Below are 72,089 nucleotides of genomic sequence, written 5' to 3' on the forward strand. Positions count from 1 at the left end.
GATAAAATTGCCTTCTATTATGAGATGTGGCACCCATGGATGGAGGCCTTCTCAGACTAGAATAAGCTCTTCACTCTTTATCTGCACACCTCTTTATCTTTTACCCCCCTTTTTTCTTTTCTTTTTTTTCCTCTCTCTCCCCCCCTGTCTATCCCTATACTATATTTTTTATTTCAATATATTGTATGACTCGGCGACCTATTGTATTTATAGTTTTCTATTATATATGGATGCAAAAATCATTTAGATGGTTTGACTTTGTTTTATTAATCCACCGAGATGGTTATTTATACCAATGTTAATACATTTGTAATTTATATATTTTGTTATTTCTCGGTACAGTTCTTATGTATACTTGAACCAAACTCTCAATAAAAAAACATGTTTAAAAAAAAAAAAACTAACACTAACCCCTTGAAGATCACCCTACCTTGAGACGTCTTCACCCAACCGGGCCGAAGTCCTCCACGAAGCTGGGTGAAGTGGTCCTCCAGACGGGCAGAAGTCTTCATCCAAGCCGGGAAGAAGAGTTCCTCCAGACGAGCAGAAGTCTTCATCCAGGCCGGGAAGAAGAGTTCCTCCAGACGAGCAGAAGTCTTCATCCAGGCGGCATCTTCTATCTTCATCCATCCGGCGCGGAGCAGGTCCATCTTCAAGCCATCCGACGCGGAGCATCCATCTCGGCCGACGACTAATGACGAATGAAGGTTCCTTTAAATGATGTCATCCAAGATGGCATCCCTTGAATTCCGATTTGCTGATAGAATTCTATCAGCCAATCAGAATTAAGGTAGGAAAAATCCTATTGGCTGATGCAATCAGCCAATAGGATTGAGCTCGCATTCTATTGGCTGATTGGAACAGCCAATAGAATGCAACCTCAATCCTATTGGCTGATTGGATTGCATCAGCCAATAGGATTTTTCCTAACTTAATTCCGATTGGCTGATAGAATTCTATCAGCCAATCGGAATTCAAGGGACAACATCTTGGATGATGTCATTTAAAGGAACCTTCATTCGTCATTAGTCGTCAGCCGAGATGGATGCTCTGCATTGGATGGCTCGAAGATGGACCCGCTCCGCGCCGGATGGATGAAGATAGAAGATGCAACCTGGAATGAAGACTTCTGCCCGTCTGGAGGACCACTTCACCCGGCTTCGTTGAGGACTTCGGCCCATTTGGGTGAAGACATCTCAAGGTAGGGTGATCTTCAAAGGGTTAGTGTTAGGTTTTTTTAAGGGGGGATTGGGTGGGCTTTAGAGTAGGGTTGGGTGTGTGGATGGTGAGTTTTAATGTTGGGGGGTATCATACTTTTTTTTCAGGTAAAAGAGCTGATTACTTTGGGGCAATGCCCAGCAAAAGGCCCTTTTAAGGGCTATTTGTAATTTAGTATAGGGTAGGGATTTTTATTATTTTGGGGGGCTTTTTTATTTTATTAGGGGGATTAGATTAGGTGTAATTAGTTTAAAAAAATGTAATTATTTTATTATTTTCTGTAATTTAGTGTTTGTTGTTTTTCGTACTTTAGATAATTGTATTTCATTGTATTTAATTGTAGTTAGTTTAGGGAATTAATTTAATTATAGTGTAGTGTTAGGTTGTAACTTAGGTTAGGTTTTATTTTACAGGTAATTTTGTCTTTATTTTAGCTAGGTAGTTATTAAATAGTTAATAACTATTTAATAACTATTCTACCTAGTTAAAATAAATACAAAGTTGCCTGTAAAATAAAAATAAACTCTAAGCTAACTACAATGCAACTATTAGTTATATTGTAGCTAGCTTAGGGTTTATTTTATAGGTAAATAGGAATAATTTATTTGGATTTAGTTAAATTATATTTAGGTTAGGGGGTGTTAGGTTTAGTGTTAGACTTAGGTTTAGGGGTTAATACATTTAATATAGTGGCGGCGGTGTAGGGGGGGCAGATTAGGAGTTAATAAATATAATGTAGGTGGCGGCGGTGTTGGGGGGGCAGATTAGGGGTTAATAAACATAATGTAGGTGGCGGTGGGCTCTGGGAGCAGCGGTTTAGGGGTTAATAACTTTATTTAGTTGCAGCGGGGTCCGGGATCGGCGGTATAGAGGGTAAAACAGTATAGTATAGTGTGGGTGCTTAGTGACAGGGTATCATGAAAGCTGCGAAAAAGCCGAAGAGCAGCGAGATCGATGACTGTTAGTTAACAACAGTCCGCTGCTCATCACTCCGTACTTGGTGTGCGGCTTTTTGACAGCTTTTTTGATAATTTTGGAGAACGTATTCAGGTCAGCGGCAGCAATGTTAGGTGATCTTAGGCGAGCGTATTGGTGCCGTTGAATGCAAGAAAGTCGACGGCTTGATAAGTAGGGGCCCCTGCCTTAAAGGGACATAAAACCACTAAGTACAACTACAGTAGCAGGGTTACTACTTATCATGCTATTGAACCTGCAGCTGTCTTCGAAGCCATCCTCTTATTATACTCCTTTACAGAAGCCAGGTGCTAAAGATCTGCATTTTTATACTGGGTGCCACCATCTTGGAACACACATATTGTTGATTCCTGTAACAGAAGCAGTGCACTTTCACAGATCAGTGATATTGCTGGCTTTTTGACAGTTTTACCTTGCACTTTGGATTAGCTAGTTTTTTCAGTATTTACACATTATAAAAGTTAGTTAACAAATATGAAAAAAGCACTCAGGAATAATACAGAGGAATGCATAACTATGGCATAACAAATGTGCCAGGAACGCTTCAAAGTCTGTTCAACCGGGATGCTTGAATGCCTAGTTCAAGCATGTAAACATGTTTGTACATTTATTGGGATATAATAAAAATAGTTTTAACCCCTTCACTCAATTCAACATATATATACATTGTACGGTACTTTGTCAATAGTAGCGCACAACGTATATATACATCTGAGCTTCAGAAAGCTCCAGCAGTCTGTTAAGTTAAAGAAAATGAATACCGTATAGTGCAGCCAATGAATATTTGGGGAAACAAATTTCCCCAATTACTTGTTATGAAAATTTAAGAAGAACCAAAAATGTTTGATGTTGCACATCTCTATTGCATCATGTTTTTATTGTGTGTTTGTTAGATATTGAATTCTACTCTAACTGCTGGTCCTTTAAAGGAACAGTAAACACACTGTAATTACATTTATGTTGTATTGCTATAGAATAAAATATCAGCCAAGTTTAAATGTTTTTTAAAACATTGACATATTTTTTACTACAATTATTTTTCAGTAGCCAAACTCCACCACCATAAGACTTATATGGAGGAGCCAATATGGGTTTTAGTATGCAGACAATAAACTACCCACTGTTATAAAGTTAGTATTAAGTTCTTTGTTTTGCAATTGTTATCAGTTAAATCCAATTAGTGTAAGCTATATAGTAGGGATATCCTTGAGAAGTCAGCAGGGTGCTTCCAGATAATCAGAGAATAGTGAATGTAGTACCTCTTCATAAAAAGGCAGTAGGGAAGAATCTGGTAACTACAGGCCAGTTAGTTGAACTTCCGTAATAGGGAAATTAATAAGAAGTCTCTTAAAAGAAAGAATTATGACACATAAAGGCAAACAATTTAGAGAACCAAAATCAGCATGATTTTACTTCAGGGAGAGGATGTCAAACTAATTTAATTTACTTATTTGATTATATAACTAAAGTATTAGACAAAGGTAGACAAATGGATGTAGCATATCTACATCTCCATCTTAGCAAATCATTTGACAAAGTCCCACACAACAAACTAATTCATAAGCTATATCTCCTGTGTCTAGACTTAAACATTGTGAACTGAGCAGAATGCTGGCATAAAGATAAATGACAGAATGTCTTGAGTGCATTCAGTAAAGAGGGCAATTACTAGTGATGTTCCTCAGGGGTCAGTTCTGGTGCAAATTTTATTTAATATATTTATCAGTGATATCATCAAAGGGCTACAATATGATACAAATGTTTATAATAGAGTTGATGTTCAAGGAGGGGTTCAAATGAGAAGTAATATAGAATATTGGAGGATTAGACAATTGACTGGGACCTAAAGTTTTTCATTGCAAAGTGTAAAATTATTAGGAAAGAAAAATTGAAATCATAATTAAACACTCAATGATACTGTTACAAGAGAGGAACAGGACTTGGGAATTATCATTTCAGATTATTTAAAATTGTGTAAATAATGTAGTATTACAGTGAGTAATGCTAGCAGAATACTTGGTTGTATTTGCCACTGAATCAGTAAAGTTATTATGCCACTTTAAAGATGTCTAGTAAAGTCTCATCTTGAGTGTTGTGGACAGTTCTGGAGGCCATATCTTCATAAGAATATAAACAAACTGGAATCTGTTCAAAGGAGGGCTACTAAAATAGGACATGTTCTAAAAATTAAAACTTACCAGGAAAGGGTCAATTATCTAAATATGTATTGCTTAGAGGAGAGAAGAGATTATATTACAGTAACTTTAAAGTATATTAAGGAGCTTAGTAAAGCTGTGGCTGTATTTTCATAAAAAGAAGAAATCGAGAACAAGGGGCCATGATCTCATGCTGGAGGGTATTAGATTCAGGAGTAATTTGCAGAATGACTTCATCACAGAAAGGGTGGTTGATTCTTAGAATAAACACCTATTAGAGGTGGTAAATATAAACACTGTGGGTGACTTCAAGAATGGCTGGAAAAAGCATAAGGCACTTTTAGGAAATTTTGAAACTATGGTTCTTATCTGCCATCAAAATCTATGCTTTTTTGCATTTCATGTTCTGAGAATTAGAAATTGCTCAATTTTAAGAGCTAAATAACATGAAAAAGGGAAATATAAATAATACAATTATAATGCAAAGTTATTTCATTCTGCATAACTAATATTTTATATAAAAATCGAAAAATGTTTACTATCCCTTTAAGTCCTAAGGAGCAGTCTTTTTATTGGTTTCTGTTGCTTGGTGATGTTCCCAAGCATGGACATGGTGACATCACCCGCATCCACTAGACTACCTGAGATTTGGGGAGTAAGTACAGGGCTGGGCTTTGTGTTTTCCCTCCTCCCTTGATGATGACACATGGTTGTCATAAGCACTTAACTTTTTGGGGCCTATCTATCAAGCTCCGAAAGGAGCTTGACGGCCCGTGTTTCTGGTGAGTCTTCAGACTCACCAGAAACAGCAGTTATGAAGCAGAGGTCACAAAGACCGCTGCTCCATAACCTGTCTTCCTGCTCTGAGCAGGCGGACAGACATCGCCGGAATTCAACCCGATCGAGTACGATCGGGTTGATTGACACCTCCCTGCTGGCGGCCCATTGGCCCCGAGTCTGAAGGGGGCGGCGTTGCACCAGCAGCTCTTGTGAGCTGCTGGTGCAATGCTGAATACAGAGAGCATATTTCTCTCCGTATTCAGCGAGGTCTGGCGGACCTGATCCGCACTGTCGGATCAGGTCCTCCAGACCTTGTTAAATAGAGGCCATTGTGTAAATAATGACTATGCATCATCAAACACAGTCAAATGGTTAAATCCTTTTTTTTCAGTAATTCTTTATATTTTCTCTTATGTGCTAATTAAAGGTCAAAAGTTCTGATAAAATCAAAATAAGCAGAATAAGCAAAGTTTCCACATGTATTGAATAGGTACTTTTTTTTTATAGACAAGCCCTGTCTTTATTAATATTTTGTTAACAGCTAAACATTGATGCAGTGATGTATATTCTACAATATTTTCTAAGCGCACAATCTTGAAGTGAAAACAGCTGTCAATTAAACCTGTAAACTGTTTCAAACTTTCACTGTGGTGTCACAACGAATCACCTAATTTTAAATGTGCAACACTTTTTCATTCACAGTGGAAGCCCATTTGCCAATCTATATAAATGTTACATTTTTTAGTTTGGATGTTAAAGTTTTACTAGGACATTTTGTACAGGTAAACATATATGAACTATACATATAATACAGTGTTAGCAAAGTTAGCTTAAAAGGACTATAAAGGGACAATAATAAAATGTTTGCCCTATTGTGTTGACTCTTTATATTAATAAACTATTGTTTGTTTACTGCTGTGACTTAGTTTAAGATTAGATCAAATATCATGGGCAAATTTATGCAGAGTTCAAGGTAATTCTAATGAGTTCAAATATTGTTTATTCCAGTTATATTAGATAGATAGATAGATAGATAGAGATAGAGATAGATAGAGATAGAGATAGAGATAGACATAGATATAGATATAGATAGATATAGAAATAAATAGATATATATATATATATAGATAGATAAATAGATAGATAGATAGATAGATAGATAGATAGATATTTCTTAGAGATGTGCATTCATTTTCGGATGAATGCACATTCATACCGAAAGATCAGATTTTTGTTTCATAAACAAAAATGATTATCTGAAAGAATGCACCAGCAAAATTTAAAGAACATGAAAAAATACTGACAAAATTTACTTACTTTACTTTTAAAAGCTAAATACGTACCTTAACACGCCATGGAGAGCACGCTAACCCTATCCTCTTCTTACCAGGTTGCTAACAGGAGGCTTAGCACGCTCAGCACCTAACTTTAGTGCAGGTCCTGGGAGCCGAACGGCTAAGCTTCCTGCTAGCATGGCCAGGGACCTGGCAAGAAGAGGATCGGGTTAGTGCGCTTCCCAGAGCACGTTAGGTTAATTATGTAGCTACAGATGATCTTAACGAAAAATAATGTAAATGTTTAATGAAAATTTGATTTTCATTTTGTTTTAAACAAAATGAAAACTGAATAGTGCAGGAAACAAATAGTTTGGACAATGGACATTCATAGAATCCAATTAGAATCCAATTTCCGTGCACACTCTAATATTTATAAAGCCTATGTACACAAGCACTGTACAAAATACACCATGCATCTCTCCAACTGACTGATGCATGTACCCTAAAACTTTCTATAACGACCCCAAACTGATTTCTTAAATAGTACTCTATTAATGATTTGAGAAAGTGGTTCAGTCTTTACATCCACCTTAGATCTGCTATTGAGAGCAGTTTTAATAAGTCCATATTCCAAAGAAAAGGAAACAAGTAGGAAAAAGCAGGTTGTCAATTAAAACTTAACTTTTATTAAATCATAAGAAATTAAAAAATAACCAAAGTATCTAGGCAACAAAATTGAAAGGTCCACTGATTAAAAAAACTGCACACACTGGTTAAGAATTGTTTACGCTAATATGATGTAGATGATGCAATATATGGTATATATACTGCATCATCTACATCACATTATCACAATTATTACTATTAGTATAAAACATTCTTAGCCAGTTGTGAAGTGTTTTTAACTTCTGTAGTCAGCGGAACCTTCAATTTTGCTTTCTAGATACGTTGGTTGATTTTTCATTTCTAATGATTTTTTAAAGGTTATGTTTTAATGACAATCATCCTGTTTTTTTCATACTTTTTTCCTTTTCTTTGTAATATAAATTTATTAGTTAGGTTTTATCCTGAGTTTGTGAAAATAACAGCAGGGTTTTATACAATTATCCCACTGTATCACTTATCATTTGTTTGGAGTGTACTGTATCTATACAATATCATTCCTAGTAGCAATGCGTTTGTATTAATTTATAGAGAACTGAAATCTAATATACTTTTATTTGTTAGATATTATTTACTATTTACTTAACATAATACAAAATAAATCAAATTATCATTTATTATAATCTACAATAAAATGAGGAAAAAAATCAATTGTATTAAAAAAACGTCAGCTATAAAAGCAATTATTAAATATCATGGCTTTATGGTAATTTAATTTCAAGTGATTGTCATTTGTTAAAACACTAACTTTTAAATACTTACTTATATAGGGCCAGATAACAAGTGGCCTTTAACTGTTTTGCGCAAGCGATATCAGGATTATCATGGCTGCTTGTGCTCGTTGGAAGGAGCACTCGCATTATAAGTTGAAAGTAAAGGCAAATGCATGAGCCCAATTGCTATGTATGCTACTCCTGTAGCTGCAGGTTCAATAATATGATCAAAGAGATCACTCTAATAGACAGGACACTGTTCAGCATTCACAACTGGTAGCATTCTGTAAATGATGCAACCTTTTTGTTTTCTTACATTTAAAATCATTTCCCCAATCTGACTTTACATAATATGCATGGTGTAAAACTACATTTGTGACTGATCCATGCAGTACTGTGTAACAGACTACTTGGTTCATGTTCAGGTGGTGTAACCACAGTTACAAATAAAGAAAAAAGTGCAATAACCTGATTAAAACCAATATTTAACTTAAAGGGATATAAAAGAGTTTGTTTCATTGCTGTAATAAAAATCACTTAGTGGGGCCTACCTAATAACAGTTATTGCAATATGTATTATTCATAATTTTAAAAGGTTTTTACCTTTTATTTTTTAACTTCATTTGTGCAGTCTCCATTCCTTACTGTCACAGCCCCACAATGGAGCCGAGGACTCTACATGAAGGCATATTATGCTTCATGTTATACATCTTCTAGAGTAATATGAGCTGGTGTACTGTTTAGAGAATGCAGGAAAAACATGGTCTCTTCTTGACCTTACTCAGAAGAACATAATGCAACTGAAGTTCTCAGCATGTCTTCTCCCTATTCAAATGTTTAAGTGTTAATTTTACATAATAAAAACAATAAAGTTTTAAATAAGGATAATATTTTGTTAACCCCTTAATGACCACAGCACTTTTCCATTTTCTGTCCGTTTGGGACCAAGGCTATTTTTACATTTTTGCGGTGTTTGTGTTTAGCTGTAATTTTCCTCTTACTCATTTACTGTTCCCACACATATTATATACCGTTTTTCTCGCCATTAAATGGACTTTCTAAAGATACCATTATTTTCATCATATCTTATAATTTACTATAAAAAAAATTATAAAATATGAGGAAAAATTGAAAAAAAATACACTTTTTCTAACTTTGACCCCCAAAATCTGTTACACATCTACAACCACCAAAAAACACCCATGCTAAATAGTTTCTAAATTTTGTCCTGAGTTTAGAAATACCCAATGTTTACATGTTCTTTGCTTTTTTTGCAAGTTATAGGGCCATAAATACAAATAGCACTTTGCTATTTCCAAACCATTTTTTTTTTTTCAAAATTAGCGCTAGTTACATTAGAACACTAATATCTTTCAGGAATCTCTGAATATCCATTGACATGTATATATATATTTTTTTTAGTAGACATCCCAAAGTATTGATCTAGGCCAATTTTGGTATATTTCATGCCACCATTTCACCGCCAAATGCGATCAAATAAAAAAAATTGTTCACTTTTTCACAAATTTTTTCACAAACTTTAGGATTCTCACTGAAATTATTTACAAACAGCTTGTGCAATTATGGCAAAAATGGTTGTAAATTCTTCTCTGGGATCCCCTTTGTTCAGAAATAGCAGACTTATATGGCTTTGGTGTTGCTTTTTGGTAATTAGAATGCCACTAAATGCCACTGCGCACCACACGTGTATTATGCCCAGCAGTGAAGGGGTTAATTAGGGAGCATGTAGGGAGCTTTTTGGGGTTATTTTAGCTTTAGTGTAGTGTAGTAGACAACCCCAAGTATTGATCTAGGCCCATTTTGGTATATTTCATGCCACCATTTCACCGCCAAATGCGATCAAATTAAAAAAACGTAAAATTTTTCACAATTTTAGGTTTCTCACTGAAATCATTTACAAACAGCTTGTGCAATTATGGCACAAATGGTTGTAAATGCTTCTCTGGGATCCCCTTTGTTCAGAAATAGCAGACATATATGGCTTTGGCATTGCTTTTTGGTATTTAGAAGGCCGCTAAATGCCGCTGCGCATCACACGTGTATTATGGCGAGCAGTGAATGGGGTTAATCAGGTAGCTTGTAGGGAGCTTGCAGGGTTAATATCACATTTAGTGTAGAGCTCAGCCTCCCACCTGAAACATCAGACCCCCTGATCCCTCCCAAACAGCTCTCTTCCCTCCCCCACCCCACAATTGTCCCCGCCATCTTAAGTACTGGCAGAAAGTCTGCCAGTACTAAAATAAAAGCTATATTTGTTGTTTTTTTGTGTTTTTAAAAAGCATATTTACATATGCTGCTGTGTACTATCCCCCCCTTAGCCCCCAACCTCACTGATCCCCCCCCAAACAGCTCTATAACCCTCCCACTCTAACTTAATATGCGCCATCTTGGGTACTGGCAGCTGTCTGCCAGTACCCAGTTTAGAAGAAAATCTGGGTTTTTTTTTATTTTTATTAAAATTTTCTGTAGTGTAGCTTCCCCCCACACAAAACCAACCCCCCACCCCTCCACAATCTATTTTTGTGCTTTTGCACAAACAAGATTTGGCCATTTTTTCCTAGCAATATTTTCCGTAGTGTAGCGGTTCCCACCCGCTCCCGCCCCGTGCACGCGCCCACCCGCCAACCTCCGTGCACGTGCGCGCTCCCGCGCGCCCCCACGCGCGCCCCCTAACGGCCCTGCCTCCGATCCCGCCCCCCTTGATGTCAGAGGATACACCGATGGCCGCCCACCCGCCTCCCAAGTCGGCTCCCACCCACCAACGATACCGGCCATCGATGTCCGGTGCAGGGAGGGCCACAGAGTGGCTCTCTCTGCATCGGATGGCCATGTAAAGTTATTGCAGGATGCCTCCATATCGAGGCATCACTGCAATAACCGGAAAGCAGCTGGAAGCGAGCAGGATCGCTTCCAGCTGCTTTCCACACCGAGGACGTGCAGGGTACGTCCTCAGGCGTTAACTGCCTTTTTTTTGAGGACGTACCCTGCACGTCCTCGGTCATTAAGGGGTTAATTGTGGTGATACCATCTTAAATTATTTCCTTATGACTGGTTTACAAAAGCATTTATCTGTTTAGAATACACAAAGACATGTGGCTGCACTGGTTAGTTTTATGTAGATATCATCCTGCCTGTTTGGTATGCATATACTGTGTTTTTTTTTATTTGGACTGAGAGATGATGCTACTACATCATAAAACATGATTGAGAACTGTGTTTTAAGGGATGAAAAGTGTTGATCTTGCTTTTGTTTGATGGATACTTTTTAATGACCTGTTATTGTATCTAGAACCAGCATAGCATAGATTGTTTACAACTACTTGGCTAGATTCCAAGTCTTGCATTAGCCTTAAAAAGCAGCGTTGAGAGGTCTGGCAGGTACAGTTGTACCACTCACTTTTTTTCCGCAGCTCGAGCATAGTTATCTTAGGGTTAATTTTATAGGTAAGTATTTAGTTTTAAATAGGAATAATTTAGTTAATAATAGTAATTTTGGGGGAACTTCCGGGCAACGGCCATGACTGGTCGCATAGCTGTGTGCTGCTACAGCTTTCTTGTGATAAATGCAGAAATTCTCCTTACAGCCCATTGATCTACCAAATATTTTGTTGGAGCCAACTTATATAATAGACGCTGCATCCATTCTACCTTGTGCTTCAAGAAATGCTGCTGGCATCAGCGCCTGGAGCCGTTTTAAAATCTCGGCCTGCATTTTACCCCCCGGCAGGGCGCCCTGGGCCCTGTCGTTACGTGGCACTAATAGTGCTCTAACTAGCAGCAGACTACTTGGGTCTCTACATCCATTCTAACTTCCCATATCCTTGCCAGCATTCACTATGGATACCGCTAAGGGAATCATGGAGGATATATACTACCTGCTAGAGGGTTATTTTCAGGCATATGAAGCACCGCTTAGTACAGTTACCACGTGGGGTAAGGTCGGAGCTTTTGAACAGCCTGGATCTAATGATTTACCCTCATCTCTCAAAGGACTCCTAACAAGCGCCACAGAGGGTTTGGAAGAACCGGAGCTGCGCTGTCAAGAGGAAATGGCTGCAATGGCCGCGCATAATACCGGGAGTCAAATGTGCCTGTTGAATGTGAACACTGAATGCCTAGTTTCGAGCAGCTCTCCTCGCATGCTGACAGCAGAAATCTGGGCACTTAGTTCTATTAATTCCTCTGCCGGCCACCTCGAAAACACTTCACAATGGCTGATGGCCACACCGAGACCTGTGTCTATACAGCCTGACGGCTTCTCCATTACAGCACCACTCAGTGTCCAGCTGCAGGCGGCGAAAGGGCCACTGAAAGGGAGTCTCTGCAGTCCATCTTGGAGAGGTTATGTTATCCACTGCTATAGACGGACGAAGGGTGAGAGCTGGAATAGGCTGATTTATGTTTTACTTTCCAGATATTAAATTAACTGCTTGCTGACATTGATATCTGGGACCCTCCATACTGGGGCACATCTTTAAGCATGTCGTGTTTATGTGCTGTAACTTCACAGCAATTGAGACCTCTCTAACATATCTTTGTGGTCAGTGTTTTCCAATAACTCTAGACTAAATCAGGACTACTGATGAAAGAAGAAACATTTGGGCTCTTACCCTGACGTCTTGTTTGCTGTTTTTTCTTGTTATATACATTTACATTCTATTTGTTGGGCCTTTGCAACAATCCAATATTTTATACTACTAGCATATAATGCATGGCTCACTTGGTCAGGAGTTTGATGCTGTGATTACTGATGTTTATCTAATATAGTTAATTGTCTGTTTACAGAGGGAAAGCACAAAGCACAATATTGTTTTATGATGACTTCTGCCATCTTTCTGCCTGCGGCCGGGGCAAGAATTTTGGCCCACATTATAATAGGCAATATCATACTGTTCAGTTACCTCATTGCTTATCTTTATTTTGCTAATTATGATTAGTTCTCCTGTTTTTGGGATAGGCAGCTTCATGCTATCACCATTCCCTATTGTAGTACACTGTTTGCATATTTGTGTTTTCCAAATTTTAACCAGTCAAATGTTATACTTGTTATTGATTGCTAGTTACAGGCACCAGGATTGGCCAAACTCAGTTTATATATCCTAGTATTTAGACTGATGCCTGCACCTATTAATTACTATTTAATGTTCACGTCTTGGGCTCTCTATGTAGTTATTAGTTGCTTTATAGGATGTGATCCAATCAAAAGCAAAGTAATCTGGCTACATTGCATGGTGGCCAAATTTGTATCTTGTTTAAAGGTCCCCAACATTTATTTGAATGTCTTCATTTAGTCGTAATAGATTTGGTTAGAATCAGCTTCCACGCCTCTCAAGATTAATTAAGTTGGCCCACCTACTAGCATCAGCAGACCTCATAGTGTGCCTTAGATTATAATTCCTTATATTACCCTTTAAGATAGAATACAATTTCAATGAGATCCTCCTATGGGCCTCCCTTACGCAATAAATAAATGGCTGGTTGGCTATAAGCCTTAGCAGGGTAACCTTTTGAAAATTATGGGTTTCTTATGGCAAGCTCATTTCACTGATGAGTAGTCTCCCAACATTCACCCCAACAATTATTTATTCAATTAAACCCTGATTGTAGAAAATTTCTATACGGTTCTATGAAAGAAGTTTTCAGTTTAAGACCTTGTTAAACCTATAAAAAATTTAAAATCTGAGTTAAACAGAACAAGATCCATGAGTGGTCTTGCTAGTACAGGTAGCCTCCCTGCGCCATAAAAAACCTATTTGATTGGGGGTCCAAGAGTGGCCCCTTAAATAAAAAGGGAAGCTTACTTTATTGTTGGCATGACTGACGAACACGATTACATAACACTAAGAATGCTCACTATTTTTTCCTTATTCTAGTTATCTTATTAGAGGAACTTATTAGCAACACTTGTATTTACATTTTATGTATTGTATACCCAGCTTTGTAATGTGTTTCCTATGATGGTATTTTTGGAGTGTTTTGATGCCGTATATGTATGCCAAATTTATTTTTATTTAGATTTATTTAAATTATGTTTAAGTTAGGGGGGTGTTAGGGTTAGGGTTAGACTTAGATTTAGGGGTTAATAACTTTATTATAGTGGTGGCGACGTTGGCGGCGGCAGATTAGGGGTTAATAAATGTAGTTAGGTGGCGGAGACATTGGGGCGGCAGAGTAGGGGTTAATAAATAAAAAGTAGGTGTTGGCGATGTTGGGGGCAGCAGATTAGGGGTTCATAGGGATAATGTAGTTTGCGGCGGTGTCCGGAGCGGCAGATTAGGGGTTAATAATATAATGTAGGTGTAGGCAATGTCAGGGGCGGCAGATTAGGGGTTAATAAGTGTAAGATTAGGGGTGTTTAGACTCGGGGTTCATGTTAGGGTGTTAGTTGTAGACATAAAAAGTATTTCCCCATAGGAATCAATGGGGCTGCGTTAGAAGCTGAATGCTGCTTTTTTTGCAGGTGTTAGTTTTTTTTTCAGCCAAATCAGCCCCATTGATTCCTATGGGGAAATCCTGCACAAGCACGTTTTGCCAGCTCACCACTACCGTAAGAAACGCTGGTATTGAGGTGAGATGTGGAGCTAAATTTTGCTCTCTGCTCACTTTTTGGTGGCTAACGCCAGGTTTAAAAAAAACTGTAATACCAGCGTTGTCTGTAGGTGAGCGGTGAGCTGAAACTGGTTGTTAGCACCGCAAGCCTTACCGCCAAAACTCGTAATCTAGCCGACTGTTTTTAAGCCATATAATTATTGTATAATGTTACATACTGAGGAAATGATAGGAAGTATTATGACATTGAGGAGAGTCACACAGATTCACAGACTTCATGTATTATTGAATGCTGGCCTGGGTATCAGACAGGAATTTTGTGACCATATATTTTGAATTGACACCTTTCTAGTTCAAATAAAATGGTACACTGGTTGGTGCTTTGCATAAGTCTCCATTTTGGCGTGTTTGTTTGCCCTGCAGCTTTTCTGTGTTTATTTCTAGATTCTTAAGACTAATACTTGTTATGTACTTTTCCCTTTTATCATTATTTTGTTATTTAATATGTAACTTCTATGTTCATGGTGTATGTGTATATATATATATATATATATATATATATATATATATATATATATATATATATATATAAAATAAATATATATATATATATATATATGTTATTTGAGAGTATTTTTAACTTCTTAGCAATAATCATTTTGTGCAGAAAATTTCCTTTTATTTGAGCTATTAATTTTATAAATTTTGGAGAGACAGGTGTGTTAGGCTACTGTTTAGGTCATACTGCCATTATTGTCCTCTAGTCCACTCCTGGTGCAATAATTCAAGCAGCTCAGCTTTGTTTGATGGGTTGTGACCATCTATCTTCCTCTTAATCAAATTCTAGAGGTTTTCAATCATGTTCAGATCTGGAGATTGGGCTGGCCAGGGTCTTGATCTGGTGGTCTTCCATGCCACACCTTGTCATCCATCAGCAATGTGACAGACTAGAGGAGAGCATGCCAAGATGCATGAAAGCTGTGATTGATAATCAGGGTTAATGCACCAAAAATTGATTTCCGAACTCTTCCTAAATTAAAAGATTAGTATTGTGTTGTTTAAAAATTAATATGACCTTGTTTTCTTTGTCTTAATAGAGGTCTGAAAACACTGCATCTTTTTGTTATTTTGTCCAGTGGTCATTTTCTACAAATAAATGCTCTAAATGACAATATTTTTATTTGGAATTTGGGAGAAATGTCAGTAGTTTATACAATAAAACAAAATTATTCATTTTACTCAAACACATACCTATACATGGTAAAACGAAAAAAACTGATCATTTTTAAGTTGTTGCTTATTTTTTTCCAGAGCTGCGTTTGTATATACACCTGACTAAGGGACCTCAGTGTCCTGAAAGCTTCCATTTGCTTTCCCTATTAGTTAACCATTAATGCGTACCAGTACTACAATCAAAAAAGATTTTATATCAAATGTGTTTTTATTACTAGTTTTAAATTGCTTATGTAACAAATTTACAAGATAAGATCTGCAATTTACTCAAATTTTAGACAATGGGATCCATTTAACATCGCCCGGATGGAAAAATGTGAACATCTTCATCCCTGTCTGCCTGACATCACAGCTAGTGGGTAGCAATATAGTGCCCACATTTATCATCACAAAACACCAATCGTGCATGAGTAGGGGCTGTCAATCACCATGGTTGGAGAAGTCCAAAGAAATTGCAAAATGCCAATTTATGTTTTAATACATATATTGGCATAGTAGGTGAAGAAGCAGCAGTCTAATGACCGCTGTTTATTAACCATCAGCTACAGGCTCGCTTATGCTTTCTAAATTCATTGTATTTATATATGAAATGTATAGTTTTGTGAACTTGCCATCCAACTAAACAGAAAGTGTGAGATTATTAATGTGTCTAGTTGGTAGATATGTATTTTTAAAGTATATTTATTAACAACAGAGTGGTCATTACGCATGGAGTTTAAAGGGACATACAATGGTAAAAAGAAAGTGTTCTAATGTGCTGTAGTCAAACAATAGTGCAATAATACAATGTTTATTGCAGGCATTAAATTAAAGTTATATCCAGAGCAAGAATGTACTACTGGTATGAAGCTGAACAAGATAAATATATGTAGCCACAAATCACCCTCTAGCTCCCAGTAGTGCATTGCTGCACCTATGTATACTATTCAACAATGGATACCAAGAGAAATAAGTACTTTTGATGATAAAAGTTTTGAAAAGCCTCTTAAAATGGCAATCTAAACACACACAAAAAATTCTGTTGAATATATTTGGAATGGGCAGATTGTTTGCTAATCACCTGTGTCTATGATAATTTATTTCACTATCTATACTATAATCGCGTTTGTAACGTTTCCGTCACCATCGGCAGTTGCGTACGCATCCTTAAAGGAATGTTGGCAGCGCGCAAAGGCAAAAGAATTCACCTGGATGCAGCGAAGGTGGATTCTTTCACCACCCTGCCATTTTCCGAATCCACCGGGATGCAGAGAAGGCAAACAGAGCATGACAAAAAAAAAAACCTTACCATCCGCAATAAGTAATAAAAAAAACTAACCGCTCGCAATAAGCATTTAAAAAAAACGAACCGCCCGTACGAACTATTAAGAAAAAAATAAACTAACCACCCGCAAGAAGTATTAAGAGAAAAAAAATAGCCAATAAAATTATTAACCCCTAAATCCACCAACCACAACATTGCAGACTACCTAATACATCTATTAAAGGGACAGTTTACCATAGAATTGTTATTGTTTTAAAAGATAGATAATCTCTTTATTATCCATTCCCCAGTTTTGCATAACCAACACAGTTATATTAATAAACTTTTTACCTCTGTGATTATCTTGTATCTAGGAACCTTCTCCCAGCCCCCTGATCACATGACTGGGACTATTTATTATCTATTGTCTTAAATTTAGCATTGGTTTGTGCTAAATCTTAAATAAACCCCTGTGCCTGAACACAGTGTTATCTATATGGCCCACGTGTACTTTCTGTCTCTTTGTGCTGAAAAGAGATTTAAAAAGCATGTGATAAGAGGCAGCCCTAAAAGTCTTAGAAATTAGCATATGAGCCAACATATGTTTAGTTTAAACCAAGACTACCAAGAGAAAAAAGCAAATTTGATGATAAAAGTAAATTGGAAAGTTGATTAAAATTAAAAGTCCTATCTGAATAATGAAAGTTTAATTTATACTAGACTGTCCCTTTAACCTCTAATCCGCCAACCTCCCACAATGCATTAAACCTAATTTACCTATTAACTCCTAAACCGCCAACCCCCACAATACAAAAAACTAATTTAATGACTAAGCACCCTAACCTAACACCTCCTAAATTAAACCCTTAATTACATTTTAAAAAAACTACATTACAATTAAAATAAAAAAAATACATTACATTATTCTAAAAAAACAGAAAATAAAAAAGACTAAAATTACAAAAAATAATAAACAACACTATCCAAAATTACAAAATAAACCTAACCCCCATGAAAATAAAAAATCCCCCCAAAATAAAAACACCCCCTAATCTAAGAATAAACTACCAATAGTCCTTAAAATGGCATTTTGTAGGGCATCACCCTAAAGAAATCAGCTCTTTTACATTAAAAATAAACAAAGTCCTCCATAACAGAAAACCCCCCCACCCCCCAAAATATCAAAAAACTATCACTAATACACCTAAACTACCCATTGCCCCTAAAGGGGCATTTGTATGGGCATTGCCCTTAAAAGGACATTCAGCTCTTTTCCACTGCCCTTAAAAGGGCATTTAGCTCTTTTGCAAATTGCCCAATACACACTAATATAAAAAAATAAACCCCACCAAAATTAATAATAAAACCTAACACTAAAGCCTCAAATAGGTACTCACGGTTTCAGAAGTCCGGCGGAGAAGGTCTTCTTCCAGGCGGGTCCATCATCTTCATCCACAGTGAAGGCAACGCGGAGCGGAGGTCTGGAGCGGTCTTCCCAGATGTGGCGGTCTTTACAGATGTGCGCGGAGCGAAGGTGGCGCGGAACGGAGGTCTGGAGCGGTCTTCCCAGATGTGGCGATCCTTGGCAGTGGTCATCGGCGGCGGTAATCCTCAGCAGTGGCGGTCTTCAGCAAAGGCATGGAGGTTCCTGTTCATGTGATCATCCGCCACAAACTGAAGCTTGAATTCAAGGTACCCCATATTTATTGGGGTACCTTGCATTCCTATTGGATGAAATTTTCAAAATCAGCCAATAGAATGAAAGCTTCTGAAATCTTATTGGCTGATTTAAACAGCTAATATGATTTCAGTAGCTCTAATCCTATTGGCTGTTTTAAAAAATTCAGCCAATAGGAATGCAAGGTACCCCAAATTGATTGCGGTACCTGGCATTCAATATTCAGTATACGATGGACATCGGATGAAGAGGAGTCTCCATGCCACCGAGGACCACCGCCGCCACCACAGATGACCACTGCCGAGGATCTCCACATCTGGGAAGATCACTCTGGACTTCCGCTCTGTGCCGCCTTCGCTCTGGATAAAGATGATGGACCCGCCTCGATTAAGACCTTCTCCGCTGGACTTCTGAAACCATGGGTACCTATTTCGGGCTTTAGTGTTATTTTTTTAATTTTTAGGGGCATTTGTTTCATTAGATTAGGGTTCATTGGGCAATTTCAAAAAGAGCTGAATGCCCTTTCAAGGGCAATGCCCATACAAATTCAACTTTAGGGGCAATGGGTAGTTTAGGTTTATTAGTGTTAGTTTTTTTTATTTTGGGTGGTTTGGTGGGTGGGGGGGTTTTACTGTTAGAGGGGACTTTGTTTATTTTTAATGTAAAAGAGCTGATTTCTTTAGGGCAATGCCCTACAAAAAGCCCTTTTAAGGGCTATTGGTAGTTTAGTATTAGATTGGGGGGTGTTTTTATTTTGGGGGGATTTTTTAGTTTTATAGGGGTATTAGTTTAGGTTTAATTTTATTATTTTTGAGCTTTGTTTATTTTTTTCAGTAGTTTTACTTTTTATTTTTTTGTAGCTTGGGGATTACATTTTTAACACATAGACTGCCCTCTGGGCAGGCTTATCAACTAATTCATTATAAAATTAAAAACTGCAGCCAAAAAAAAGGCAGCATTGTTGCAAGATAAGGTGGGAATTTTATTGGATGACCAAGGATATTAAGTAACTATCATCATTTCTAATACAGTTTACTTGAGGAGTAGGAATATCTAACTCTTCCATTCCCCTACATTTGCATAATGTATTTTTGTCAACCAGTATCGAGGATATGTGGGTTGGTGGAGGGGGGAAAGAGTATGTAGAGTTTGGCTATATTTATATACACCTCCAATAATTAAGGGGCCAGTTGTTCAGCAGAACAGCATCTTGCTTTTTTTTTTTCGTTTTTCCTTTGTTTTTCTTTTATTTACTTATCTTTTTGTGTTTGACAAGTGTAAGTTAATCCATTTTTTATGAGATAACTAAATATATCAGGCTGGTTTCATAGTATACATGGGTTTAATAACTTTGGTATATGTAAGTTACAGATGTCAAATGGTAATATGAGACATTTCCCTATGTACACTAGGAAAAGATTGACCATATGCCTAAGATAAGTTTGTAAGTTTAATGTGTTATGTATTTTGTATTATTAACAAAATATTTATACAAATAAAATGGGGGGGTTGCTACTGAACTAAATTTTCTTCATAGTTTTAATCTCGATTTAAGGCAATTTACATGTACTTTTTGTGGGGCAGAAGAGAGCATAATAAAGGCATATTAAACACTAAATACATTGGGGCCTATCTATCAAGCTCCGAACGGAGCTTGACGGCCCGTGTTTCTGGCAAGTCTTCAGACTCACCAGAAACACAAGTTATGGAGCAGCGGTCACAAAGACCGCTACTCAATAACCCTGTCTGCCTGCTCTGAGCAGGCGGACAGGAATCGCCAGGAATTCCACCCGATCAAGTGCAATCGGGTTGATTGACACCCCCTGCTAGCTGCAGGGGGCGGCGTTGCTGCTGGTGCAATGCTGAATACAGAGAGCGTATTGCTCTCCGCATTCAGCGATGTCTTGCGGACCTGATCCGCACTGTCGGATCAGGTCCGCAAGACATTTGTTAAATTGGCCACATTGTATTCAAATGGTATTTAGTTTATTTCAACTTTCTTCTGGTAATGGTAAAATCTAGCTTTTACTAAACCCAGTGCTGATGCATTTGCACATGTATAGCAACTCTCTTTCAGATACCTACGGTGTAACTTAGGTTCTATAATGACAGCACCTATGATTAGAGGGATGTGCATAAAATGTATTTAGTGTCTAGTGTCTCTTTAATGTATCAAAGCACATGTTGGAAATACAATATACTATACTACAAGTGTGATTTAAGAACAGATATGTAGTGAAGTTATCCTGCTTATCATAGAATAACCATGTCTTTATTAAAGACAGAAACTAATAATTCCTGATTTACTTTATGATATACCATAGATTGTTCTAGCATTTACCTATATCTAAGTAGTGTGATTGTTTAGATTTTCTTTTTATTATTATTTTCATTTATTTTTATAGAAAAAACAAGTGATTTTTTTTAAATAAATCACATGGAAACCATAAATATAATTATAATCTACTTTTACTACTAACCTGAAAGATGACACTTTTAAGATGATATATGTTAAAAAACCGAATAATAGAAGTGACTAATATTGAATATAATCAGTATATATCATATGAGTATGCAACATAAGTTTAATACATCACACAGAGCTGCATTACTAGAAGTGCAAGTGAACAGAGAGTAAAGGAAGACTGACCAAGGTAAGCAATATTCTACACATTTAATACACTGCACCACCCAACCCCGCTTCCTATTTTTCACTTCACTCAGCTCAAGATTTTGCCAACCAGTTCGTTATTAAAATGTATTCCATCATAAATGAAATCATCTCTAAACACACTACGGGTCTACAACTACCTTAACCATTCACTGATGTAAAAAACACACACATTTTGCTCTTTTGCCTCTTCTACTGAGGACGAATTGTCTACCCTTATATCCTCCTCTTACCTCACTAACTGCCCTCTTGATTCCATCTCCTCACAGCTACTTCCTTCTCTCTCTTACTCTTACTCCCATCCTCACACATATTTTTTAATCTCTCACTCAGCATAATTGTTACCTTGCATATTAGACCCATGTTTATAGCACTGCAGAATCTGTTGGCACTCTACAAACCAATAATAATAAAGAATTTAAAACGGTAATAAAATAGGCAATAAAAATGATACAATATGCAAATATTACAATATACAGAAATACATTTACACAATAAAACAATGAACTGGTGGATCCACCTAGCTAACAATAAATATAAATTTGAATAAAAGTGAATATAAAACTATGGACTAGTCTGGTCTATGGTCTATAATGAGACCCTAGGCACATACGTGGGTACTACTAGGAAGCTAGCCCACACGTGTTACAGTGTAGAAAAAATGAGAAAACTGGTAAAACATGAAAAAATGAAAAAATGACAGCAATTAAAGGTTAGTAAAAAAGTTGTGTGAAAAAGCCACACATACAAAAACAACAAATGGTGTCACAATTGGGTGATGGTGACAAAAAATATATACCAGAAGTGTCAAAAAATAATAATAACAATAATAATATGTCATGAGTGATATCAAAAAAATGTATTGTGAGTGATATCCAAAAAATAATACTGTGTCACAATCCAGCTAAACGTTATAATCCAAAAGCAAAGTCACAAAAAAGTAAACACAAACTTGTTTCCTGGTGTTGAGAAGTGTTGTGGTGTAGTATATTTGTTTTCCTGGTGGTGAGAAGTGTTGTGGTGATCCTGATGGTGAAAATCTTGTGGTGGTTATCCTATTGGTCCTAGTCCTCCATTACTGATAATGTCCTGTAAACATAAAATAAAATGTACAAGATTGTCCAAACTAGTGTTAAAAGATTGGAAAAGAGCTTACACGCTGCTTGTCAACGCGTTTCGGCCCAACTATCTGGGCCTTTATCAAGACTCTTGAAAAAGGCCCACATAGTTGGGCAGAAACGCGTTGACCAGCAGCTGGTAAGCTCTTTTTCAATCTTTTAACACTAGTTTGGACAATCTTGTACATTTTATTTTATGTTTACAGGACATTATCAGTAATGGAGGACTAGGACCAATAGGATAACCATCACAAGATTTTCACCATCAGGATCACCACAACACTTCTCACCACCAGGAAAACAAATATACTACACCACGACACTTCTCACCACCAGGAAACAAGTTTGTGTTTACTTTTTTGTGACTTTGCTTTTGGATTATAACGTTTAGCTGGATTGTGACACATTATTATTTTTTGGATATCACTCACGATTAATTTTTTGGATATCACTCATGACATATTATTATTATTATTATTAATTTTTGAAACTTCTGGTACATATTTTTTGTCACCATCGCCCAATTGTGACACCATTTGTTGTTTTTGTATGTGTGGCTTTTTCACACAACATTTTTACTAACCTTTTATTGCTGTCATTTTTTCATTTTTTTCATGTTTTACCAGTTCTCTCATTTTTTCTACACTGTAACACGTGTGGTCTAGCTTCCTAGTAGTACCCACGTATGTGCCTAGGGTATCATTATAGACCATAGACCAGACTAGTCCATAGTTTCATATTCACTCTTATTCAAATTTATATTTATTGTTAGCTAGGTGGATCCATCAGTTCATTGTTTTATTGTGTAAATTTATTTCTGTATATTGTAATATTTGCATATTGTATCATTTTTATTTCCTATTTTATTACCATTTTAAATTCTTTATTAAAATCATGTATACTTACCATTAGCGTACAGATTTAGATTAGATCGATTGCACCTGCCTTTGGCGCTTCTTACTATTCACTACACATTTCCACTTATTGGGCGGCTAGGCGTCCTTTGTTTGAAGCCATTGGTGCACAGTCCAGGCGCTTTACCCACCATCGCAGTACTTAAACCAATACATATTTGTATAAAACTATCTGTCCCAGTACCAGAACTTATATCTGCCTATATCAATGATTTCAAAATGACCTAAGTGCTTACTCGACTCTTTATTCTCCACCTTTCTAACAAACAACTTTTTTTTATTCCTAGGACAGCAAGCAGTGGAGATAATCAGAAGCTACAGTCTACTGTAATGTGAGGAAAGCAGAAAATGCTTACGCTACCAGCTCAACTACTCCATGTAAATTAAGCTTGTACAGCTCATGTGGAAAATTTGAGTTTTGGGACTAGGACAGATTATTAATTATACTTTATAAGTTTAAGTTTAAAAAACAAAACAAAAAAAACCAAAACAGTATAAAGTAAAACCAGCCAGTATTCACTGAAATTCAAGAACACAAACTGAGACATCAGACTACAGAATAGCATAGTACAGAAGAGTCTGCCACTGGGGAATCAACTGTTACAGCTGGTTAAAAAAATACCTTTTGATACACAAAATGAGGCTCTAGAGATTTAAAATATATTTGATCAATAATTTAATCATATGGAAATGTATTTCATAATTCACATTCAGAGACACTGCGTCACCTCAAGTGGAGCGTTAGTTTCTTTTTTTGATATAGCGAAAACTCCACAAGGATATTCATTTTTGGGCTAAACAGATTGTGCACGTATTAAAAGTTAAAAGTAAACTTTTTTTTCTTCAGCGGTAACCCAAATCGTGATTAAAGTCGAAATTCGAAAAATCACATTTTTGCATTCCCCATAGAAGTCAATGGAGAAAGGAAAGTTGAAAAAAAAAACTAACACCCACTCTCTTGCGCAAACACCATGATATATTCTCATTAGCACAAACCCAACATGAAAATATGAATATTTCATATTCCAATGTTCTTTATGTAGCGGAATATGTTCTATTTATTCATAATTAAATATTTCTACATATATCTGAGGGTTTTTTAAACAAATATATAGTTATATCTATTTATTAAGATATATTTGGTTTTAGATAAATACATATATATATATATTTTATATATATATATATTCTATATAGAGGAATATCTGTTTTTTAAAAACTTAGAACATATTCTGCTATGTGCAGAACATTGGAATGTGACACATTTATAGTAAATACATAGCTAAAATCTGCATAAATATGTTTTTACAAATTTTTATCCTACTTAATGGGAAAAGGCTCCAATGCACTCATCTATATGTATTTATGTATTCATATGTATTAATGTTTTTATATGTGTATAAATGTCTGTAAATACATATATACACAAATAAATGCTTTAATGCATATTTATACATATATAGACCTATGTATATGTATGGATTTTTATGTTAAATCCCTTTGTCTGCTTTTTTCTTCTAATACCCGAGATCTCATATCTTTTAGCCCTTATAACTTTTTAATGCAATATTTTGTTAGAATAATTTTTACTAGATAGTGTTATTATGAGTGTACATTGTAATGTATTTTTGATGTGTTTTGTGACACTTTTTAGTTTTGGAAAACATTTAAAGGGACAATAAAGAGAAAATTAAACTTTCATGATTCAGATAGAGCATGCGCTTTTAAGCAGCCTTCTAATTTACTCCTATTATCAATTTTCTTTGTTCTCTTGCTATCTTTATTTGAAAAAGCAGAAATGTAAGGTTAGGAGCCGGCCCATTTTTGGTTCAGCACCTGGGTAGTACTTGCTGAAAGATATCAAGAGAACGAAGAAAAAATGATAATAGGAGTAAGTATTATTATGAGTGTACATTGTAATGTATTTTTGATGTGTTTTGTGACACCTTTTAGTTTCGGAAAACAGTTAAAAGGACAGTAAATTTAAAATTAAACTTTCATGATTCAGATAGACCGTGTATTTTTAAGCAGCTTTCTAATTTACTCCTATTATCAATTATTATTTGTTCTCTTGCTATCTTTATTTGAAAAAATAGAAATGTAAGGTTAGGAGACAGCCTATTTTTGGTTCTGCACCTGGGTAGTACTTGCTGAAAGATATCAAGAGAATGAAGAAAAATTGGTAATAGGAATAAAGATATCAAGAGAACGGAGAAAAATTGATAATATGAGTAAATTAATATAGTTGTTTAACACTGCATGCTCTGGGCCGATGTATTAAGGGCCGAATGACCCTGAATGCCCCTGCTTCCGTGCGAGCCTTCAGGCTCGCTGGAAACAGGAGTTAAGAAGCAGCAGTCTTAAGACCGGTGCTCCTTATCTCGTACGTCTCCTCTGAGACTGCGGACATCAATCCGCCTGATCGAAAATGATCAAATTGGGTTTAGTATCTTAAAAAACTTTCCAATTTACTTCTGCTATCAAATTTTCTTTGTTCTCTTGGAATCTTTTATTGAAGAGTAAACTAGGTAGGCTCAAAAGTGCTCAGGAGTGTGAACGTCTTTAGTACAGTGCAGGCAGCAGTGTTTTGCAATATTGTATAAAAAAGTTTTTTAAAATTGCATGAAAGTTAAATTTTGACTTTACTATCCCTTTAACCACAGCTCTGAGATCTCAATTTCGCTCAGCTTGCAATATGAACGCAATTAAAACTGAGCACAAACGATCGTTAAATCGTTTGCGCCTCACTTGTAATCTATTATTAAGCAAACACAAGAATGGATTCTAGATAACAATGTAAACATTTATTAGACTTGTGCAGCCCAGAAAAATTTGATTCATCCAAATCTTTTGAAACATATTTTTGGAGAAATAAGTTTCTCCGAATATTTGTTAGCTTCACTACATAGTTTTCCTTTCATTTTAAACAAAATGAATACTGAATATTCATAAAACATTTAAATTCATTTTTGTTAAACCAATGTTAATGTTCCTAAGCTACAGGGAAAAAAAAGATCATTTGTAGATTATTTGTGGGCTAAATTACAAGTGGTTAACAAAAATATTAGCGCTATTGTGAGCTAACATTGCTCAAGTAAAATCAATAGCACTTTTGTTTTTGTGTTCATATTACAAATACAAGTTGAAAGTTATATACTAGTGCTCAAGCGAAAGTATAGGGTGCATTAACATCTGGATATTGGATATCGTGGGTGTGCTGAACCTGTCACATAAAAGACATCTGTAGAGGGTACTCTGAAAAACTCGCTAGATCACTAATCCAAAGGTTCTCTAATTCAAAGGTGCACTTAACCTAAGGTCAAATAGCTCTTGTATGGGCTAGATTAGTGAGTGGCTATCATAACGTTCGCTGGTAAAGAGGCAAATGTGTCTCTTTACAAGCCAATGCTAAATAACCAGCCATTACAAGTGGCTAGTTAATGCTTTTGCCAGCTCACTTTTACACTTAGCGCTAGAAATCATTAACCAGAAGTCAGACCTCTGGTTAATCAAAAACAAATTGCCCCCAAAGTAAAGTAGAGAAAATACTAATATAAAATATAAAGATAAGCATCTTTATTATTATTTTTTTTAAATGCACTAAGCAGTTATAAAGGGTTAAAGTAAGGGGATGTGGGGTTTACATGGAGGTCAATGTGGGACTATGTTTTCACTATAAATATATATACATATGCTTATATACATTTATGTGCTAATATGTGTATATACACATATAAACACACACACACACACATATACATATATATATATATATATATATATATTCACATACATATATATTTATCTATTGCTGCACAATTTGCCCCCTGCACTCCGCTAGGTGGCTTGCTGTGTCTAATGGCATTAAAACGGAGCTCCCATTGAAGACTATTGAAGTGCGCTCTAGCAAGGCTTCTGGGCAATGCGAACATGAGGTCGCATTCACATTGCACCGCACTTGTATTGGCTGTGTACATGTACATGTGCTCGTTTTACTCCACTCGTAATCTAGGCCTATATGTTTAAAACACTGCACGTGCACATTCATGCACATACATATGTACACACACACACACACACACACATACAGTATATATATAGGCATATATACATGCCTTTGAGTTCTTCCCATTCCAGCACCTTGTTATATACCATATCTCTTATTTTTTAATTAAAATATTTATTTCAATAATAAACCTTTATTTTACATTTAAAGTGAAATATTTTATTTTAATATATCATACATGTGTTTTGTTATGCATACATTAAACCATTAACACCTTTCATTAAGTCTCTAAAAGTGCTGCATTTTCCAGGTGTACTTTGTATTCCAAAAGAACATTTAACTTAGAACTGTAACATAAATGATAATAGCATATCCAGTGCTATCTATGCAGATTACAGATCACGCTAAAAAATTTCAGTCTAATTAAGATTCTCTGGTAACCCTTTAAATTATTCACTTGTAATACTAGATTGAGAACTATTTTTGGTGCAGGGTAGGCATTTGGCATTTTCCCAGGCAAACAAATTTGTTTAGTTCAGAAAATTGTTTAGGATATTTCCAAGCATTCAGTTTGTTGAAATTTGTTCATATGGTCAATTATTTAGGATAAATATTAGATTTGGATTTGTTACTGTTATTTACAATAGGAACAGCAACTTTATACAGCTCATTTTAAACAAAAAATTACATGATAGAATTTGAACATTTAAACAAACTTTTCTTTCTATCAGCTAGATTACGAGTTTTGCGTTATGAGCGGCTTGGTGCTAACTTGCAAGTTATTGTCACCGCTCACCTCCCTATAGCACTGCTATTACAGGTTTGCAAAAACCCAGCATTAGCAGTCAATATGGCAAAGTTGAGCAAAATTGAGCTCCATACCGCACTCCAATACCAGCGCTGGTTTGAGCTGGTTTTACGTGCTCGTGCACGATTTCCCCATAGACATCAATGGGGAGAGCCGGCTGAAAAAAAGCCTAACGCCTGCAATAAAGGAGCGTAAAGCTCCGTAACGCAGCCCCATTGATTCCTATGGGGAAAGAAAGTTATGTTTACACCTGACACACTAACATAAACCCTGAGAGACCTCCGCGCCCCGACATCGCCGCCACCTACAGTACACTTATTAACCCCTATTGGAACAGCCAATAGAATGCAAGCTCAATCCTATTGGCTGATTGCATCAGCCAATAGGAATTTTTCACTTTTAATTCCGATTGGCTGATAGAATTCTTGAATGACGTCCCTTAAAGGAACCTTCATTCTTCGTTAGCCGTCGTAAGAAGAGGATGCTCCGTGCCGGATGTCTTGAAGATGGAGTCGATCCGCGCCGGATGGATGAAGATAGAAGATGCCGCCTGGATGAAGACTTCTGCCGGCTTGGATGAAGACTTCGGCCCGCTTGGATGAAGACTTCTGCCGGGTTCGCTGAGGACTTATGCCACTTCATTGAGGATGGATGTCCGGTCTTCAAAAACTGTATGTGGATCTTCAGGGGTTAGTTTTAGGTTTTTTTAAGGGTTTATTGGGTGGGTTTTATTTTTAGCTTAGGGTTTGGGGAAGGAAAAAGAGCTAAATGTCCTTTTATGGGCAATGACCATCCAAATGCCCTTTTCAGGGCAATGGGGAGCTAAGGTTTTTTAGATAGGGTTTTATTTGGGGGGTTTGGTTGTGTGAGTGGTGGGTTTTACTGTTGGGGGGTTGTTTGTATTTCTTTTTACAGGTAAAAGAGCTGATTTCTGTGTGGCAATGCCCTGCAAAAGGCCCTTTTAAGGGCTATTGGCAGTTTAGTTTAGGCTAGGGTTTTTTTTTATTTTGGGGGGCCTTTTTATTTTTTTATTTTGATAGGGCTATTAGATTAGGTGTAATTAGTTTAAATATTTGATCATTTCTTTTTTATTTTGTGTAATTTAGTGGTGTTTTTTGCAATTTAGTTAATTGTATTTAATTAATGTAATTTATGTATATGTAGTGTAAAGTTAGGGTGTAACTCAGGTAAGGTTTTATTTTACAGGTAACTTTGTATTTATTATTTTAACTAGGTAGCTAGTAAATAGTTAATAACTATTTACTAACTAGTCTACCTAGTTAAAATAAATACAAACTTAGCTGTGAAATTAAAAAAAGCTAATATAGCTACAATGTAACTATTAGTTATTGTAGCTAGCTTAGGGTTTATTTTACAGGTAAGTATTTAGTTTTAAATAGGAATTATTTAGTTAATGAAAGTAATTTTTATTTAGATTTTTATTTAGATTTATTTTAATTATGTTAAAGTTAGTGGGTGTTAGGGTTAGGTTTAGGGGTTTATAACTTTAGTATAGTGGCAGCAATTTTGGGGCAGCAGATTAGGGGTTAATAATATTTAACTAGTGTTTGCGATGCGGGAGTGCGGCGGTTTAGGGGTTAATATGTTTGTTATAGTGGCGGTGATGTCCAGAGCGGCAGATTAGGGGTTAATAATTTTATTTTAGTGTTTGCGATGCGGGAGGGCCTCGGTTTAGGGGTTAATAGGTAGTTTATGGGTGTTAGTGTACTTTGTGACACTTTAGTTATGAGTTTTATGTTATGGCTTTGTAGTGTAAAACCCATAACTACTGACTTTCAGGTAGTGGTATGAATCTTGTAGTTATAGGCTGTACTGCTCACTTTTTGGTCGGACAGGCAAACTCGTAATAGCAGCGCTATAGAAGTCCCATTGAAAAAGGACTTTTTGAAAGCTGCGGTAGTTACGTTGTATTACGGCCAAAAAAGTGTGCCGTACAGCTGTACCTGCAAAACTCGTAATACCAGCGGTAGTGAAAAAGAGCCATAACGCTGCTTTTTCATCCATAATGCAAAACTTGTAATCTAGCCATATGTTAACAGCACATTCAACTCACTTGATTGAAATCTGAATCAATGAGTAGACACAAGGCACATTTTAATATTGTTTTTTATGTGTTTCACTGATACCCTTTTGCAAAAATGCTCATATTTTTATGTTCCTTTTTGCTACCTCTTGTCATACAACAAACCATATTATTAATTTACTCCTTCCCCCTCATCACCTGCTACATTCATTGGCCCATCTCTTTTATCCTCAACTCACTTTTACTCTCATGAGCTTCACACATTCCTAAAATCTCTCTTTCCTTCCTGCACCACATTCCAAAGACACTCACAACACTGCAAATCTATCTCATCTTATGCCATTCTCCCTATGGCTTATATGAGCTGCTTTTGACATCTCTCTCAATCCTGTTCTCTCACAACTTCCAAATATCATCCACAAATGTATGCCTTTCCATAGACCTAAAAACAGAACTCTGGAAACCTTACTCCAGTTCCTTGTGTCTCTAAAGCCAATTTTACTTGTGCACTCACAAATGCTCTCTGTTTCCAACAAGTTCACTTTTATCCATCACCCATTTCCTCAACTTTCTTTATCTCACAGAAACCTCTCCCTCAGACAATGGCCTCTATTTATCAAGCTGTCAACCGCAATACACTGGAATTCCGCAGCGTATTTGTGGCGAGCCAGATTCGCCATAGTTATCAAATCCTACAGACCGGCAAAAGTAGAATATAGTGATGTAACATATGATCCGCCGGACTCAGTCTCACACAGATCGATGCTTACGTCACTACAGATGTTCCAAACGCAATTTCGGCACTATCTTACTACATTTGCTAGTTATCAAAAACTAGCAGGTATGCTCGCCACTATTCCGGCCCAGTGTACCTGGAGGCGGCGGATGCCATAGGAATCAATGGGAGTCTGAAAGCAGCAGAGCTTATGTTCACTGCTGCCCGATATCCTAACCCCTAAACCTAAGTCTAACCCTAACCCTAACACCCCTTAACTTAAATATAATTTAAATTAATCTAAATAAATATTCCTATCATTTAATAAATTATTCCTAGTTAAAAATAAATACTTACCTATAAAATAAACCCTAAGATAGCTACAATATAACTAATAGTTACATTGTAGCTATTTTAGGATTTTTATTTTTATTTTACAGGCAACGTTGTATTTATTTTAACTAGGTAGAATAGTTATTAAATAGTTATTAACTATGTAATAACTTCCTAGCTAAAATAAATGCAAATATACCTGTAAAATAAAACCTAACCTAAGTTACAATTACACCTAACACTACATTATCATTAAATTAATTACCTAAACTAAATACAATTAACTACAATGAAATAAAATTAGCTAAAGTACAAAAAAAAACAAAGACTAAATTACAGAAAATAATAAAATAATTACAAGAATTTTAAACTAATTACACCTAATCCCCCTAATAAAATAAAAGAAGATCACCCTACCTTGAGACATCTTCACCAAACCGGACAGAAGTGGTCATCCAGACGGCCAGAAGTCTACATCCTATCTGGGCAGAAGAGGACCTCCAGATGGGCAGAAGTCTTCATCCAGGCGGCATCTTCTATCTTTATCCATTCGGAGCGGAGCGGGTCCATCTTCAAGACATTCGACGCGGAGCATCCTTCCACGCCAATGACTACCCGACGAATGAATATTCCTTAAAATGACGTCATCCAAGATGGTGTCCCTTGAATTTCGATTGGCTGATAGAATTATATCAGCCAATCGGAATTAAGGTAGGAAAAATCCTATTGGCTGATGCAATCAGCCAATAGGATTGAGCTTGCATTCTATTGACTGTTCCAATCAGCCAATAGAATGCAAGCTCAATCCTATTGGCTGATTGAAACAGCCAATAGGATTGAACTTCAATCCTATTAGCTGATTGCATCAGCCAATAGGATTTTTCATACCTTAATTCCGATTGGCTAATAGAATGCTATCAGCCAATCGGAATTCAAGGGACGCCATCTTGGATGATGTCATTTTAAGGTATATTCATTCGTCGGGAAGTCATTGGCGTGGAAGGATGCTCCACATCGGATGTCTTGAAGATGGACCCACTCCGCTCCGGATGGATGAAGATAGAAGATGCCGCCTGGATGAAGACTTCTTCCCTTCTGGAAGTCCTCTTCTGCCCGGATAGGATGAAGAGTTCTGGCTGTCTGGAGGACCACTTCTGCCCAGTTGGGTGAAGATGTCTCAAGGTAGGGTGATCTTCAAGGGGGTAGTGTTAGGTTTTATTAAGGGGGGATTGGGTGTGTGTTAGAGTAGGGATGGGTGTGTGGGTGTTGGGTTTTAATGTTGGCGGGTATTGTATTTTTTTACAGGTAAAAGAATTGATTACTTTGGGGCAATTCCCCTCAAAAAGCCCTTTTAAGGGCTATTTGTAATTTAGTATAGGGTAGGGATTTTTATTATTTTGCGGGGCTTTTTTATTTTATTAGGGGGATTAGATTAAAATTCTTTTAAGTATTTTATTATTTTCTGTAATTTAGTGTTTGCATTTTTTGTACTTTACATAATTTTATTTAATTTTAGTTAATTTTATTTAGTTTAGGTAATTAATTGAATGATAGTGTAGTGTTAGGTGTAATTGTAACTTAGGTTAGGTTTTATTTTACAGGTATATTTGTATTTATTTTAGCTAGGAAATTATTAAATAGTTAATAACTATTTAATAACTATTCTACCTAGTTAAAATAAATACAAGTTGCCTGTAAAATAAAAATAAATCCTAAAATAGCTACAATGTAACTATTAGTTATATTGTAGCTATTTTAGGGTTAATTTTATAGGTAAGTGTTTATTTTTAAATAGGAATAATTTATTTAATGATAGGAATATTTATTTAGATTAATTTAAATTATATTTAAGTTAGGGGGTGTTAGGGTTAGGGTTAGATTTAGGTTTAGGGGTTAATAAATTTAATGTAGGTGGCGGCGGTGTAGGGGGGTCAGATTAGGGGTTAATAAATTTAATGTAGGTGGCGGCATTGTAGGGGGGGCAGATTAGGGGTTAATAAATTTAATGTAGGTGGTGGCGTTGTAGGGGGGCAGATTATGGGTTAATAAATTTAATGTAGGTGTCGGCGGTGTAGGGGGGCAGATTAGGGGTTAATAAATATAATGTAGGTGGCGGTGGGGTCCGTGAGTGGTGGTTTAGGGGTTTAGTTGCGGCGGGGACCAGGAGCAGCAGTTTAGGGGTTAATACATATAATGTAGGTGGCGGTGGGCTCCGGGAACGGTGGTTTAGGGGTTAAACACTTTATTAGAGTTGCGGTGGGCTCCGGGAACGGCGGTTTAGGGGTTAATAACTTTATTTAGTTGCGGTGGGGTCCGGGAGTGGCGGTATAGGAGGTAAAACAGTATAGTATAGTGTGGGTGTTTAGTGACAGGGTACCAATAAAGCTGGGAAAAAGCCGAAGAGCAGCGAGATGTTAGTTACCAACAGTCCGCTGCTCATCGCCCCGTACTTGGCTTTTTGACAGCTTTCTTAATAATTTTGGAGAATGTTTTCAGGTCCACGGCAGCGATGTTAGGCGATCTTAGGCGAGCGTGTTGGTGCCGTTGAATGCAAGAAAGTCGACGGCTTGATAACTAGAGGCCACAGCCTCTTCTGCTGCATTGTTCAGCCACACTTCTAGGCATGGAAATAACCAAGGTAGGTGTTGTCGGTTTCTCTTTACTTTCTTTTTAATTGCACCTTTCAAAAAATATAACCCTTCTCTTCCCTCACATTTTCTTCCTTTGAAACTCCCATGATTTGCTTATTCTCTCACCTCTCACTATGTGCTGAAGTTATTTTTCCTGGCTACCTTATTTCCTCTCCACTGACACACCTGCCATCATTCTTGGGTTTTGGGATTTGAACCTCCCTGTTGACAATCTCACTTCCTATGGAGCAAAAAAATACTTATTTTGCTCACTTCCTATTATGGTCTGTCACAATGGACCTACTCTCCCACTACTCACAAAGATGGACACTCCCTTGATCAGATTATTAGATATTGATGCACTCACATTTCACAAATTTCCCTTTTCCTCTTTCTGACCATCACCTCCTCAATTGCAGCATCACAGCACTCCTTGCTAATCTCCCACTAACTAACCCATAGAACAAAGTCCATAAAAGCATTAAAGGGACAGTAGACTTAGAAAAACACAATTTATGCTTACCTGATAAATTTGTTTCTCTTGTGGTGTATCCAGTCCCCGGATCATCCATTACTTGTGGGATATTCTCATTCCCAACAGGAAGTTGCAAGAGGACACCCACAGCAGAGCTGCAATATAGCTCCTCCCCTAACTGTCATAGCCAGTCATTCGACCGAAAACAAGCCGAGAAAGGAGGAACCATAGGGTGTAGTGGTTACTGTAGTTTAAATTTAAAAATTACAGGGCGGGCCATGGACTGGATACACCACAAGAGAAACAAATTTATCAGGTAAGCATAAATTGTGTTTTCTCTTGTAAGGTGTATCCAGTCCACGGATCATCCATTACTTGTGGGATACTAATACCAAAGCTAAAGTACACGGATGAAGGGAGGGACAAGACAGGAACTTAAATGGAAGGAACCACTGCCTGTAAAACCTTTCTCCCAAATATAGCCTCCGAAGAAGCAAAAGTATCAAATTTGTAAAATTTTGAAAAAGTATGAAGCGAAGACCAAGTCGCCGCCTTGCAAATCTGTTCAACAGAAGCCTCATTTTTAAAGGCCCAAGTGGAAGCCACAGCTCTAGTGGAATGAGCTGTAATCCTTTCAGGAGGCTGCTGTCCAGCAGTCTCATAGGCTAAGCGGATTAAGCTTCTTAGCCAAAAAGAAAAAGAGGTTGCCAAAGCCTTTTGACCTCTCCTCTGTCCAGAGTAGACAACAAACAAAGCAGATGTTTGACGAAAATCTTTAGTAGCTTGTAAGTAAAACTTTAAAGCACAGACCACGTCCAGATTGTGTAACACAAGGATGGATCCACAATCTCTTGATTGATATTCTTGTTAGATACCACCTTAGGTAAGAATCCAGGTTTGGTACGCAGGACTACCTTATCTGTATGAAAAATCAGAATCACATTGTAAGGCAGATAGCTCAGAGACTCTACGAGCCGAGGAAATAGCTACCAAAAAAAAAAAAAAAGAACATTCCAAGATAAAAGTTTGATATCTATGGAATGAAGAGGTTCAAACGGAACTCCTTGAAGAACCTTAAGAACCAAGTTTAAGCTCCATGGTGGAGCAACAGGTTTAAACACAGGCTTGATTCAAACTAAAGCCTGACAAAATGCCTGAACGTCTGGAACATCTGCCAGACGCTAGTGCAAAAGAATAGACAGAGCAAAAATCTGTCCCTTTAAGAAACTAGCTGACAATCCTTTTTCCAAACCTTCTTGGAGAAAAGATAAAATCCTAGGAATCCTGACCTTACTCCATGAGTAACCCTTGGATTCACACCAATAAAGATATCTACGCCATATCTTATGGTAAATTTTCCTGGTGACAGGCTTTCATGCCTGTCTTAAGGTATCAATAACTGACTCGGAGAAGCCACGCTTTGATAAAATCAAGCATTCAATCTCCAGTCAGTCAGCCTCAGAGAAATTAGATTTGGATGGTTGAAAGGACCCTGAAGTAGAAGGTCCTGTCTCAGAGGCAGAGACCATGGTGGAAAGGATGACATGTCCACTAGATCTGCATACCAGGTCCTGCGTGGCCACGCAGGTGCTATCAGAATCACCAATGCTCTCTCCTGCTTGATCTTGGCAATCAGTCGAGGGAGCAGAGGAAACGGTGGAAACACATAAGCCAGGTTGAAAAACCAGGACGCTGCTAGAGTATCTATCAGTGTCGCCTTGGGATCCCTCGACCTGGATCCGTAACACGGAAGCTTGGCATTCTGGCAAGACGCCATGAGATCCAGTTCTGGTTTACCCCAACGGAGAATCAGTCGTGCAAATACCTCCGGATGGAGTTCCCACTCTCCCGGATGAAAAGTCTGACGACTTAGAAAATCCGCCTCCCAGTGCTCTACACCTGGGATATGGATAGCTGATAGGTGGCAAGAGTGAATCTCTGCCCAGTGAATTATTTTTGAAACTTCTAACATCTCTAGGGAACTTCTTGTTCCCCCTCGATGGTTGATGTAAGCTACAGTCGTGATGTTGACCGACTGAAATCTGATGTACCTCAGAGTTGCTAACTGAGGCCAAACCTGAAGAGCCTTGAATATCGCTCTTAGTTCCAGAATATTTATTGGAAGGAGAGACTCCTCCTGAGTCCACGATCCCTGAGCCTTCAGGGAGTTCCAGACTGCACCCCAACCTAGAAGGCTGGCATTTGTTGTTACAATAGTCCAATCTGGCCTGCGAAGGTCATACCTTTGGACAGATGGACCCGAGATAGCCACCAGGGAAGAGGATCCCTGGTCTCTTGGTCCAGATTCAGTTGAGGGGCCAAATCTGTGTAATCCCCGCTCCACTGACTGAGCCTGCATAGTTGCAGCGGTCTGAGATGTAAGTGTGCAAACGGCACTATGTCCATTGCCGCTACCATTAAGCCGATTACTTCCATACACTGAGCCACCAAAGGGCGCGGAATGGAATGAAGAACCCGACAGGAATTTAGAAGCTTTGATAACCTGGACTCCTTCAAGGTAAATTTTCATTTCTACAGAATCTATCAGAGTCCCTAGAAAGGAAACTCTTGTGAGTGGGGATAGAGAACACTTTTCCTCATTCACTTTCCACCCATGCGACCTCAGAAATGCCAGTACTACGTCCGTATGAGACTTGGCAATTTGGAAGTTTGACGCCTTTATCAGGATGTCGTCTAAATAAGGGGCTACTGCTATGCCCCGCGGCCTTAGGACCGCCAAAAGCGACCCTAGAACCTTTGTAAAGATTCTTGGGGCTGTTGCTAATCCAAAGGGAAGAGCTACAACTGGTAATGCCTGTCTTGAAAGGCAAACCTGAGAAACCGATGATGATCTTTGTGTATCGGAATGTGAAGATAAGCATCCTTTAGATCCACTGTAGTCATATATTGACCCTCCTAGATCAGTGGTAGGATGGTACGAATAGTTTCCATCTTGAACGACGGAACTTTGAGGAATTTGTTTAAGATCTTTAGATCCAAAATCGGTCTGAAGGTTCCCTCTTTTTTGGGAACCACAAACAGATTTGAGTAAAAACCCTGTTCCTGTTCCTCTTGCCCACGCCTGGGCGAAGAGTGAATGTCTGCCCCCTACTAGGTCCGTTACCGGATAGGGGGTCATTCCTTCATGCTGTCTTAGAGGCAGTAGCAGGCTTTTTGACCTGCTTACCTTTTTTCCAGGTCTGGTTTGGTCTCCAGACCGTCTTGGATTGAGCAAAAGTTTCCTCTTGTTTATTATTAGAGGAAGTTGATGCCGCACCTGCCTTGAAGTTTCGAAAGGCACGAAAATTAGACTGTTTGGCCCTAGATTTGGACCTGTCCTGAGGAAGGGCACAACCTTTTCCTCCCATGATATCAGCAATAATCTCCTTCAAACCAGGCCCGAATAGGGTCTGCCCCTTGAAGGGAATGTTAAGTAGCTTAGATTTTAAAGTCACATCAGCTGACCATGATTTAAGCCATAGCGCTCTGCGCGCCTGTATAGCAAAACCAGAATTCTTAGCCGTTAGTTTATTCAAATGAACAATGGCATCAGAAATAAAATAATTGGCTAGCTTAAGTGCTCTAAGTTTGCCAAGTATGTCATCCAATGGAGTCTCTACCTGTAAAGCCTCTTCCAGAGACTCAAACCAGTACGCCGCAGCAGCAGTGACAGGGGCAATGCATGCAAAGGGCTGTAAGATAAAACCTTGTTGAATAAATATTTTCTTAAGGTAACCTTCTAATTTTTTATCCATTGGCTCTAAAAAAGCACAACTGTCCTCGACAGGGATAGTAGTACGCTTTGCTAGAGTAGAAACTGCTCCCTCCACCTTAGGGACTGTCTGCCATAAGTCCCGTGTGGTGGCGTCTATTGGAAAACATTTTTCTAAAAATAGGGGAGGAAGAGAATGGCACACCTGGTCTATCTCATTCCTTATTAATAATTTCTGTAAACCTTTTAGGTATTGGAAAAACATCAGTACACACCGGCACTGCAAAGCATTTATCCAGTCTACAAAATTTCTCTGGCACTGCAATGGTATCACAGTCATTCAGAGCAGCTAAAACCTCCCTAAGTAACACGCGGAGGTGTTCAAGCTTAAATTTAAATGTAGAAATATTAGAATCAGGTATCTTTCCTGAGTCATTAACATCACCCACTGACTGAAGCTCTCCTTCCTCAGCTTCTGCATATTGTGAGGCAGTATCAGACATGGTTCTTAAAGCGTCAGTATGCTCTGCATTTTGTCTCACCCCAGAGCTATCTCGCTAACCTCCAAGTTCAGGTAGTCTGGCTAATACCGCTGACAGTGTATTATCCATGACTGCCGCCATGTCTTGTAAAGTAAACGATATGGGCGCCCTAGATGTACTTGGCGCCATTTGAGCGTGAGTCCCTTGGGCGGGAGTCAAAGGGTCTGACACGTGGGGAGAGTTAGTCGGCATAACTTTCCCCTCGTCAGATTCCTCTGGTGATAATTTTTTTTAAAAACAGAATATGATCTTTATTGCATAAAATGAAATCAGTACATTTGGTACACATTCTAAGAGGGGTTCCACCATGGCTTTTAAACATAATGAATAAGGAGTTTCTTCTATGTCAGACATGTTTATACAGACTAGCAATGAGACTAGCATGCTTGGAAAACACCAAATCAAGTTAACAAGCAAATATAAAAAACGGTACTGTGCCTTTAAGAGAAACAAATTTTGTCAGAATTTGAAAAACAGTGAAAAAATGCAGTAAATCAAACAAAATTTTTACAGTGTATGTAATAGGCTAGCAGAGCATTGCATCCACTTGCAAATGGATGATTAACCCCTTAGTTCAAAAAACAGATCAAAAAAACAAAATAGACTTTTTTTTTTTTTTTTTTTTTTAACAGTCACAACCAACTGCCACAGCAAGCTGTGGTCCTACCTTCCCCAATAAACGACTTTGGAAAGCCTTTGAGCCCTTTAGAGATGTCCTATAGCATACAGGGTACTCCTGAGGGAAGCTGGATGTCACAGTTTGTAATTTTAACTGCACCAACTGTAACTTTTATACTATAACAGTGGAAAGCCTCAGTAAAACTGTTTCTAGTCAAAATTTAAGCCAGCCATGTGGAAAAAACTAGGCCCCAATAAAGTTTTATCACCAATGCATATATAAAAACGATTAAACATGCCAGCAAACGTTTATATTGCAATATCATAAGGGTATTACCCCTGGGAGTAAGCATGATACCAGTCGTTATTAAATCACTGTATTCAGGCTTAACTTACATTAATCTGGTATCAGCAGCATTTTCTAGTGTTTTCCATCTCTAGAAAAAATTATAACTGCACATACCTGATAGCAGAATAAACTGCACGCCATTCTCTCGCTGAAGTTACCTCATCTGTGTAATCCCCTCAGACATATGTGAGAATAGCAATGGATCTTAGTTACAACCTGCTAAGATCATAGAAACCTCAGGCAGATTCCTCTTCTATTTACTGCCTGAGATAAAATAGCACAACTCCGGTACTATTTAAAAATAACAAACTTTTGATTGAAGAAAATTAACTATATTTAACCACTCTCTCCTACAACATCCTAGCTTGTTGAGAGTTGCAAGAGAATGACTGGCTATAACAGTTAGGGGAGGAGCTATATTACAGCTCTGCTGTGGGTGTCCTCTTGCAACTTCCTGTTGGGAATGAGAATATCCCACAAGTAATGGATGATCCGTGGACTGGATACACCTTACAAGAGAAAGAATGTTATATAATTCTGCACATAGTGCCCGATTGTGCTATTTAACTGAATGTAGCACGCTCCTACTCTGGTCCGGTAGCGTGCTACATTCAGTTTAAAATGCATTTGAAAATCCTAAAGACCTAATCAGAAGATAATGGAAAGGGGAACAGGAAAGTGTAACTTTGATAGCTAAAATCACTAAAATCCTTTGATTTTGAAAGCTGTCGCTAAGATAATGTTATTTAATTCTGAACTGTATACAGAATTTTATAACATTTTTTAAGTTTACTGCCCCCTTAAGTCACAAGGTCAGCTACATCTCTTAGTCTCTCTCAAACCTCTGCTCTATTCCATCACCTACTTTTCCTGCCCTGACCAATTTGTCACTACAACTCCACTCTTACATTGGTCCTTGACAATTTGGCCCCTCCTACCATAGCTCAAAAATCACTCAGACATCCTTAGCCCTGGCATATTCCTCAGATGCACTAACTACGCAAATGTTCCACACTGCGAGAATGGAGGTAGCCTCATTATTCAGCTGACTTCAATACAAGTTCATCTTGAACTGTTACTATTCTGCCCTTAAAGGGATACTTAACCCAAATTTTATTTCATGATTCATATAGAGCATGCAAATTATCGGCTAGATTACGAGTCTTGCGTTACGAGTAAAAAAGCAGCGTTAAACCTCATAATGCTGTTTTTTTACTACCGCTGGTATTACGTGTCTTGTAGGTACAGCTGTCCCGCACACTTTTTTGGCCTTACTGCAAATCAACTTACGCAAATTGTGTATAGTTTTTGTTCTATGTGACTTCCACAGCGCCGGTATTACGAGCTTGTCCTGGGAGGCCAAAAAGTGAGCAGTACAGCCTATACCGTCAAGATTCGTAATGCATTCTAAAGTCAGTAATTATGAGTTTTACACTACAACGCTGTAGCATAAAACTCATAACTAAAGTGCTAAAAAGTACACTAACACCCATAAACTACCTATTAACCCCTAAACCGAGGCCCTCCTGCATCACAAACACTAAAATAAAATTATTAACCCCTAATCTACCGCTCCAGACATCGCCACCACTAGAATAAACATATTAACCCCTAAACCTCCGCACTTCCTCCTTGCAAACATTAGTTAAATATTATTAATCCCTAATCTGCTGTCCCTAAAATCGCCGCCATCTACCTACATTTATTAACCCCTAATCTGCCGCCCACAACGTCGCTGCCACTATATTAAATTTATTAACCCCTAAATCTAAGTCTAACCCTAACACCCCCTAACTTAAATATAATTAAAATAAATATAAATACAAATTCCTATCATTACCTTAATAATTCCTATTTAAAACTAAATACTTACCTATAAAATAAACCCTAAGATAGCTACAATATAACTAATAGCTATCTTAGTTACAATAACACCTAACACTACACTACAATTAAATAAATTCCCTAAATTAAATACAATTAACTAAATTCAAAACAATTAGCTAAATTACAAATAAAACAAAACACTAAATTACAGAAAATAAAAAACAAATTACAAGATCTTTAAACTAATTACACCTAATCTAATAGCCCTATCAAAATAAAACAGCCCACCCAAAATAAAAAAAAACCCTAGGCTAAACTAAACTACCAACAGCCCTTAAAAGGGCCTTTTGCGGGGTATTGCCCCAAAGAAATCAGCTCTTTTACCTGTAAAAAAAATACAAACACCCCCCAACAGTAAAACCCACCACCCACACAACCAACACCCCAAATAAAACCCTAACAAAAAAATAACCTAAGCTCCCCATTGCCCTGAAAAGGGCATTTGGATTGGCATTGCCTTTAAAATGTCATTTAGCTCTATTGCGGCCCAAAGCCCTAACCTAAAAATAAAACCCACCCAATACACCCTTAAAAAATCACTAACCCCCGAAGATCAACTTACCGGGAGAAGTCTTCATCCAAGCGGCAAGATGTCCTCAACAAAGCCAGCAGAAGTGGTCCTCCAGACGGCAGTAGTAGTCCTCCAGACGGGCAGAAGTCTTCACCCAGACGGCATCTTCTATCTTCATCCTTCCGACGTGGAGCAGCTCCATCTTCAAAACATCCGGCACGGAACATCCTCTTCTTCCGACGTCTTCTTGCTGAATGAAGGTTCCTTTAAATGACATCATCCAAGATGGCATCCCTTAGATTCCGATTTGCTGATAGAATTCTATTAGCCAATCGGAATTAAGGTTGAAAAAATCCTATTGGCTGATTGGATCAGCCAATAGGATTAAAGTTCAATCCTATTGGCTGATCCCATCAGCCAATAGGATTTTTTCAACCTTAATTCCGATTGGCTGATAGAATTCTATCAGCCAATCGGAATCTAAGGGACGCCATCTTGGATGATGTCACATAAAGAAACATTCAGAAGAAGAAGCCGTCGATTGAAGAGGATGCTCCGCGCCAGATGTCTTTAAAGATGTTGTTAGTTTTTTGTAACTTTGTAATTTTTTAGTGTAGATTTAAATTATTTGAGTAGGGTTAGGTTTCTAAATATATAATATAGTTAATTTAATTTGTAGTTTAATGTAATTTAGTATAACAGTTAGGGTAGGTTAATTATTAGTTTAATATAGATTAATTTAATTCTAAAGTTAAGTTTAAATTTATTATAAGATAGGGATGAGTTAATATTTAATCTAAAGTTAGTGGGTTTTTAGGTGTAGGGGTTAATAGGTTAATTTAGTTTATAGCGAGGAGGGGGGCTGGCGGTTTATGGGTTAATAACTTTATTTAGTTGTGGTGGGCTCCGGGAGCAGCGGGATAGGGGTTAATAAGTATAATGTAGGTGGCGGCGGTATAGGGGGTGGCAGATTAGGGGTTAATAACAAAATGTAGGTGGCGGCAGTGTAGGGGGTGGCAGATTAGAGGTTAATAACATAATGTAAGTGGCGGTGGGCTCCGGGAGCGGCAGAATAGGGGTTAATAAATTTATTAGAGTGGCGGTGGGCTCCAGGAGCTGCAGGATAGGGGTTAATAAGTTTATTAGAGTGGCGGTGGGCTCCGGGAGCGGCGGTTTAGTAGTTAATAACTTTATTTAGTTGCGGTGGGGTCCGGGAGCAGCGGGATAGGGGTAAAACAGTGTAGTATAGTGTGGGTGTTTAGTGACAGTATACAAATAAAGCTGTGAAAAAGCAGAATAGCAGCGAGATCGATGACTGTTTAGTTAACAACAGTCCGCTGCTCATCGCCCCGTACTTGGTGTGCAGCTTTTTGACAGCTTTTTTGGTAACTATGGATAACTTATTCAGGTCCGCGGCAGCAATGCTAGGCGATGTCAGGCGAACGTATTGGTGCCGGCGAATGCAAACAAGTTGACGGCTTGATAAGTAGGCCTCACAGTCTCAGGAGTCTTGAGTCTCCCTCCCCCTCCTCCCCTGCTCTTGGTGTTTATAATCATAGCAGAGCCTGAAGCTGTTCGTCTTAGACACTGCAGTGCTCTGCTTCCTCAGCATTAGAAATAGAAGATGCTGGGTGAGTCACGTGACCTACAGTATTGATGTAAAACGTGCGTTACAACATGGCAGTTTACATAGCAAGTGCTAGGCTGCAGATTAATCTGTTTAAATTATGAAGCTGGTTTTCTACAACAGAATAAAAAGATGAAAACTGCATATATCATTGTTAGTTTATTTTGCACTATTAGAACAAGTTAGTTTAGAATATTTGAAGCAGGTGTTGTGATTTCCTTTAAACCTCTCTAAGCAGGATTACAGCTCTACTATTGCATCTACTCTTTCTTCAAACTCAAAATGTTTGTTCTCCTATTTCAAAACCCCTCTCCACCCACCCCCACGTCCTATCACCACTTCTCTCTGACCTCAAGAATTTTGCAAGCCACTTCAACAACAAAATTGATTCCATCAGAAAAAAAATAATGTCTCAACATAGTACCATAGTACCATATTCTCCAACTCAAAAATAGATTAAAATTACATAACAAAAAAAAACCACTACAAAAATGTACAGCTTCTGCTTTGTATTGTGTATGCTAAACTGAAGTTCATGATACAGATCGTCAAAAGAATTCCAAGATGGTAGCACCCAGTGAAAAGATGTAGAGCTTCTTTAACTATCACGTTTGATGGATTAAAATAAGAGAATAGCTTTAAAGAAAACTGCAAGCACCTAAGGAACAATAATAAAATGCAGAGTAGAAATCACAGTATTTGTACTCAGCAGTCTAATGTACTTTTAAATATGTTTTTGTGATGACATTATGCTTCACATTGGAAATCATTATATGTACCGAGAAGTGAATGCTGGCTATATAGCTACCACTTCATTGATAATAATTGAGCTTAAAGGGACAGTAAAGTCAAAATTAATTTACATAATTTTGGTAGAGCACACAATTTTAAGCAACTTTTCAATTGTATTACAGGACAGGAGACTCCTATTTTGCTTTAACTTTCTTTACTACTACCAATGCAGCCATTAAAAGTATAACAGAACATAAACAGTTACAGAGAGAAAAAATGCCAGACATATTGAACCAATGAGAGCATTTTCTTAACGAATGTAGAAAAGAAGAACCAATCCGCTTTCTCATATCCACCATAAAGGGACCAATTACCCCCAATTATTCCTCTTTCTTTTGCTGCTACCAGAAAGATAAGTATTGCGGCTAATTTTATTGCTTAATTGTATTGCTATTTGTGTATTTTATTGCTTCTGTTTTATTTTTTCCCCTTTATCTATCAAAATCTTTTGCGCTCTCTGCGCTGTCTTTTCAAAATATTTTTTTTTTTGTTTAAATTTTTGAGGTCTCTTTACCTTTCTCTTAGATTCCGTTTTTGTTTCCTTGTGTTACCTTGAGCCATTTGCGCTCCAGCTCTCTTCCTTTCTCTTGTCACTGATAAAACTCTGCAGGCCATTTTACTTTGTTCCCACCCTATGATGTTGTTTTTTCCCACACCTTTTTACCTCACAACTCTGTTACAGCTCCCTGCACACTACAGCTGTTTTTTCTCATTGCAACAAATTCCTGTTGTTTTGTTACTTAGTTAAATTACCTGTACCTGTTAAGGGAATGTATTGTATCTGTTTTAATTTTATTGAGGTAGAAATATTTCCAATTTTCCAGCATGTCTTCCCCTCATGATAGCCCCCTTGCAGGAAAAGCTGTACAAGCTATGATTGATTCCTCTATGTCTAACATGTTTAACCATTTTAATTCACACATGGGAGTATTATTAGAGGCTATTCAAGATTCCCCTCCTAAAAAATCTTGTAAAAGAAAATTATCTCCTGTTTCTAAAAAAAATCAAGAAAAGTTTGTCATCTTAAAAATCTGCACACATCAGACTCCTCTTTTCCCAAAGGTGTGGGAACTAAAAATAATTCACCTCCCTCAGGCTCAGAGGGAAAACTTATAAGCCATAAAAGAAAATTACATAACTATTTAGACACTGCTGTTTCTCAAAGTGACAATGATTTTTCCTCAGAAGATCATTTCAGTCAGTCTGACTCTGATAATTACTCAGAAAACAAAAAATATATTTTAGATAATGATTCTCACTCAGATAAATCTCCTGCTCCCAAAAGACGCAAAAAAAATTCTAACTCTAAACCTTATAATTTTACTGACAAAATTGGGAATCCTAGATTTAACCCTGATGAGCTCCAACATCCTCGCTAAATCAGAGTGGTTCCCTACTAAAGACGTCCTCTCAAAAGAGATGTTAGGAATAAAATGCGGGCAGAATGCCCTCGCCCCAATTTACCTAATAACACTATTACTCCAGAAGTGGACCCTAAAATTGTTACATTTATTCCACTCCAGGATTTAATGTTTAAAAGGGTCTTGACAGATCATGGAAGATTTGTTAGGATACGCTCCTGGATTCCATTGGCCCTGTCAGAAAAAATTTGAGAACTTTCTGACGAAGCTTTAGAAAATAATTCCTCTCTAAACCCAGCTTTAGTCAGTCAGTGGCTTCAGAGAGCCTAATGTCACATTGGTAACACTAACTCTGCTATTTCTATTGAAAGGAGGAAATATGTTCTCAGGAAAATTGACCCAAAACTCACAAATATGGCTCTGTTTCAATCTGGTCCCTCTACAAATGGCCTCCTTTTTAGATGAGTTTATTAAAGAACTTAACAATTATGCGAGCAATTTTTCTTCCCTCAACATGGCTAAGACATCTATGATTTTTTTTAAAAATCCTAATCATGTTTTGACAGGGCTGGGAAAGGCAGGGGTCGCTTTCCTGGCAGATCATATAACAAATACAGACCCCAATTTCAATATCAATACCAATAACAATCCCAATACAACAATCAGAGACACTTTTCTGAAAACTATTCCTCAACATACCCTCAGTTCTTTCCATCCTGTTCCAGACCATTGCAGTCTAGAGGTTTTACAAAAACCCACTCAAGAACAACTTTTATCTCACAAAAATATTTCTCCATCAAGAATAGGAGGAAGACTTTCACTTTTTGTAAAAAAATTGGGACGTTATTTCCTCAGAACCTTGGATTCTAAATACTATTCAGGGATTTCAAATATAATTTTTTTCCCTTACCAGATTGTCTTTCCTCATCCCATTCATTTTTTCCTTCAAGACAAACAACTCTTACACTCAGAAGTAAACGATCTTATTCAAAAACAGGCCATAGAGCTATCTCCCTGTCCTTCCGAAGGCTTTCTAAGCAATCTCTTTTTGGCAAAAAAGAAAAACAGCAAATTTCGTCCCGTCATAAACTTGCGTTCCTTAAATTTTTATGTAACGTATCATCATTTCATACCTTCTCAGAGATTGCCTTCGCGACAGGGACTGGCTAGTTCGCTTAGACCTTACAGACGCTTACTTTACAATCCCTGTAGCTCAGGAATTTTGAAATGTCTAATATTTCAATGGAACAATCTCTTTTGGCAGTTCACATGCCTTCCCTTCAGTTTATCTTCTGCCCCTTGGGTATTTACCAAAATAATTAAACCAGTTGTTTCCTGGCTCCACCTTCGCAGAGTCAAACTCATTGTATACCTGGACGACATCTTGATAATGAACCAAGATCGTCATTTCCTTCTCCAGAAACTTCAACTTACACTCAATCTCCTTTCCAATTTAGGTTTTCTCATCAATTGGGAAAAATCAGAACTCATTCCTTCCCAATCTCTTACTTTTCTTGGTTTTATGATAAACACAAAATCCTCTAATCCTCAGTCTTCCAAAAGACAAGACAAAATAAAAAATATAAGGAAGGAAATTTCTCTTACTTTATCCAAAGATCTTGTTTCCCTCAGGACGGTGGCTCGGATTGTAGGGTTACTATCATCCTCGATTCAAGCCATTTATCCTGCTCCCCTTCATTATCGGGCCATCCAAGGATCCCTTAATCTTCTAGTCTTAAAGACATCAGGAATCCCTTCCCTGTCTCTGACCTTTCGTCAGGGGCTTTACAACTATTACGAGAATGAGAATCCCTGCCCCCAGGTACCTACAGATTCTAGTCATCAGCCTGGTCCAAATGGAATTGTTTGTGCTTGGAAAAGAACTTAGATTCCTTTTCAGCCCCTCTAACCCAAATTATCAATTTTCTATCCTCTCTTTTTGAGTTTGGTCTCTCTTATAGAACTATTAATGTAATTAGATCAGCTATTTCCTCTCAACATTCTCTTAATAATTTTCCATTGTGTCAGCATCTTCAAGTTTGTAGAATTCTCAAAGCCATCAGAATAAAACGTCCTCCTATTCCCAAACATTCTTAATTTTGGGATGTAGATTTAGTTCTTTCCTTTTTCAACTCTTGGCCCTCTAATGATTGATCTTCTCTCTTTAAAACAACTCACTTGCAAACTTTCTACACTTCTTTGCCTTCTTTCTTTTAGAAGAGTCTCGGATGTCAGAGCTATTGATTTCAATTCTTTTTCTTCCACCTTATTTTATCCTTATTTTTAATCTTCTCCCAATCTTTTTGTAGTCTTCTGTTTCAAAAAATATCTTAAAAGAACTAATCCTTTTCATTCTCCTTTATCTTCTGATCAACTTATTTTATCTTTTGTTCCTCCTCACAAGCCCATTACATCTACCTCCATTGCTCGCTGGGTTAAGTGGATCATGAAAGAAGCTGGTGTGGACTCTATATTTTCTGCCCACTCTGTTTGAGGTTGTGTGGCCTCTAAAACTTTTGTAAATTCAGCATCTCTTCAGGAAATACTTAATGCCGCAGATTGGTTCTTTTACTACACATTTCATCAGTTTTATTTCAAACCCATTTCTCATCATTTTTTCTTCCTTTTTGCCTCATCTTTAAACTAGCAAAATAGGAGTCTCCTGTCCTGTAATAAAATCGGGATTATCCTAGCTAAAGTTTAGGTATAATTTAGATTATTAAGGACAAGGAGACAAGTATTTTCCCTCCCATAATGAATCTCTTTTTCCCTCCCTCAGGATATATTATTAATATGTCTTTATATATTACTAATTATTGTGTTTATTCACCTAGCTCCTACAGTCTAAGATGTCTCCACACTCCAGAAATCTGCATTCTTCTACAGGATCCTCCTCTACTTCATCTGAGTTATCTACGTTTTAAGTTTCATCTCATGCATCATCCATATTCCAACTAAATAGTTTTTATTCATCTTCCTCAATCAACTTTGAATTTTCCTGTTTCATCTCAGCAACAAATCCGAAAGAGGAATAATTGGTGGTCATTGGTCCCTTTATGGTGGATATGAGAAAGCTGATTGGTTTTTCTTTTCTACATTTGTTAAGAAAATGCTCTCATTGGTTCAATATATCTGGCATTTTTTCTCTCTGTAATGTTAACTGTTTATGTTCTGTTATACGTTTAAGGGCTGCTTTGGTAGTAGTAAAGAAAGTTAAAGCAAAATACTTGTCTCCTTGTCCTTAATAAAATCTAGATTATACCTACACTTTAGCTAGGATAATCCCAATTCTCTGCCATTATCTAAATATGCATAATCTTTTTATATGTTCTCTTTCTGAGGTACAAGCTCCTACTGAGCTTGTGCAAGATTCACTAATTATATGCATATTGTAATTGGCTGATATCTGTCACATGATGCACTGAGAAGGAAAATGTAACTAAATTTGTTAGATTTGAAATTCAAACTAAGTGCTTTTGAGTCATATTTTTATTATGTATTTATTGATGATGATATTCTACTGTGTTTAGCGGTCCTTTAACTTGTGGCTTTGAGTTGAGATACTGGGCCTCATTTAACAGCGGCTGGATGGACAAAGTTTGCTTCTGCAAACCTGTCTGCCCGACATTGCGGCCAGTGGCTTGTGCAATGCTGCCACCTGCTCACGTGAGGCCAATTATGATCCTGTTAATTACCCCAGTCGGACTTGTCCGTGATAATTTTAATCCGTCAGCTAAGAGCTCTTAACTATTGGCTGCAAACCTGCATTGAAGGTGATCCAAAGCTGCATACGCAGCATGATAGATGGAGCTCATTGTAGCAATTTTTATTACATAAGTTATTTTCACAAATGTGTTTTGTTGAATCCAGGCCAATAAAAGTATTACATTTTCTGCATATATTTTAATTGCTAAATTTGGTGATAAACATCCTTTAGTTACCACCTTCACATCAAATTAAAGTAATTTACTGAAACAAACTACACAATAAATCAAATAATATACACTGTGTGTGTGTATATATATATATATATATATATATATATATATATATATACATACAGTATATATATATTTATTTTTTTATGCTGTATTGCAATTTCAATTATTGTAAATTATAAAAAATATTTAAAAATTACATTCACAAAACAAAATATGCTCAGTTATCAGTTTAAGGTATTATTGTTTTCTAATCTGGTTGTACTTTAAAAGAAAATACTATATCAAAGATCAATATGATCTATGCAATGTTTAGAAATGTGTGAGTGGGAGGAGACAGCTTCTCACAACAATGCAGTTCATAAAATAAAAAATAATAAATAAATAAATATATATATATAGCAAGGAAGAAGAAATGAGGTGTTACCTAGCTCTTAATGAGAAATTTTAGACCAAAATAGAAGGTGCATTTACACTCGTATGCTATTCAGTGGAATGAAAAGTACAAGAACAAAGAAGATGTTGAACAGATGCCGGTACCTTAGGCTTATAATGGTATGAGAACACTTTGTTTTCACAGAAACAAGCCTGCACTTTTAAACTATACTGAGCAAAACAGACACTATTCAAATCCTTTACCTGACTAAAATAAACAGCCTTGGTCTTTTGCTATCATCCCAAACCAATTGTTCCTGAAGTCATCCATTATGGCAAAATGCAAAATCTGAGCTTTTGTACCTCTATGATATGTACTAGGATTTTAGAGTGTGTCAGACACACAAGAAAGGATTGTATAGACCCATTCAGCTTCCTAGCAATTGCACAGGAAGCCCAGACAATTGGAAAGGCATGGCCCCTATTAAATAGCTAGCTTCTCATTTAGAGCTGCAATCATTATTTCTCCTCAGAGTCAACTTAAAATATTAAAGGAACATTTTTTTTATTTATTGCATTTTTTGTTTATTTTCATTTTTTATTATGGGAATTCTCCTTTCAAGCCACTGCCCCATTAGTAATTATTATACAATTAAATTCTTTCTCTTCTACCACCAACTAGTAGGTTGATTTTCTGCTATTTCTTGTTCATATAACATTTCTGTAGCCAATACTGAAAAGAATAAAAAATAAAATAGAAATAATGTGCTCTTTCATAGCCATGATACATTTATTTTTTTAGGCCTAGATTTAGAGTTCGGCGGTAAAAGGGCTGTTAACGCTCCGCGGGTTTTTTTCTGGCCGCACCATAAATTTAACTCTGGTATCGAGAGTTCAAACAAATGCTGCGTTAGGCTCCAAAAAAGGAGCGTAGAGCATTTATACCGCAAATGCAACTCTCGATACCAGAGTTGCTTACGGACGCGGCCGGCATCAAAAACGTGCTCGTGCACGATTCTCCCATAGGAAACAATGGGGCTGTTTGAGCTGAAAAAAAACCTAACACCTGCAAAAAAGCAGCGTTCAGCTCCTAACGCAGCCCCATTGTTTCCTATGGGGAAACACCTCCTAAGTCTGCACCTAACACCCTAACATGTACCCCGAGTCTAAACACCCCTAACCTTACACTTATTAACTCCTAATCTGCCGCCCCCGCTATCGCTGACCCCTGCATTACACTTTTAACCCCTAATCTGCCGCTCCGTAAACCGCCGCCACCTACGTTATCCCTATGTACCCCTAATCTGCTGCCCTAACATCGCCGACCCCTATGTTATATTTATTAACCCCTAATCTGCCCCCCACATCGTCGCCGACACCTGCCTACACTTATTAACCCCTAATCTGCCGAGCGGACCGCACCGCTACTATAATAAAGTTATTAACCCCTAATCCGCCTCACTAACCCTATCATAAATAGTATTAACCCCTAATCTGCCCTCCCTAACATCGCCGACACCTACCTTCAATTATTAACCCCTAATCTGCCGACCGGAGCTCACCGCTATTCTAATAAATGGATTAACCCCTAAAGCTAAGTCTAACCCTAACACTAACACCCCCCTAAGTTAAATATAATTTTTATCTAACAAAATAAATTAACTCTTATTAAATAAATGATTCCTATTTAAAGCTAAATACTTACCTGTAAAATAAATCCTAATATAGCTACAATATAAATTATAATTATATTATAGCTATTTTAGGATTAATATTTATTTTACAGGCAACTTTGTAATTATTTTAACCAGGTACAATAGCTATTAAATAGTTAAGAACTATTTAATAGTTACCTAGTTAAAATAATAACAAATTTACCTGTAAAATAAATCATAACCTAAGATATAATTAAACCTAACACTACCCTATCAATAAAATAATTAAATAAACTACCTACAATTACCTACAATTAACCTAACACTACACTATCAATAAATTAATTAAACACAATTGCTACAAATAAATAAAATTAAATAAACTATCTAAAGTACAAAAAATAAAAAAGAACTAAGTTACAGAAAATAATAAAATATTTACAAACATAATAAAAATATTACAACAATTTTAAACTAATTACACCTACTCTAAGCCCCCTAATAAAATAACAAAGCCCCCCAAAATAAAAAATTCCCTACCCTATTCTAAAATACAAATATTACAAGCTCTTTTACCTTACCAGCCCTGAACAGGGCCCTTTGCGGGGCATGCCCCAAGAATTTCAGCTCTTTTGCCTGTAAAAAAAAACATACAATACCCCCCCCCAACATTACAACCCACCACCCACATACCCCTAATCTAACCCAAACCCCCCTTAAATAAACCTAACACTACCCCCCTGATGATCTTCCTACCTTGTCTTCACCATGCCAGGTTCACCGATCCGTCCTGGCTCCAAGATCTTCATCCAACCCAAGCGTGGGCTAGACATCCACTGAAGAAGTCCAGAAGAGGGTCCAAAGTCTTCCTCCTATCCGGCAAGAAGAGGACATCCGGACCGGCAAACATCTTCTCCAAGCGGCATCTTCTATCTTCTTCCATCCGATGACGACCGGCTCCATCTTGAAGACCTCCAGCGCGGATCCATCCTCTTCTTCCGACGACTAGACGACGAATGACGGTTCCTTTAAGGGACGTCATCCAAGATGGCGTCCCTCGAATTCCGATTGGCTGATAGGATTCTATCAGCCAATCGGAATTAAGGTAGGAATTTTCTGATTGGCTGATGGAATCAGCCAATCAGAATATAGTTCAATCCGATTGGCTGATCCAATCAGCCAATCAGATTGAGCTCGCATTCTATTGGCTGATCGGAACAGCCAATAGAATGCGAGCTCAATCTGATTGGCTGATTGGATCAGCCAATCGGATTGAACTATATTCTGATTGGCTGATTCCATCAGCCAATCAGAAAATTCCTACCTTAATTCCGATTGGCTGATAGAATCCTATCAGCCAATCGGAATTCGAGGGACGCCATCTTGGATGACGTCCCTTAAAGGAACCGTCATTCGTCGTCTAGTCGTCGGAAGAAGAGGATGGATCCGCGCTGGAGGTCTTCAAGATGGAGCCGGTCGTCATCGGATGGAAGAAGATAGAAGATGCCGCTTGGAGAAGATGTTTGCCGGTCCGGATGTCCTCTTCTTGCCGGATAGGAGGAAGACTTTGGACCCTCTTCTGGACTTCTTCAGTGGATGTCTAGCCCACGCTTGGGTTGGATGAAGATCTTGGAGCCAGGACGGATCGGTGAACCTGGCATGGTGAAGACAAGGTAGGAAGATCATCAGGGGGGTAGTGTTAGGTTTATTTAAGGGGGGTTTGGGTTAGATTAGGGGTATGTGGGTGGTGGGTTGTAATGTTGGGGGGGGGTATTGTATGTTTTTTTTTACAGGCAAAAGAGCTGAAATTCTTGGGGCATGCCCCGCAAAGGGCCCTGTTCAGGGCTGGTAAGGTAAAAGAGCTTGTAATATTTGTATTTTAGAATAGGGTAGGGAATTTTTTATTTTGGGGGGCTTTGTTATTTTATTAGGGGGCTTAGAGTAGGTGTAATTAGTTTAAAATTGTTGTAATATTTTTATTATGTTTGTAAATATTTTATTATTTTCTGTAACTTAGTTCTTTTTTATTTTTTGTACTTTAGATAGTTTATTTAATTTTATTTATTTGTAGCAATTGTGTTTAATTAATTTATTGATAGTGTAGTGTTAGGTTAATTGTAGGTAATTGTAGGTAGTTTATTTAATTATTTTATTGATAGGGTAGTGTTAGGTTTAATTATATCTTAGGTTATGATTTATTTTACAGGTAAATTTGTTATTATTTTAACTAGGTAACTATTAAATAGTTCTTAACTATTTAATAGCTATTGTACCTGGTTAAAATAATTACAAAGTTGCCTGTAAAATAAATATTAATCCTAAAATAGCTATAATATAATTATAATTTATATTGTAGCTATATTAGGATTTATTTTACAGGTAAGTATTTAGCTTTAAATAGGAATCATTTATTTAATAAGAGTTAATTTATTTTGTTAGATAAAAATTATATTTAACTTAGGGGGGTGTTAGTGTTAGGGTTAGACTTAGCTTTAGGGGTTAATCCATTTATTAGAATAGCGGTGAGCTCCGGTCGGCAGATTAGGGGTTAATAAGTGTAGGTAGGTGTCGGCGACGTTGTGGGGGGCAGATTAGGGGTTAATAAATATAACATAGGGGTCGGCGATGTTAGGGGTAGCAGATTAGGGGTACATAGGGATAACGTAGGTGGCGGCGATTTGCGGTCGGAAGATTAGGGGTTAATTATTTTAAGTAGCTTGCGGCGACGTTGTGGGGGGCAAGTTAGGGGTTAATAGATATAATACAGGGGTCGGCGGTGTTAGGGGCAGCAGATTAGGGGTACATAAGTATAACGTAGGTGGCGGTCGGCAGATTAGGGGTTAAAAATTTTAATCGAGTGGCGGCGATGTGGGGGGAGCTCGGTTTAGGGGTACATAGGTAGTTTATGGGTGTTAGTGTACTTTAGGGTACAGTAGTTAAGAGCTTTATAAACCGGCGTTAGCCAGAAAGCTCTTAACTCCTGCTATTTTCAGGCGGCTGGAATCTTGTCGTTAGAGCTCTAACGCTCACTGCAGAAACGACTCTAAATACCGGCGTTAGGAAGATCCCATTGAAAAGATAGGCTACGCAAATGGCGTAGGGGGATCTGCGGTATGGAAAAGTCGCGGCTGTAAAGTGAGCGTTAGACCCTTTAATCACTGACTCCAAATACCAGCGGGCGCCCAAAACCAGCGTTAGGAGCCTCTAACGCTGGTTTTGACGGCTACCGCCGAACTCTAAATCTAGGCCTTAGACTTTATAGTCTCTTTTAACACTTTTACTCATATTGCATTTTTGCCCATTATGAAACTGATGCAAATGCATTAATGCTTTTATATTATAGAACATAGTCATCAAACTGAACTTGCATAAACAGAGATTACCTAAATTACGCAGATTAAAATGATATAATGATGAATTAAGGCCAAAGGAGGTGCTACACCATTTTGACTTTCTGAGTTGCAAAAAATGGGCTACAAAGCTAAATATCAAGTGGTGCAGCTTGGTGACCTATCATATTATTTGTTACTACTTTATTTACATTGATACCCATCCTCCTCAGTCCTTTCACCACCTTGAAAATGTAGTGACTTTTAGGTGCCTATTTGCCCCTCAACACCCTGAGAAATATACTTAGTAACTAAGCTGTTAAAGGTATATAGTAGTGTAAAACTTACTGCAGCTACCGAGATGAATGGATGATTGGCAGAGTCTTACCACTGGGGCTAACAATAGCTTACTGGCTAGCCCCCTTTACAAGTGGAGCACAATCAATGACACATGGTGCATTATCTTTTTGCACAAAGAATACAACATAATCTGGAAATAAATATTTAACTAAAGCATCTTAATGCTGCAAAAGTTTTTTTAGTGCATCATATACTTTTTATTGGTAGCACAGATAGAGGTATTAGTAAGATAATTATGAGGTAAGTGCTGCACTCAAGCGCAATCTAAAACACTGCTGTAAAATATAGCCTTTTATAAAACTTTAAAGAGACATTTAACACTATGAGATGGTAATATAAAATGATAAATCATAAATATACACACACATATATATATAAATTTATATTATATATATATATATATATCTTGAATTGCAGAAAGAAAAAGCCGGCACTTCTCCCAGGATGAATAATAAAAAACGATCTTTATTCATATACATTAAAATAAGTAAGAGAGAATGCAAAGCTAGAAAGTATGCCTTACATGTTTCGGCTAGTGCAGCCTTAATCATAAGCATGATATATATATAGAGGCACCTACAGGACTTGTTTATATTCCACACAGGCATTGGCTACTCAGTCTAGTGAGCTAATTATTACTGTCCATAATTGGCCAAAGCAGGGAAGGTTACAACATGGCAGCTCCCATTGTTTTATAAACCCTCTTTGAATGCTTCATTTTATCTAGCATTTATTTAGTGTTTAATGTTACTTTAAGTAAGCATTATTATTAGTAGCATAGCACAGAACTACATGAAAAGCTCCACTACTTGCTCATCATCTGCTTAGCGTCTCCACAACTTAGCTCTCAACAATATCCGCCTTGAAATTTACTGCGTACAGTCTAATGTAAAGGACTTAGTGTGCCCACGCTATCTCACATGTATATGTTAACGCACCCTAGACTATAGCTTGAGCAATAAAACATAGCTTTGGGCATGTTATATGAGCTCAAAAATAGAAGCACCACTGAGTGGGCTCGAGTGAGCTTTACACACAATAGCACTTAAATTGCTGCACTCCATTTGTAGGCCATAGAGTTGAGCAGCACGTAGGGCAAAAGTGATACGCTCTAATGAATTAGAAAATGTAAATTTCACACTACAAAGACCAGATCAAGTTTTTATTGGTGTCAAAAATTATTATTATTTTTTTAATATATCTATATTTATTTGAATAGTGTTGTCCATTTACCCAACACTTACAATACAAAGTATACTTAACCCCTTAATGACCGGACCATTTTTCAATTTTCTTACCCTTAATGACAATGGCTATTTTTACATTTCTGCAGTGTTTGCGTTTAGCTGTAATTTTCCTCTTGTTTACTGTACCCACACATATTATATACCGTTTTTCTCGTCATTAAATGGACTTTCTAAAGATACCATTATTTTCATCATATCTTATCATTTACTAAAAAAAAATGATAAAATATGAGGAAAAAATGGAAAAAAACACACTTTTTCTAAATTTTACCCCCAAAATCTGTTACACATCTACAACCACCAAAAAACACCCATGCTAAATAGTTTCTAAATTTTGTCCCAAGTTTAGAAATACCCAATGTTTACATGTTCTTTGCTTTTTTTGCAAGTTATAGGGCCATAAATACAAGTAGCACTTTGCTATTTCCAAACCACTTTTTTTCAAAATTAGCGCTAGTTACATTGGAACACTGATATCTTTCAGGAATCCCTGAATATCCCTTGACATGTATATATTTATATTTAGAAGACATCCCAAAGCATTGATCTAGACCCATTTTGGTATATTTCATGCCACCATTTCACCGCCAAATACGATCAAATAAAAAAAAAAAACTTAAATTTTTCACAATTTTAGGTTTCTCACTGAAATTATTTACAAACAGCTTGTGCAATTATGGCACAAATGGTTGTAAATGCTTCTCTGGGATCCCCTTTGTTCAGAAATAGCAGACATATATGGCTTTGGTGTTGCTTTTTGGTAATAATAAGGCCGTTAAATACTGCTGCGCACCACACTTGTAATATGCCCAGCAGTTAAGGGGTTAATTAGGTAGCTTGTGGGGTTAATTTTTAGCTTTAGTGTAGAGATCAGCCTCCCACCTGACACATCCCACCCCCTGATCCCCCCCTGACCCCCCTCAAACAGCTCTCTTCCCTCCCCACCTCACAATTGTCACCGCCATCTTAAGTACTGGCAGAAAGTCTGCCAGTACTGAAATAAAAATATTTTTTTTATTTTTTGGCATAAAGTCTGCAGTGATAGATCCCCCCTTACCCCACAACCTCCCTGATCCCCCCTTACATCTTTCTAACCCTCCCCCTCTGTCTATATGCCGCCATCTTGGGTACTGGCAGCTGTCTGCCAGTACCCAATTTGCCCCCCAAAATAGTTTTTTTTTTACTTTTTTAATATAAAATATATGTTTGCTGTAGTGTAGCTGGCCCCCCCTAAATAATATTCAACCCTCCCCCTCCCAGATCCCTTATTAAAGAACAAAGATGCCACTGCATCTAGATCGATCTTTTTTTTTTTTTTTTTTTTAATGTGCTGTAAATTTTGCGTGCCCCCGCCTCCCCCCGCCGCTACCGCCGGACCAGCAGAAAACCGGAATAAATAGAGATCAGGTAGTAATTGCAATCAGGAGTATATATTGCTTAACAGCAGCACACCAACCAGCCACTAATTGTAAAAGATACATAGCCGATGCAGATGGGGCCACAGAGTGTCCCTTTCTGCATCGGTATGTAAAATGGTGGATTGTAGTGATGCCTCAATATTGAGGCATCACTACAATACCTTGTAAGCAGCTGGAAGCGATCAAGATCGCTTCCAGCACTTCAGACAACAGAGGACGTACCAGGTACGTCAACTGTCATTAAGGGAAGTTTTTTCTATGACGTACCTGGTACGTCCTCTGTCTTTAAGGGGTTAAAGGGACACTGAACCCAAATTTTTTCTTTCATGATTCAGATAGAGCATGAAATTTTAAGAAACTTTATAATTTACTCCTATTATCAAATTTTCTTCATTCTCCTAGTATCTTTATTTGAAATGCAAGAATGTAAGTTTAGATGCCGACCCATTTTTGGTGAACAACCTGGGTTGTTCTTGCTGATTGGTGGATAAATTCATCCACCAATAAAAAAGTGCTGTCCAGGTTCCCTAACCTAAAAAAAAACTTAGATGCCTTCTTTTTCAAATAAAGATAGCAAGAGAACGAAGAAAAATTGATAATAGGAAGAAATTAGAAAGTTATTTAAAATTGCATGCTCTATCTGAATCACAAATGAAAAAAATGGGTTCAATATCCCTTTAATATGTATCCACAAAGTATGGTTTAGCACACCTTACAAAAAGTTTATAATACATCTTTGGGAATTCTGCCAATGAAACCAGGTAGTTACATAAAACAAGGGGTATTGGTGCACATCCACTTGCAAATAAACCACACGTTTTAAATCCTGTAAAAAATGCATGCAATAAACAACTATGCTTTTATATTAAAATTGGCATCTTAGTCACCTATTATAGGCCATATTCTGCGTAACCAGTCAACAACTTACAAGGTGTCCCAATGGATATTGGTTGGTAACATTGTATTAAAATAATGTATGATATAAATCAACCTGAGCACACTTTAAGTATGTGGGATCTTATTAAAAACACTGGAATAAAAGTGATAGGGTTTTATATTTTTGATAGAGATTTTTTAATGGATTATTTATGTTACTATTTAGGCATTTATTTTTTAAGTCTTGAGATGCTAATACGTGCCTCTGTATGTGGCACAGTATTCTTATTAGTGACATGAAACTTATTTATAATGATATCAGAGTCGATTTATGAAGCAGCGGATGCTGCTTTCAACCCACTCCGCTTCTGGGCCGCCTGAAGTGGAAGATAAGGAGCAACGAACGTAAGACCACTGCCCCTTAACTTGTCCGCCAAGGCAGCGGACAGCAATCAGCCCGATTAGATACGATCGGTTTGATTGACACACCCTGCTAGTGGCCGATTGGCCGCAAATGTGTAGAGGCAGCATTGCACAAGCATTTCACTAGAAATGCTTGTGCAATATTAAATGCAGACCACGTATGCTGTCGGCAATTAGCAATGTCAGTTAGTATATCGGCCCCTACAAGTCATGTTATTTGAAAAATAGTAGCTTAGAATAACAGAGAATGAGAGTGTCAACCAAGTTGTGCTTTCCTATAGTTAGTAAAGATAAATCTAGATCAATATTTTATGTTTGTTTTTGTATCAAATAAAAAAATGTCATCCAGATATCTACTACTATATCCCAAACAGATTAAAAATAAAATGCCAAAATAGTTGATATTTCAAAATGAATAATTATCTGATAGCTTGAATCTCAAGATGAAAAATATTATTACTACTACTAATAATAATAGTATTAATAATAATCTCTATCATTATCACAGGTTGTTTATTAATAGTAACAGTTTAACTACATATTTATTATTTATTCACACACCTGATACTGTAAGCATTAAGTTGCCAGATGCATAACACATAGCAAACACATACTGCCACCTTCAAGCAGGTGATAATTATTTGTACAACAAATTATTCAGAAGGAATATTTATTTAAATAGAGGCAAAACGATAAATATGTGCATAAATTAATTAGGTATTTATAACATTTTAAAATATAACTTATTTCTTTTTCTACGGATAGGACGTTTTCTGTACAATAAAATGATATAGTATTTTTCTAATGTGCAATGTCTTAAAGAGATATTGAACACTACTTGCTTTTCTGTAGAAATTGTACTTTGTACAACACTTCCTTGAGGTGCCAAAATGCTAAATCTGTAAAACTGGCTTAAAATTGCTGAAAATTTGCTAACCCGTGATTTTCAGCATTTGCGGGTTACATTTACTTCCTAGGGAGCGTGAGACAAACACAATTTTTACACAAAAGCAAGAGGTGCACCATGTACTTTAATAAAAAGAATTTGTGATCTTTGTCAGTGAAATTAAGAGATTAGAAAGACTCTTGCCAATTGGATTAATACATGTAAATAATTTAACAGCTTGTGCGCCTGAAATAGCTACAATACAATCCTCCCAGGAAAACAATATAATTGCTACTTTAAAATAAACATCATTTTCAGGGTTCTTTTTCTCTCACTTATTTGAGTTATTTTATGTACTATTATTAAAAGAAATATATCTTTACCACTTAGACGCCCACTACGAGCCCTTCTTGTCAAGCACATCTACTTTGCAGTGCAGATGAAGAACACATGTGGGGTTCATACTTCTGATCCTGTGGACCCCTGCAATGCAAATTAGGAAAGGAGACTGCAGTCTCCTTTCCCATCTATGTCTGTCCTGCAGGCCCTGTGATGTCACTACTGGTACCATGGGGATGTAACAGTATAGCAGAACTACTTGCTTATGCAGGTAGATGGAGACAGGAAGCAAACAGGCTGAGGGAGAGGGCTTTGTAATTCCATATCTCAGCTTCAGGCCACTTTCATGGACATCATTTGAAAGAAGAGAGTCTGCCCCTGTAAGTTGCAGGTGATCGCAATAAAAATGGCAATTTAAAACGCTGTTTAAGGAGGAGGGTGCTCTAATGAAGCACCTATTTCTACTCTTTGGGCTAGAGAGTTAAGTAAACCCTCATCTGAAAGGGTATACTCCCCTTTTTCTTGCCCAAGCCCCGGATACAGAAGATCACCATTAAAGGGACAGATGATTCAGAGAGGGATGCAATTTTAAACAACTTCCCAATTTAATGTTATCATCAAATTTGCTTTGTTCTCTCACTTGTTCTCTTACTATTCTTTGTTGTAAGCTAAACCTAGGTAGGCTCATAAACTGATTTTTGAACCATTGACAGCTTTTCACAGATAAATAGTCCTAGTTTATGTGTGTCATATAAATAAATGGCTAAAATGCAAGTCTGTCAAAAGAACGGAGATAAAGCGGCTGTCTGTAGAGGCTTAGATACAGGGTAATTTCAGAGGTGTAAAATGCATTAATATAAATGCGTTGGTTGTGCAAAACTGAGGAATTGGTAATAAAGGAATTATCTATCTTTTTAAACAATAAAACATTTCACTATACTATCCCTTTAACCTTTTTTTTCTCATTTTTATCGCTACTAATATGCCTGGAATAAAAAAAAAAAAAAAAAAAAATCAGTGCAGATAATTGTTTAATCAGTACAGATGTTTAACTTGTGCTAGATTGTCAGTACATAGTAAATATATATCACACATTTTTACAAATAATTGTAATAACATAGCAAACACATACAGCTGCCATTTTAGTATGTACTGTATATAAATTATTATAGCTTGTTAGCAAAACAGTGGTTGTGAATAACTTTATAAGGCAATAAAGTCATTTTGATTTATGCATAATATATATATGCAATTAAGAAACTGCATAGAAAAAGGTCAGCATAAAAATAAATATTTAACTGTTTTCTTAATAATATTGGGAGGGGTTTCTCTTATATTCTTTTCTGTGGCAAGTAATGGCTTGATAAAAATGAACTCCTGCACTGATCTAATCAATCACTGTGCATTCTAAAATAAAATAAAATATAAAAACACGGTATGCCCTTTTCCTCCATTAAGATGAGAAAAGTGTTAATTGGCTTATCACTTGCAAAAGTTGATTTTAGAAAAAAAATTGGCATTTGACCGTTGTTAAATCTACCCTTGTGAATTGATCTGCTTAAAGGGGCAAGCACAAATTAAAAAGGCTTATATGTGTTAAAATATTTTATTATTACACTGCTACTTGCATATACTTATGTGATTTGCCCCTGCATACCAATACTTAATTGACATAGCAGCAAATAACTGCATATTAAAGGGACATAAAACCCAATATTTTTCTTTTGTGATTTAGATAAAACATACAATTTTAAACAACTTTCCAATTCACTTCTATTATCAAATTTGTTCCACTCTGTTGGTATCTTTTGTTGAAAGAATAACCAGGTCTGCGCAAGTGCAGTAATGCATTACTGGGAGCTAGCTTGTGATTGGTTGCTGCACATATATACCACTTGTGATTGGTCACCCGATGTGTTCAACTAGTTCCAAGTAGTGCTCCTTCAACAAAGGATATTAAGAGAATTACTCCAATTTGATTATAGAAGTAAAGCGAAAAGCTGTTTTAAAATGTATGCTTTATCTGAATTCTGAAATTATTTTTTGGGGTTTCATATCCCTTTAAGATATTTTTTTCTAGTTTATATATTATTATTTTTTTATTTTATTTTTTTACATTTTTTTAACACAACACACTGCCAGCTCTGTGTCTTTAAACTTGGATTTAGAATTATCATGTCTGCTGGAATATAGGCACAACACAATGAATGAACTGCTTTATTATGAAAACCAGTAAAGCATACAAAACTCTGTCCAAACCTATTACTAATGATGTAATTACTCGCTCTTTTGTTGTGTGATGTTCAGCTTTTAAACAATAGACTGTGTTAATGAACCATAGCATTTCTACCATATGATAGCTCACATCTATCAAAAACACAGTAACAAGTATCAGGAGATGTGCAATACCTGTTAATTGTGGTTGTGGTAACAATATATACAGAGATATGGGCTTTTTTACCACTTAGGAAAACATTAATTCCCACATTTTTGTGTTACCTTTATAACTAGTGAACCATTTGACTCTGGAGAGTGTTGTTATTTCATGAAGAAAATTCAACTAATATGTTATGTTCCCTAATAGATGAGCAAAAAAAATAAAGACTTGTAGAAACCAGAAAGGAAATCTATGTTGGGATTAGAGGTATATTTTTAAACAGGATTTAAGATAAAATATATATTTTTTTGTTACCTATATAAACCTACAAGCTGGGTAATGAAATAAGGGAAAGAGAGATATAATGGAAGAAAGAGAGAGAAAAGATTAGAAAAAATGTGAAACTGAAACAATGTCCACATATTTTAAGTAAGTAAAACTGTTTCATAATTTGAGTCCTAAATTTAAATACTTTACAACTGAAGTGCCATTTTGCAGGGTTTTCAACCAATATAGGCCCACATTACAAGTTGATAGCAAAATATCGCTTCCGCGAAAGCAATATTTTCACTCAACTTAGTAATATCAGCACACGCAAATGTGGTGCAATTCGAATGCTGGTTATTTTTTTAATGCCCGTAAATGGGTGAATTTGCCTGTTTGCAGGCGTGCAATAAATTAGTGTTTCACTTTTAATCTAACCCATAATTATTTGTTACCCATATTAACCTGAAAGCTAACAAGTGAAATGAAATAGTGATATACATAGATAAAGAGAGATAATGGGCTGGATTCTCTAGTTTTGCAAAATTCTATATGATGCCTTATCAGTATTACAAAGCTCCTCAAGGAATGTTTTGAAAGGCAATTTTACCTTGAAACAGTATATCTCATTAAAAATGAAACTAAAGTCAAAATTAAACTTTCCAATTTACTTTCATAATCAAATTTTGCACTATTTTTATATGAACACTTTCTGAAACACCAGCTCCTACTGAGCATGTGCAAAAGATTACAGTATATAAGTATAATAGTCTGTGATTGACTGATGGTTATCACATGATACAGGAAGCCAGCAATTGATAGGGGGAAAAAAATTGTCAGAAAAAAAATATCTACTGTACTGCGTATTTGAAATACACAGAAGGAATTAATGCATTGTCTTTTTTTTATGAACTTGTTAATTATAATTCAACTGGATTTAATAGATATTATTTTAGGGGGTTTACTGATATTTTTTTGCTAAGGAAAGACAGTTACTTTAAAATATAATGCTCAATAAAATAAGCTGATGATTTATCAGTATGTCAGGGAGTTTTTGAGAATCAGGCCCTGTGAGAGAAAGTGAAAGACAATAAATGTGTTAAAAAAGGGAATCGACAGAAAAGGAGGTAAAAATGAACACTGTTGAATGCATTACAGGTATAAGTAAAATTAATAAATAATTTGGTCCCGCACATTAAACACATCACAACTTGTGCAGTAAAGAGTATTTCTACAGCCTTGAAGTCTGGAAAACTTTAAAGGGATATGAAACCCACATTTTTTCATTCATGATTAAACAGAGCATGCCATTCTAATCAACTTTCTATTTTACTCCTATTATCATTTTTTCTTCATTCTCTTGGTAACTTTATTTGATAAAGCAGGAATGTAAGCTGAGGACGTAGCCCTTTTTTGGTTCAGAACCTGGGTAGCGCTTGCTGATTGGTGGCTACACTTATCCACCTATCAGCAAAACTGGCGATAAGTGTAATGGCTTCCGAAAACAGTTTTTTTGTTTTGAAACCTCGCAAAAACACAATTACTGCTCAATGAAAACAAGCCCAAAGACAGGTTTATACTCCAGATTTACTGGACCTGAGTGTTACTGAGAATTTAGATTGTGATGCTATGTATTTGTTATGAATTCTGAAACGTTTATGTATTAACTACGTAATCAAAAATGTAACAATATGTTCTTCCCAGATCCTACGAGAACATTAAGAACTTTTAAAATCCAATGTATAGAAATTGGTGAAAACTAATTATATTTTTTTGATGTGTTCCCCTTGAATAAACTGGTAAAAAAAACATAGCAATAAATAAATGAGCTAATCAGCTGTTGAATGCATCGTTTATTACTTCATATTTTCATTGATTCACTTTTTTTTTTAAATGTTTTACTTTTCGTTTAAAATGACAGTCTATGTTTTTTTAAACATTATATATATATATATATATATATATATTTATTAAGTAGACAAATCAAGGTATTGATCTAGGCCATTTTTTTATATTTCATACCCCCATTTCACTGCCAAATGCAATAACTTTCTCACAAAACGTTTGTTTATCCCTGAAATTATTAACTCGTGCAGTCACAACACAAATAATTTTTAAAGCTTCTCTGGGATAATTTTTGATCAGAAATAGCAGACATGCATGGCTTTGACATTGCTTTTTGGTAATTAGAAGGCCCACTAATAGCAGCTGTGCAACACAATTCTAAAATTCCTGCAGTGAAGGGGTTAATTAGTTGGTAAGAGTAATAGTATTGTAGTCACATACACAATGTCCTTGCACTCAACAAAGCAGTAGTAGACGGACTTTATAGAAAAACATCCTCTTTATTGGTATTCTTCCATAAAAACACACCTTCAAGAGGCCATTGAAAAAGTTATGTTGTAACTAACGAAACGCGTTTGGCTTTGAAGTTACTTGAAGGTGTGTTTTTATGGAAGTATACCAATAAAGAGGATGTTTTTCTATAAAGGCACAGAAAAAGGCACAGAAAACCTGTCATGCCTGAGGAAACGGTCCTTTACGGACTGAGAAACGCGTAGCAATTAAATACTTGTTTTTAGACAGACCTGGTTTTCTGTGCCTTTTTAATATCACTGCTGTTTGCAGTGTTCACACCGAGTTGGATTTTAATCTGTTTGTTCCATACACTGACTTTGGAAATTCGTTTGCAAATAAGGCTGATCGTGTGAGCAGCTACTTTTGGGATAAACAACACAGCCCTTTGGATTTCCCTTGTGGCGATCCGGTTCACCAGACGACTCACTGACGATTCCATCTGACCCACCCACAGGTCTCCCGGGTGAGACCCCCAGTGCACTGACTGCTGGTCATGAGTGTCAGCCTGCCTGCATGCACCCGGTTGGTTCTAGGTGCCACTCCACTTGTGAGTAGATTTTATTACAACTACTGTTTTCCAGTGTTCCAAACTGATTCACACTATGTTGGCGCCCCTTGTTTTTCTATTCTCCTAGATTTCCTGATTCATCACACCTTGGACTCAAGCGGAGCTAGCCATTTGTTTTGATCCTTTGAAATTTTGTTCTTTCTATATCCTTTATATTGAATTTGGACTTTTCATCTCTGAACACTTATCACATACTGGACCTTTCAGTATTTTGAGTATAATCATTTTAACTGTTCACATATTTTGTTGCAAGTTTTTAGTTTTGTGCAATATTCAAATTGGTTCTTTGTTTATGTGTCACAACTGTTTTAAGTTTAACGGTTTGTAACAAGTCACACATTCTCTTTTGATAAACCAGATTCCACCTAATCATATACACATATACACCTATACTCCAACATACATATCTGTCACGGCTCAACTCACACGATACCAGAGGGAGTTTCATTCACACCATCATATATTTTTTGTTTCAACACTCAAGCGCGTCCCCTTAGTTTTTTCTTATAGAAAACACTTATATACTTGTATGTGTATTCGTTTTTTCTGGAGATGGTGATGAGATCTCCGGTTTGTCTTGGGCACCCTTGAAGCAATGCAGTAATGCAGAGGTTCCTGTGATCATTGTAGTTTCCGTGGGGAACTACCTTCCCAGCACACAACCTTACGGAGCGCACAGCGTGAAGAGCGCAAAGAGCATGAAGAATGTGACATGCTAAGTGTGGATGGATGGGACGGAGAGAAGTTCCGGAGCGCTTACAATTGGATTTCCAGTTTGTAATAGTATTGTAGTGTAGGGATTTTCCTCCCACATGACATATCCCACCTTCCTAATACCTACTTGATCCCTCCCAAACAGCTCTCTCCCCCCACATCCCTCACCACTATCTTATGTACTAGCAGACAGTCTGCTAGAATGCAGTTTAGTTTTTTTCTGCAGTATAGGGATCCCTGAACCTTTCCTGATACCTCCCAAACAGCTCTCTAACCCTCCCACAGTAGCAGTCATCTTAGTTACTGGCAGCTGTCTGCCAGTATTCAGTTTATAGGTATTTTTAATTTAATTATAATTGTATTTTTATAAATATATATATATATATATATATATATATATATATATATATATATATATATATATATAAATCAATGTAGGAAATTAGCACATCTAGGCAAGAATCCCTGCTCGCTTTTTCCCCAGAAATAACTCATATACAATGTTACCAATGCACAAGAGAATTCTGGGTAAGATATGCAAATTAGATATGCAAATTCTCAGTTGTTTTGCTTCAAAAATACTGTTTTAACACAGCTATCCTTTTAACAGGATTATAGCAGCAAATCAGAAATCACTCCTAGACAGCCTGTTTCGTTCTATTCGGAACTCACCAGTAGGAGATAGATTTCTGGTTGCTGCATTGATAAAGCTATTTTCAAGGTTAAACCAAAATTCATTAAAAATTTTAATTTTAATGAATTTATATATATATATATATATATATATATATATATATATATATATTAAACATTTTCTGTAGTGTAGGGGTCCCCCTTCCCCCTCCTCACCTCTCCACTATCATTTTGTAGGGACCCCCTCTAATTTCCCTATTTTCCGTAGTGTAGTAATGCATCCCCCCTTTTCCCTTTAAAACTTATTTTCCATAGGGTTTTTTTTCTAATGGATTGGAATGGGGACCATAGAATTTTGCACACGGCAAAAAATATTTTTAAATGTATAATATTAATATCTAATCAGATATGCTCACCATTTTTAATTTAGAATATGTTTAGGTTTCATATTGTGTAATATTTCATTTAATAATGGGGATTATGAGTGATATTACAAAGTGAAGAATTTGACAGTAATAGAAAATACCATGGCTTCTAAGATTACATGGAACATAAGCCAATTTAAAGAGCATGCACGTTCATTCACATTCATTAGAATAAAAAATAAATGCAGCGGTTTGCTTGATATTTAACTGAGCTTTATTTCTATCAGCTCTAATAGCTCGGTTTACTGCATGTTGATTTCTAGTAAGTCACAAATTTTGACATGCTTAACTTGTTTCTTTCATATCATTTACATAGTAATGTAGTTTTTCAGCAAACATCACATACAGCAAGGGGAAAATTCTCAATTAATTAACAAGGCACACATTTGTTAGCTAAATACATCACCAATTAATAATAATAATAATAATAATAATAATAATAATGATAATGACTCACAATGCAACCCGCAGGTATGATTTAGTATTAGTCGGACAAGTCTCAAACATGAGTAAAAATAAACCGTCAGAAAAGGAAAAAGTGCTTCTCAATCAAACTAAAAGGGAGATTTAGCTATATGCCATTAGGTTGATAACACCTCCTTTCAAAGTAATTGGGTTTATTTTTTTATCCGATAACAGATTATGGTATGGCTGAATAACATTGTTCAATCCTACAATTTTTTTAATGAATTTATTTATTTTTATTAATATTTTTTAAATAAAATTACTCACTAGTCCAAGAAAGAGATATCTTGTAGGATAAAAAAAAATCTAAATTTCAATTGTTTTTGCAAAGATTTCTGAGCTGGTAAAACATCTAATATGCAAAGGAACGAGAACTATTTAAAATGTATTAAAGGTGTTTAAATTGGACATGAAGTGGATGATTTTGCACTCAGTTTACGGTATTTCAGTTTTAGTTGTTCACTGGCTGACATACCTAGAAACATATTTATTTAAAGGGACACTCAAGTCAAAATAAACTTTTGGCTGATGTCTGTCACATGATACAGGGGGGCAGACAATTGGAGAAAAAATAGAATTTTTCCAAAAAAATCTACTGCTTATTTGACATGTATTAAATTTATTAAGGGCCGAATGGCCCCTAATGCTGCTGTTTCCTTGCTAGCCTTCAGGCTCACCGGATAAAGGAGTTAAGAAGCAATGTTCTTAAGACCGCTGCTCCTTAACTCGTCGGCCAGCTCTGAGGCGGCAGACAGCAATTCGCCCGATCGGATACAATCGGGTTGATTGACACTTCCTGCTGTGACCGCCAATCTGCAGGGGGCGGCATTGCACAAGCAGTTCACCAGAACTGCTTGTGCAATGTTAAATGCCGACAGTGTATGCTGTCAGCATTTAGCGATGCAGGGCGGACATGATTCACTATAGGGAATCATGTCCGCCCGGGGTATGATAAATCTAGGGGTATGATAAATCTACCCCTATGTATTGTTTTGAAGTTCAGAAACACACCCTTGAAAGGCCTTTTGAATGCTGTTGCTTATTTCCTTTACTGAGACTAGTTAGAGACAGATATAAAATAATTTCTGCACTTATTAACCAATCACAGTGCACCAAGGATGACTATTAGTGTTCAACATTCTGCTAAAGAAGAGATAATTTTAGTTAAACAAATTGAAAAATTATGTAATAAGATTGTTGTCAAAAAGGCACATCTGATTCTTTCTAATTGTACATAAATTGAGACATACAAATCTAATTTTACAATTACATTTTTACTACTATGAAAAATGTAATTAAAATATTGCAATCAATATTTCTAGAAAATGCTGTTTTGTGTACTGTCTCACTTTATCTACAGAATTGAACTTGCATTCATAATTGGCACTTACTTTTTATAGTAAATAATGAATTTGTATTAGTATATCTTTTATTTTAATTTATAAGGAATTAAATTATTATGTCAATTTTAATAAATATATGTTTAGTATGAAAGACTCCCTGCTAAAGGCAAAGGGCAGAAAAATCTGCTAAAATTAAAACTGTGATTAAATCTTTAAAATCAATATTAATTAGTACAATTCCAAACCAAGCGTCTGTCTCATTACCAATAACTTTTCTGAATATTGTGAAGGATAACAGTATCACAAAAAGTTATTTAAAATATTACAGAACAAACTAAGATTACTCAAGAAAAGCTAAGCACAGCCAAACAGAAATAAACAAATTAAAATGATACAACCTTGTCTCCTTTGCAATAGCAAGACACAGCTGCAAATTAAGATACTTCACAGATGCAATACAGTCTCTATGAATTTGACATGCTGGACCTATGTGTATGTGAACAAAAATCCAATTACACCCATGGTCAGCCCTTTAAGACATCATTCATTCCATTCTACTTTATTATAACAAAACAGACAGGTGAATAGTTTACAATCATAAACATTTATATAAACCATTTTTACAGCATGTTTTCTAATTGTTGTGCTTGTATTTATTGTTTTTCCACATTGCTACCTTTACATTTGATTTGCGAGATATCATGCACTTGGCGCCTCATGAATCTTTAGATGCTATTGGGAGGAACATCCACTAACAATACTGTGGAAAATATATGTGAAGTGCTTTTCAATGTATTTTGAACATGATGAACTAATGTGCAGCGGACAAGAATCCCGACCAATCTTGAGCGGGCAGCAGACACTGTACATCTTTTTCCCACATGTACTCTTTGCACAAACATTTGTTTGTGCCGCGTTGTCCCTTCTTTTGCATGTCAATCACCCCAATGAACTTGTTTGCGTAATTTATCTCCACCACTTAAGAGGTGTCAGAGGTGAGAAGCAGTGTTACTATGGCTTCTTAAATTGTGGTAAATTGTGGTCACATGGGCTCCAAAGAAGTTTTAGCTGCTTAATGCACAGATCCATTTTCCTTTACAACAATGCCCCGTGGCAACCTCATGAGCAGCTTGAATCTAGCCCAATGTTTTAAGTAGGAATCCAAGCCATAATCAATAGCATATTATTATTGTTTGGACTGAGTAGAGAAAGTAAACTAAGTTGCCACATACCTGCGAGAACCATGATTGTTTCTATGGGGCCTATTTACTATGGTGCGAGAGGACATAAACTGATATAGCGATGATTGTTTCTATGGGGCCTATTTACTATGGTGCGAGAGGACATGAACTGATATAGCGATGATTGTTTCTATGGGGCCTATTTACTATGGTGCGAGAGGACATGAACTGATATAGCGGATCTTATCCGCTGCACATTGATAAATGCAGATAGCATAAGCTCTCAGCATTTATCATTGCACCAGCAGTTCTTGTGAACTGCTGGTGCAATACCACCCCCTGCAGATTTGCGGTCAATCGGATGCTTGCAGGGGGTGTCAAATCAACCCAATCGTAGTCAATTGGGTTAATTTCTGTCGATTTCTGTCAGCTGCCTCAGAGCCTTTGGACCGCTGCTTCATAACTTCTTTTTCCGGTGAGCCTATAGGCATCAAAAGCTCCATACGTTGCTTGATAAATATGCCCCTATGTTGCCTTGCTATGTTTTCACTGTAAATCAGATTTTTCACAAAAAAGGGACTTTACATTTTTTTGAATTTGAGATTTCAGTTATATTCTGAAGAATTAAAATGTTGGGCATAGTGGCATTTGCTTTGAAATTAAAATATGATTTTGAGATTTCATATAATTCATTTTTGACGTGTAAAAATATTTTGTGATTGCATAGGTCTTATATAATACATCTAAATAAATATTGACTTGCTATCCATTTGGACTCCAAAGTACTAAAATGAAGAAAGATTACACGATAACCAATAACTTAATCCTCCCTGCCCCCAGGGCCAGAAAGTGTTGTTGAAGACAACAACTTTTAGAGAATATGATGACAGAATAGGAAGAAAAAAAAGTACTGTGAATTTCTCTGTGAAAAAAAAAATCTTTAAATGTCACACAAAAGACTTTAAATTGCACAATGACATTTTTACTTTCACCTTTAATTGATTTAAATTCCTATTGTTCTATATTTTCACTTCTGTTTGTGTCAAGTTTGCCCTTTTTATGATGGAGATTAGTGGCTTATTTTTCATACAAAATAATTATATAAATGACCAGGTATCTGACAAATGTTTCTTAATGAAAGGGCCTTGACAGTACTTTAATTAAAGAGTTAATATGCTATTTTGCAGATATACATTTGATACACTGATGAACTTGCTCAGTAAGTAATTTCATGTTTTAACTGGTACTAATTGTATAACAAAGTAAACACAAGAGATAATTTAGTATTGGATTGGA

The sequence above is a fragment of the Bombina bombina genome, chromosome 1 (assembly GCF_027579735.1).
Source record: "Bombina bombina isolate aBomBom1 chromosome 1, aBomBom1.pri, whole genome shotgun sequence".
Lineage (NCBI taxonomy): Eukaryota > Metazoa > Chordata > Amphibia > Anura > Bombinatoridae > Bombina > Bombina bombina.